The 70,579-nt window shown below is 42.2% G+C and overlaps 6 protein-coding genes across 24 annotated transcripts in view; 4 read left to right on the top strand and 2 right to left on the bottom strand.

Moving 5' to 3' along the window:
* Positions 1-13,866: 13,866 nt before the first annotated feature.
* On the bottom strand, positions 13,867-23,426 carry LOC129856926 (uncharacterized). 3 transcript variants are annotated; one of them, XM_055924704.1, is made up of 12 exons: positions 18,086-19,825; positions 17,457-17,518; positions 17,207-17,239; positions 16,989-17,039; positions 16,853-16,891; positions 16,721-16,759; positions 16,390-16,446; positions 16,268-16,306; positions 16,052-16,099; positions 15,063-15,578; positions 14,892-14,930; positions 13,867-14,380 (listed from the first exon to the last, which is right to left on the bottom strand). In XM_055924704.1, the coding sequence occupies exons 1-12, from the start codon at positions 18,091-18,093 to the stop codon at positions 14,370-14,372; spliced, it is 942 nt and encodes a 313-aa protein (XP_055780679.1). In that variant the 5' UTR covers positions 18,094-19,825; the 3' UTR covers positions 13,867-14,369. The 3 variants fall into 3 exon arrangements, with proteins under 3 accessions (XP_055780679.1, XP_055780680.1, XP_055780678.1); XM_055924705.1 differs by lacking the exon at positions 18,086-19,825 and adding an exon at positions 23,230-23,426 and having other exon boundaries at positions 13,868-14,380; XM_055924703.1 differs by having other exon boundaries at positions 13,868-14,380; positions 17,457-19,825.
* On the top strand, positions 22,289-36,037 carry LOC129856924 (casein kinase II subunit alpha-like). Its single transcript, XM_055924701.1, has 16 exons — positions 22,289-22,307; positions 22,910-22,995; positions 23,732-23,828; positions 24,071-24,145; positions 25,640-25,768; positions 25,910-26,021; positions 26,149-26,250; positions 28,522-28,572; positions 28,684-28,743; positions 29,051-29,134; positions 29,409-29,519; positions 29,711-29,812; positions 30,668-30,768; positions 31,171-31,319; positions 32,624-32,713; positions 34,677-36,037. The coding sequence occupies exons 5-16, from the start codon at positions 25,668-25,670 to the stop codon at positions 34,778-34,780; spliced, it is 1,167 nt and encodes a 388-aa protein (XP_055780676.1). The 5' UTR covers positions 22,289-22,307; positions 22,910-22,995; positions 23,732-23,828; positions 24,071-24,145; positions 25,640-25,667; the 3' UTR covers positions 34,781-36,037.
* Positions 36,038-36,142: 105 nt separating this feature from the next.
* On the top strand, positions 36,143-43,312 carry LOC129856925 (serum paraoxonase/arylesterase 2-like). Of its 2 annotated transcripts, none has more exons than XR_008759835.1 (10): positions 36,143-37,679; positions 38,223-38,293; positions 38,469-38,524; positions 38,648-38,816; positions 39,069-39,195; positions 39,501-39,701; positions 40,124-40,205; positions 40,716-40,844; positions 40,974-41,154; positions 41,233-41,322. XR_008759835.1 is itself a non-coding variant. In XM_055924702.1 (10 exons), the coding sequence occupies exons 1-10, from the start codon at positions 37,603-37,605 to the stop codon at positions 42,516-42,518; spliced, it is 1,101 nt and encodes a 366-aa protein (XP_055780677.1). In that variant the 5' UTR covers positions 36,143-37,602; the 3' UTR covers positions 42,519-43,312. The 2 variants fall into 2 exon arrangements, 1 of the variants encoding a protein (XP_055780677.1); XM_055924702.1 differs by lacking the exon at positions 40,974-41,154 and adding an exon at positions 42,492-43,312 and having other exon boundaries at positions 41,233-41,394.
* A 6,191-nt stretch (positions 43,313-49,503) lies between these two features.
* LOC129856923 (serum paraoxonase/arylesterase 2-like) lies at positions 49,504-55,384 on the top strand. The gene is made up of 9 exons (XM_055924700.1): positions 49,504-49,613; positions 49,914-49,984; positions 50,395-50,450; positions 50,781-50,946; positions 52,071-52,200; positions 52,334-52,534; positions 52,668-52,749; positions 52,891-53,019; positions 54,788-55,384. Exons 1-9 carry the CDS (start codon positions 49,540-49,542, stop codon positions 54,947-54,949), a joined length of 1,071 nt encoding a protein of 356 aa, XP_055780675.1. The 5' UTR covers positions 49,504-49,539; the 3' UTR covers positions 54,950-55,384.
* Positions 55,385-55,545: 161 nt separating this feature from the next.
* Positions 55,546-61,137, bottom strand: LOC129856922 (potassium channel subfamily K member 5-like). The gene is made up of 5 exons (XM_055924699.1): positions 60,564-61,137; positions 58,129-58,240; positions 57,812-57,978; positions 57,187-57,355; positions 55,546-56,969 (listed from the first exon to the last, which is right to left on the bottom strand). The coding sequence occupies exons 1-5, from the start codon at positions 60,747-60,749 to the stop codon at positions 56,254-56,256; spliced, it is 1,350 nt and encodes a 449-aa protein (XP_055780674.1). The 5' UTR covers positions 60,750-61,137; the 3' UTR covers positions 55,546-56,253.
* A 4,688-nt stretch (positions 61,138-65,825) lies between these two features.
* The window catches only part of LOC129856918 (uncharacterized), an 83,478-nt gene continuing 78,724 nt past the window's right edge, over positions 65,826-70,579 (top strand). For 8 of the 16 annotated variants that reach the window (XM_055924690.1, XM_055924682.1, XM_055924689.1 and 5 more), the window contains exons 1-2: positions 65,827-66,128; positions 68,616-68,673. In XM_055924690.1, the coding sequence (XP_055780665.1) occupies positions 68,661-68,673 (13 nt within the window). In that variant the 5' untranslated portion in view covers positions 65,827-66,128; positions 68,616-68,660. Of the gene's footprint in view, positions 66,129-68,615; positions 68,674-70,579 lie in introns of all 16 variants that reach the window. The other 8 variants (XM_055924686.1, XM_055924678.1, XM_055924694.1 and 5 more) reach the window with 4 other exon arrangements.

The following is a 70,579-nucleotide window of genomic DNA, read 5'->3' as shown; positions in this document are numbered from 1 at the left end:
CCAACCTTACCTGGTTGTATGCTCCCCGTCGCCTGACCAGTGCGGGGAGGTGGAATAACCCGCACCGGCCTATGTAGGCGAACCGGGGACACCATGCGTAAGGCTGGTGCCATGTACGCCGGCCCGAGGAGACGCACTGGTGACCAGATGCGTTGGGCCGGCTTCATGACATACGGCTCAACGTAACACGGTGTCTGCCCGTACTCTCGCTCTCCACGGTAAGTACAGGGAGTAGGCGCAGGTTTCCTACCTGACTTCGCCACACTCCCTTTAAGGCCCCCCCCCAAGAAATTTTTGGGTTGAACTCACGGGCTTCCAGCCTTGTCTCCGTGCTGCCTCCTCATATCGCCTCCTCTCGGCTTTAGCTGCCTCCAGCTCTTCACGAGGAAGGCGATATTCTCCCGGTTGTGCCCACGGCCCCTTACCATCCAGTATCTCCTCCCATGTCCACGAATCCTGTGTAGGTGGGTCCTGTTGCCGCTTTCCATGCCGCTTGGTCCTGTAATGGTGAGTAGTTCTGCCACGATCGTGTGGTGGATTGACGGACCAAAACACAGCTTTAGGAAAATAAGCCATCTCCTTTTTATTGAAGAAGAAGGCAAACGAAACAAACACACTTACGAACTAAACAAAACAAGAAAACGATCGTGAAGCTAAACAACGATGTGCACACACTGGCTACAAACGTATCACATAGACATCTACTCACAACAAATGAAAGCCTATGGCTACCCTAAATAAGGCTCCCAATCAGAGACAACCGAAATCAGCTGTCTCTAATTGGGAACTCATTCAGGTAACCATAGACTCTCCTAGACAACTAAACATACATAGACAACGCTAGACACATGTACTCAACACAAACCCATATACTACACCAACAACCCCTTTACCATAGAAACACCCAAAACCAACAAAACACAAACATTCCCCATGTCACACCCTGACCTAACTAAAATAATAAAGAAAACAAAGAATACTAAGGCCAGGGCGTGACACATATATATAACATTCTATTAGTTGCAAGAATTTTATACAATAATTTAAATTGAAAAATGTGAAGTTTTGAATCCGGCGTTGTTTTGCGTATCAATTCATTAACCATGTGCCATGGAATGGGTACATCGAAAATCTCTTCCCAACTATTTTGCAATTTATATGGCACAGCTGTAAGTTTTTTGGTCCTCAAATGAAATTGGTATATGTTTTTATTTATCACACTTTTCTTTAACCATTTATGTTCTTTAATATAAGGCCGACATACAAGTTCCTTACTTTTATCCCCTTCCACCTGCCTCTTCCATTTTTGTGGTAATGCTGCAATTAATTGGTTGTAATTTTGGGTAGAGCAGACATTTCCATATGTCTGTGTTAGCTGCATGTGTGACATTACTCCACCAGTCCTATTTATGATATCATTCACAAAAATTATACCTTTTTTAAACATTTCTTCGATAAATACAGTTTTTTTTATCAATTACTATATTTGAATTTAACCACAAGATTTGTTGTACTATTTGTTCCGTCCTTTCAGGTGGATTGAACTGAAATTGCAACCAACTTTCTAAGGCTTGTTTAAAAAATAAAGATATTTTGGAGATTATTTCCTTTTCAAGCAACCGAAAGTGAGCAGGTGTAATCTGAATAAAGGGAAAAAGGCCCTTCTTGAACATAGGATGAGACATTCGTACCAATCTACTAGAGAACCAGTTTGGATTTAAGTATAACTTTTGTATGACTGATGCCTTTAGTGAGAGGTCTAATGCTTTAATATTTAATAATTTTTGCCCTCCGAATTCATATTCGTTATATAAATAGGCCCTTTTAATTTTATCTGGCTTGCCGTTCCAAATAAAATTGAATATTTTTTGTTCATATAATTTAAAAAGCAGGTCACTAGGTGTAGGCAAAACCATAAGCAAATAGGTAAACTGTGATATGATTAAAGAGTTAATCAGGGTAATTTTCCCACAAATAGACAGGTATTTTCCTTTCCATGGTAGCAAGATCTTATCTATTTTTGCTAACTTTCTATAAAAATTTATTGGAGTGAGATCATTTCTTTCTTTTGGGATTTGTATACCGAGTATGTCCACATCACCGTCAGACCATTTAATTGGTAAACTACATGGCAATGTAAAATTGCCATGTAGTTTAAAATATTTTTTAGTGATCCAAAAAAATATTTTTTAGTGATCCAATACGTAATATGGTACATTTATCATAATTTGGTTTTAATCCAGAGAGGATAGCAAATGTATCTAGATCCTCTAAGAGGCCGTGGAGAGATTCTAGTTGTGGTTTTAAAAGAAAACATGAATCATCAGCGTACAATGACACCTTAGTTTTTAGGCCCTGGATTTCTAATCCATTAATATTAATGTTTGATCTAATTTTAACAGCTAACATTTCGATGGCAATAATAAATAGATATGCCGTTAGTGGACAACCTTGTTTTACTCCTCTAGATAGTTTAAAACTTCCTGAGATGTAGCCATTATTTACTATTTTACACCTAGGGTTACTATACATAATTTTTACCCATTTTATAAGAGATTCCCCAAAAATCTATTTATTTTTTACCTTGGTCAATGTGTCTATGTTTATAGTAGCTTGGCCTATAACGCTGTATTCTAGTCATCTGTGGACTACAATTATGAGTACAAAATAATTGGGAGCATATTCATATAGATTTGTTATTTGGGTGAAATAGCCCTTTAAGATTTCTCACAAAAGTCAGTGTGAAGCCATATTATTATCACATTGAAAATAGTTTAGTACCGGTATGGTGAAGACTGCAGACTTTTTTCCTTTGCGAAGAACAATATAGGCCTGCAAATTAGTTTTTGCAAAGATCAGAAAGTTGAGGAGTTCTCACAGGCAAGCTGGGTCTCTCAGTGCATAATGCTCCACAGGCAGGGACTGCATGCACCATAAAAATCTGAGGGGGCTCAAAGTATGTGGCATGGCTGGGGGGGGGGTTGGGAAATGTAGCATTTTTCAAACACCTGTAACAGCTTTTTCTTGCAATCTAGAGCCATGATCATTATGCTTAATTCTATGTAAACAATATATGTTGTTTAACAATATATATATGCTGCATTTCTATAGAGTACTATAGAGGCCCTGGAGTTTTCTTCAATGACCAGACGTATTGTAAAAACCCTTAAACTGTCCCTCTAAAGAAAAGGCAAGGCATTCCACCTCACATTATTGGTCTCTCTCCCCATTGACCACAGTAATATCATGTTAATTTTCATCAGAGGCTCTTGAAGACGGCCATATCTTTTAGAGAGAGCTGCAGCACCAGTGGTTATAAACTACACGCTGACCTCTGTTAAATATGAGCTATTTGAATGTGTTTCAACATCTGTCCTGGAGGCAAAGTGATACTAATGATCCAGGGTTATGGCGACGTCCGCAAATTGCACCCTACTCCCGTTACAGTGCACTACGTCCGAACAGGGCCTATACGGCTCTGGTCAACAGTAGTGCATTTAATAGGGAATAGGATGCCATTTGGGACAGACACTCTGTGCATGCCTTGTGTTGAGAGGGAAGTGGAGCCTGCCAACTCCTGCCGTTGCCTATCACTGAGAGCACTGGGCCTGAGCCGCCTTCCCCCCAACACGTTTTCTCCTCTCCTCTCCTCTCCTCTCCTCTCCTCTCCTCTCCTCTCCTCTCCTCTCCTCTCCTCTCCTCTCCTCTCCTCTCCTCTCCTCTCCTCATCTCTTCTTTCCTCTCCTCTTCTTTCCTTTCCTCTCCTCTCCTCTCCTTTCCTCTTCTCCTCCTCTCCTCTCCTCTGCTCTGCTCTTTTCTTCTCCTCTCCTCTCCTCTCCTCTCCTCTCCTCATCTCTTCTTTCCTCTCCTCTTCTTTCCTTTCCTCTCCTCTCCTCTCCTTTCCTCTTCTCCTCCTCTCCTCTCCTCTGCTCTGCTCTTTTCTTCTCCTCTTCTTTCCTCTCCTCTTCTTTCCTTTCCTCTCCTCTCCTCTCCTTTCCTCTTCTCCTCCTCTCCTCTCCTCTGCTCTGCTCTTTTCTTCTCCTCTTCTTTCCTCTCCTCTCCTCTCCTTTCCTCTTCTCCTCCTCTCCTCTCCTCTGCTCTGCTCTTTTCTTTTCTTCTCCTCTCCTCTCCTCTCCTCTCCTCTCCTCTCCTCTCCTCTTCTTTCCTCTCCTCTCCTCTCCTCTCCTCTCCTCTCCTCATCTCTTTTCTCTTCTTTCCTCTTCTCCTCCTCTCCTCTTCTCTTCCTCTTCCTCTCCTCTCCTTTCCTCGCCTCTCCTCTTTTCCTCTTTTCCTCCTCTTCTCCTTCTCTCTTCTCTTCTCCTGTCCTCTTCTCTTCCTCTCTTCTCCTGTCCTCTTCTCTTCCTCTCTTCTCCTCTCCTCCTTTTTTTCTCTCCTCTCACACTACAGCGCTTCCAGATGTCCAGAGCGTGTGGGCTTGACTGTGTCTAGCTAAATCAAACAATTACTGCATGGGAGTTCAGTCCAGCTCTCCAGTTCACTACATATTTCTGTCAGTTGTGTGAATATAATGTAGTCTACAGGTATATCAACTTAATGATATTCTGTGGAGTTACGTTTTTGTCTCTTTTTGTGAATACCTGGTCACTTCTCACTTACCAAGCCAACAATGATGTCCTTCATTTTTCTGTTTCCCCCTGACATAACCATAACATATGATCGTCACCGTCAGAAAACGTAGAGTTCCGGGGAGTTTTCTCGTCACTAAGGATGAAAACAGTGATGAGCACAGACAGACAAGTGAGACATTCTGCATGTTATTGGGGCTCCACGGCGGCATCAGCAGGAAATCTCTTTCAAATCACCAACTGAAGCACATTGCACTTGTTTTCTAAGTGGAGAAATGTTGACACAAAGGACCATCAAAGGAGATGCTGGCAGCCCTCGTAGACAGGAGAGAGAGGGAGGCTGGGATGTATTCCAGTGCTACTTTCCTGAAGTTGATAGGGGTCAAGTCGGTTCTGTGGCGGGTGTGCGCACAGGAGACGCTCGCAGGTGTGCACACCACAGGGGTTAGGACGGAGACAAACGATTAGGGGGGAAAAGGGGAGAGGGAGGGGGAGGGAGGTGCTGCTGCCAAGCTAGCCACCTGTCGCTCCGTTGTTGGGAATTTGTAAGGACTTCCTTTCATCCGGCTGTAGTATTCCCCCCCCCCCCCCGTGGGCCCGCTGAGGGTCCTGCCAGAACAGAGGGCTTTATCATGGCTCCACGTGGGCCCGCTGAGGGTCCTGCCAGAACAGAGAGCTGTAGCATGGCTCCCCGTGGGCCCGCTGAGGGTCCTGCCAGAACAGAGAGCTGTAGCATGGCTCCCCGTGGGCCCGCCGAGGGTCCTGCCAGAACAGAGGGCTGTAGCATGGCTCCCCGTGGGCCCGCTTAGGGTCCTGCCAGAACAGAGAGCTGTAGCATGGCTCCCCGTGGGCCCGCCGAGGGTCCTGCCAGAACAGAGGGCTGTAGCATGGCTCCCCGTGGGCCCGCTTAGGGTCCTGCCAGAACAGAGAGCTGTAGCATGGCTCCCCGTGGGCCCGCCGAGGGTCCTGCCAGAACAGAGAGCTGTAGCATGGCTCCCCGTGGGCCCGCTTAGGGTCCTGCCAGAACAGAGAGCTGTAGCATGGCTCCCCGTGGGCCCGCTGAGGGTCCTGCCAGAACAGGGAGCTGTAGCATGGCTCCCCGTGGGCCCGCTGAGGGTCCTGCCAGAACAGAGAGCTGTAGCATGGCTCCCCGTGGGCCCGCTGAGGGTCCTGCCAGAACAGAGGGCTGTAGCATGGCTCCACGTGGGCCCGCTGAGGGTCCTGCCAGAACAGAGAGCTGTAGCATGGCTCCACGTGGGCCCGCTGAGGGTCCTGCCAGAACAGAGAGCTGTAGCATGGCTTCCCGTGTCCCCGCTGAGGGTCCTGCCAGAACAGAGAGCTGTAGCATACTCCCCGTGGGCCCGCTGAGGGTCCTGCCAGAACAGAGGGCTGTAGCATGGCTCCCCGTGGGCCCGCTGAGGGTCCTGCCAGAACAGAGAGCTGTAGCATGGCTCCCCGTGGGCCCGCTGAGGGTCCTGCCAGAACAGAGGGCTGTAGCATACTCCCCGTGGGCCCGCTGAGGGTCCTGCCAGAACAGAGAGCTGTAGCATGGCTCCCCGTGGGCCCGCTGAGGGTCATGCCAGAACAGAGAGCTGTAGCATGGCTCCCCGTGGGCCCGCTGAGGGTCGTACCAGAACAGAGGCTTGATTGAAAGCCACTGCAGATGGACGGAGGCTGAAGCTGTGCAACAGAGTTGGATTCGTAACCTTAATTTCTTAAAATTCGAATAGTTTTTCTAATCCCTGGTGTGATTTGGAGCCCTGTAAGGGGAAGGATGGAAGCCATACTGCTAAGGAAGCACAGTGACTCCTGTTACAGCTGCAGTAGCAGGAGTTTTTGGAGGAATTCTCACACAGTACTCCCATCCTTAGGATCCAGAGATCCAGGCCAGGATCTCAAACTTCAGCCGGACTCTCACGCATCAGCTGCCTCGACTGGCTCCTACGCCTCGGCCGGCTCGTCAGGCTCTCTTCAGGCTCGTCAGGCTCTCTTCAGGCTCGTCAGGCTCTCTTCAGGCTCGTCAGGCTCGTCAGGCTCTCTTCAGGCTCTCTTCAGGCTCGTCAGGCTCTCTTCAGGCTCTCTTCAGACTCGTCAGGCTCTCTTCAGGCTCGTCAGGCTCTCTTCAGGCTTTCGTCAGGCTCTCACGTCTCAGCCGGTTCGTCTGGTTTCCGTGCCCCAGCGGAGGCGACCAGTCCGCTCCTGATCCCCGGGATCGTCCCCTTGGTCGGTGTCCTTATATCCCTCTCCGGTACTCTAGGTCACCAGGCTACTCGTTATGGCGCACACCTGTCACCATCGTTACGCGCACTAGTGCGTCATCAGACTCACCTGGACTCCATCACCTCCCTGATTACCTTCCCTATATCTGTCAGTCCCTTTGGTTCCTTCCCCAGGCGTTATTGTTTCTGTTCCTGTGTCATGTCTGTGCGTTGTTCGTGTTTCTTGTTTTCTATTATGTTTTGTTCATTTATTAAATTATTCACTCCCTGAACTTCCTTCCTGACTCCCAGTGCACACTTTACATGTATGAATCATCTATTGATGAATTGTTCCTATTCCCAGGACAAACACATGGACCTCTTCTGGGAGAGGTCAATACTATACAGCCAATCTGCAGAGGTGTACTGTAGTCGGTTAGTTAGACACATTGACCCCTCCCAGGAGAGGTCAATACTCCACAGCCAATCTGCAGAGGTGTACTGTAGTCAGTTAGTTAGACACACTGACCCCTTCCAGGAGTGGTCAATACTCCACAGCCAATCTGCAGAGGTGTACTGTAGTTAGTTAGATAGATTGGAGACTGTTTACCGTAATAAGAGGTACTGACGCCTGTACACAGCTGTGAGCGTTTTATCCTGGAAACAGGAGGCCCTTCCCATTTTACAAGGCTCCAATCTAATATACATGTTTAACATATTCCGACATATGTGCACAAGACTTCCAATCCACCGCACCTTTGGGCCCACGGCCCCTTGGCCCTGTAACCAGCTCTGCTTTGCACGTACCATTTTGGAACTGAAAAAAACTGAGCTGACATGTTTTGATTGTAAAGGAAGCATAATGCTCCTCCGGGCTAACCTGTCAGCTCCCAGTGGTTTACCACAAAGCATGGGAGGAGAGGGGAAAGGAGACAGCCGAGAGGAGAGGAGAGGAGAGGAGAGGAGAGGAGAGGAGAGGAGAGGAGAGGAGAGGAGAGGAGAGGAGACCACATTCCCTAAAGCCTGCCTGTGTACTACAGCCAGTAGCAGACTGCCAGGGCCCAGTGCTCTCTGTCCTCTTCAATTGGGCCTGGATTTACAGACTGGAAAAATCTCTCTGTGCTGTCAATCACTGGATTTAATAAAAACAAAGTATAACATTGCGGTCTCGCTCGCTTTCCGTCCCCTCTGAGAGTTTGAACACGAGGGAGGGTGTCTGCATGCCGAACTGTGAAAATCTATGGCTTTTATTACCCCTCCTCCACTAACGCTTTGGAAAATTGGGATCGTTGCAACAAACCCCCATCTGGGCCACATTAGCTAAACCACCTTGAGTTTTCCTGATCATGAAATGAAACGTTGGTATATAAGAATTAGAAAATAACTCAATAGCTCAAAGCTCCTTCTTCAATCCAGACATGGTGCCACTACCTTTTTCAATGATGTTTAAACAGATTTCCTAAAGAAAAATAGTCTTAACCCCCCACATGATATCACCTCCACTTCACTGAGCCTACAGACTGTGTTTGCTTGGCTTTGTGATGGAAAGTCAAACATGCGGTGGGTCAGTTGTATATTTAGCCAGCGTCTTCCTGAGCCAGCCAGGGATATTGTCTACATCCCAAATAGCACCCTATTCCCCATGTAGTGCACTATTCTTTTGTCAGGGCCCCATCCTATTCCCTGTGTGGTGCAGTACCTATAGGGCTCTGGTCAAAAGTAGTACAGGGGAATAATGTGCCATTTTGGACACAGACATTGAGAGGTGTGAGTAGGAAGGGAACATTATAGACAGAGTGGTCTGCTTATATTATCCCCTACGTCTAACGGAGGTTTGAGCTTGACGTATTTCTTCATGATCCTTTGAATGATGCTCTATTTGTAATGTTTCTGAATGAATAGGTGAAGGGAAGACAGCATGTAAATGACTTGTGATACGGGACCAATAGGGGCATAATAACTGTAATTATAAACTGGGTGGTTCGAGCCCTGAATGCTGATTGGCTGACAGCCGTGGTATATCAGACCGAATATAACACCCCCTTCTGGCCTTATTGCTTAAGTATATTGTAAACAGTTTCTTGAACTCATTTGTAGGTATGCCTACTATCCACCAAATGACTATTTATTGCTATCAGGGTCAGTATGATCATTTCAAAACCTCATATTCCTAACCTCAGGGTTCATAATACTGATATTTGATATTTTTCAATGACATGTCAAAGAAAAATACTATTTCTGAAATACACTGTGTACTAGGTTTAAATCAATGAAAATATATTCTAACCTCACTCTTGTTATTTGGCATTCCCACAAAACCAGATATGCACCACAACAGACCAACATGTCATAGGAAACATTGGCATTGGTATAAGACGAAAGCCACACATTCAGAGAACAGGAATGATCCCCATATCGCCGGAGGCGCCTATTACCCAAAACCCAGGTCCAGGTTTCACGTCTCTCTCTACCCAGACATATTAGCTCTGTCTGTGAACTGTCAAACACAGGGGCCAATGACTAATCTAAGAGCACTGCCGTCCTGGGCCTCGTTTCAAGCCAAAGCGCCTTCGAAAAGCAGAGAGAGAGAGACAGAGAGACAGAGAGACAGAGAGACAGAGAGACAGAGAGAGAGAGAGACGAGAGAGAGAGAGAGAGAGAGAGAGAGAGAGAGAGAGAGAGAGAGAGAGAGAGAGAGAGAGAGAGAGAGAGAGAGAGAGAGACCATTTCTGCTCTGACAAATCTACTCAGGACTTGGCCAGCTGGGGTGTGTACTCTTGTGATTTCCTCTTGAACCCCCACCTTCCCTTTTTCTCTCCTACAGCTACTGAATAAACCTCTCAGACTAAGAGGTCTGAGGAGGTGAGGAGGAGGAGTGGTGAGGAGGAGGGTGAGGAGTGGTGAGGAGGAGGAGGGTGAGGAGTTGTGAGGAGGAGGAGTGGTGAGGAGGAGGGGGAGGAGGAGGAGAAGGGATGAAGAGGAGGAGGAGGGAGGAGGAACGAGGAGGAGGGGTGAGGAGGAGGAGTGGTGAGGAGGAGGGGGAGGAGGAGGAGGGGGAGGAGGAGGAGAAGGGATGAAGAGGAGGAGGAGGGAGGAGGAGGGGTGAGGAGGAGAAGGGATAAGTAGAAGGAGGGGTGAGGAGGAGGGAGGAGGAGGGAGGAGGAGGAAGAGGAGGAGAGATGAGGAAGATGGGCAAGGAAGAGGAGGAGGAAGCAGGCTTCCTACAGAAGCCCAGGCAGCCTTTTCATATCCCTCAATGTGTCTTCATTCATTTAACCCTCCACCTGGAAAAGTCATTGGCGAGAGAAACGTCTTCCTCCCCAAGAGACCTGACTACAGACACATGTTCTCTTTCAGTCTACAGTAGAGGAAACGTCTGTTTATTCCAGAGACACACAGGCTGATTCCATGCTTGGTGCTGTAGTTGTAGACAGGTTGTGTTAAGAAGCAGAGGAGATTCAGACGTAACTCTATCCAGTGCCCACAGGTAGGAGGGGGAAGTGGGGGAGGACCAAAGCACTAGACACCAGCCCCCATACTAATGACATTACAGTGACCACAGACAGCTATGAGCTGAAACCTAACCACACACAGTATAAGAATAGGGATTGGATAGGATAAATCTTCATCAAGTTCAGAAGGAGATTTATAAATACATTAAATGAACACGTTAAGATCAGCTGACAAATCACCACAATTGACTGCAAGATAAAACAAAGATTTTTTTGGTCATTCTGTATTTGTACCTGGATAGCTACACAGCACACACTACACACATACAGTCCAATAGGTGACGAGATCTACACAACATTAGACTAGCACATGTTTATTTATTGAACCTTTACTTAACTAGACAAGTCAGTTAAAGAACTAATTCTTATTTACAATGACAGCCTTTCCCGACAAAACCCGGGCGACACTTGGCCAATTGTACGCCTCCCTATGTGACTCAAAATCACGGCCGGATGTGATACAGCCTGGATACAAACCAGGGACTGTAGTGACGCCTCTTGCACTGAGATGCAGTACCTTAGACCGCTGCGTCACTCGGGAGCCCACATCAGTCAAGTCAGCGTCATAATATGTTCCCTTCAATGTATTCAAAATGATTTCAACATGTTTCCAATCTAAAGAAAACAGCCAGAAACCAATTAGGATGGCTGCCATTCAAGGTAGCATGGCCTGGCAAATGATCCCAACCACCGTTAAGCCTGGTTCAAGGGTTTTCAATAAACCTTGTAAATTAAACCAGACCAGAGGGAATGAGTTTAACATTCAACATCGCAAAATGGGATGCTTTGGCGACTGCATTTTGATTAGCTGTTACTTAGCTCTGCACCAGAATTGTCCAGTTGTTCACTAAATCAATTTACTCCTTATTACGGTCATTACAGCAGAGGCTGAAAGACTAAATCTGTCACCTCTCAGGAATAGGAGAGCAAAATCTCCCAAAGTCCATGGTTTTCAAGAACTCCCGGTTGGAAGGTTCCCGGAATCAGTAGAGGGAATAAGCAGGAAATCTAATATTTTGGGGAAAGTTACTGTAATTTTGGAACCCTATAGCAGAGGCTGAAAAACAAAATCAGTAACCTCTCAGGAAAGTCACCTCTCATCCAGGAAGAGGGACAATTTTGTCCTCCATCAAAGGGGAAATTGGTACATTCATTTTGGGACTTTTAATGAATGAAATCTACCCATTATATTTTTGTATAAACTGATTTCCCCTTTAAGGAGTGACTTTGAAATTGATTTTAAACTGCAGCCACAAATGGTTTCAAAGGAATTATAGTACATTAATAGCTCAAATCCTAATGTAATCTTAATCCAGACAGTGCGTAATAATGGTAAAAACAGATGGATTGACCAGATTGTGTGAGAACAGCCAAAGCCTGATCTTGCATAGTTCCACTGGACATTGAGAACAAGAGTGCTACCTATTACCTGACCACAACCACCAAGAAAATGAAGTGTGACCGTACGTGGTCAAGTAGGGTGGAGCTTTTCCCCTGTGGAAAAATCTTACCCCTGTTCAGTGCAATCAGTCCATTGATGTTTCCTCGTCTTCTTGGGTCTATTGAATACTAAGACCATGAGGTCTGGATAAATCCAGACACACAAATGTGTGTGTGTTACAAACGAAGCCTGGAGGGCGGACACAGTGCAGTCCTGTCTTCCACCCAGCAGAGCAGTCGGCCCAGGGACACCAGTTCCCCCTGTCTGTTAACCCTCCTCTGACCACATTCACCTCTGATCACAACACTACCTGACAGAATCGACGGTCCAAGTCCAGCCATTTACTGTTAAAGCCATATTGTGTTATAACCAATGGCAATAACCCATAAACCAAATATCTATGTTAACCTCTGTTTAACTTGTTAAGAGAAGGAGCAGCCTGATCTTTCTTCTTAGCAGTTTAAGTAGTATGACATGATGCATGGAGGAGAGCCTCCTGTCTGGCACACTAATGACTGCCTCAGCAGAGGAGAAATCAGACCCGGCAGCGGCTCACAGAGGAACTCAACTGTCAGACACCATCACTTCTCCCATTTAGCACTGGGTTGTAATTCATCCATCCCAACAATCCGACGACTCAGTTTGGATTTGTTTAGTCTGCCTGTTCAGGTCCTGTCTGAACAATACAAGTGGGATACGTTACGTTTTGTTAAGTTTATGTTTGTTGAGGTCTTTCTCTCTCTCTCTACTCGTGTGTGCGTGCGTGCGTGCGTGTGTGTGTGCATGTTATTTTCCAGTGATTGTCATGTAAAATCAGTTTCATAAGAGAGATAAAGAGATGTCGTACTGTTTAGGACTTCAGAGAAATCCATTCCACTCACCCATGCCCCAAGATGCCGTCCTCTAGATGAGGGGGTGGGATATTTCTGTCCAAACATTTGTCTAAGGATTCTTCTTCCTCTCCATAAACCCCAGAGCAGCTGACCATTTGAGACTTCTCTGTCCAGGCACCACACTGTTTCTTGCCAGGTCCAGTTGGGACTTCTCTGTCCAGGCACCACACTGTTTCTGGCAGGTGCCAGGTTCTAAGACAGCATAGATAGAAGAGCTAGCTTCCTGTGCAGACTGCTTTTTACAGAAACAGAGTTTTATAAGCATCAGAGCCAGTACATGGAGGTCTGGAAAGGAACACTGAGAATGTGATAGTGGAGGATCTCCGTGGTTGGTATCCACCACAAAATGAAGCCATATTGGAGTGTCACTTCGGATTCCAACTTGTGGTGTGTTTACTATATAAGTAAACATTGACTACTCTTACAGCTGGAATCCTTATTGGTGAAACAACCAGGTCCGTTTGGGATATTACAACAACAGAGAAGTTACTGGAAACAACCAACACAGTTTTTTCCCCTCAGACATTGCAGGTGCGATAGAAAAGCACAATATGTGCTGCTATTGTTTTTATCATGATGATCCTCAGCTGGGCAACAAAAACAATAACAACGGTGATGGGGCGGCCAGTGGCGCTGTTTCCCCTACTGGGGATTCCATCTTTAAGGTCCAGTGAATTTACTTTCTACCAATCGTGACACAAGACTATGGTAGCCTGCTAAGCTAAAGCCTAGACATCAGCTCAGGGAGCTACCACAAGTCTTCAGGTCTCAGACAAGGTAATTCATCACGCGAGGGTCACAAGCTCACCATGTATGTATATTTTGTAATCAGCTGCTCCTCATTCTGTGCCACTGGTTTTGCTCAGCACAGCAGTTGATGTTGAAGCTGTGCCTCAGGCCACAGTACATGTGTTAGCAACAACTGCCTGTTTGCAAACAGCAAGGCTGATGTGTCAGGGCAGTCACCCCATGTCAACTCCAACACATGGGAGAGATCAGTATAAAACACTGTTGGATGAGAGAAGCGTTTGTCTGGAGAATTGCTGCAGCAGCAAAAAGGTAACAGTGACATGTTCTGTCAACATATTTTTCTTCCGTTGTTGAATCACTGCCATATTATATTTTATACAAAGTTCCCAAATGTTGTTTGTATGGGCCAAGTTGACAGTTGAATGGTTGGGTGAAGTTGAAATGTAGAATATGTTTTGTGTAGAATGGTCATGTAGTCTAAGCAGTTGTGTAACACTGTAAGACATTCTGCCTTCAAACAATCTATTGTCTTTCCTTATAATTGTGAATTTGCATGTATACACAGCCTTTTATTGAATGACCTCTAATTAGTACAACAAACAATGCTTTTTGAGAAACCTTTATTTCATCAGATTGATCAGATCAGAGCCAAACATCTTATTTCCATTCACCCACAACTCAAATGTACTACCGGCAGGAAGACCAGGGGGCACAGCTGCTGTCAGAATAACATTTATTTTAAGATCACTTGAAGTGAAAAATTGGTGGTAAATATCCACAGATGTACTGACGTCTCTGTCATGAATATAAGTGTGAGAGGGACTCTCTGTGGTCTGGTAGAGTCAGTGGAGCTTGAGGGAGACGACACACGAGTGAGAGGCAGGGAGATTTACAGGCCCTGCAGGGTAGAGCTGAGCCAACTCTACCTGGAGGAAGCCTCTGCCACTGACAAGCTCCTGGCTGGAGCTCCTGGCTGGGGCTCCTGGAGGCTAACCAATCACTAGAACACAGAGCAGACAACATGGAGAACACTCAGTATGATTAAAACAATTTGCCTGTGAGTGGTAAGATAAGAAGTCTGAAAACAGTGGTGTGTTGTTGAATGTGTAATATGGATGTAAGTTGACCTCCGGTAGGTAACACCTCTGGCCTGTTTCTACTTAGGTCTTAGAAGCAGTGGTCTTATTTGTGACAGAAATTGTTATACAAAGTATTCACTGGGGTAATGTTTCTGATTCACCACATCAATTTAAATATTTTTGCAAAACAGGAAATATTTTCAGACCTGCTAGAGAACATTTGTGGGTTTCGCAATACGAGAAAGTGATATTTTCCTCACCAAAGTGTTTCCAGCACATATTTAGGTGGATATAAATAATCTGCTGTTTCTCTGTATCTTTCCCTTACCAGAACACATAACCTTACTTACCATCTTAACACAAGTGCTCAGTGACCTCAGTGTTTCTACTGGGATTGTTTTATTGTTCATGGTGTGTTTTCTCTAAACCTACCTACTGGATTCCTCTTAGTGCTGATGTCATCTCTGCTTTCTGTTAGGATAGAAAGCAATCATTAAGATATTTCTCATTAATATAGGTTCAGTAGTTAAAGAATTCTGCTGTGGATCTTCTTTTTTGTAAAACAATAGATTGAAATCATGGGAGAATAGAAGCCAGACGAACCTCTACTGTTGGCTTCATCAGTACCATTGGGTCTACCATTGACATGCTCCATACTGTCCAAGTCCTGCTGTTCTCTGGCTGTGTCCAACACTCCATTCACTACACCCCTACAACTATCCCTACGTAGGGCCTGCTCCGTGGCTGTGCCTGTGACCTCTTGGCTTTGGATATCTCCATCTCTACTGTTTAGACTGGTATTCTCATCATTTTCACCTCCATTGACTGTAGTCCCCTGCTCTCCGAGCACACAGACAGTACCCTGGCAGCCCACCATCACATCCTCTTCACTGTTGAGATCAATGAGCACTCTGCTGGTTCTCTCTCTCCCCCCTGTGGGGTCCCTCTGAGTCTCTCTATCCAGCTCCTCGCTCCCATTGGTTGGATCCTGCCTGGTGGTTGTCTGCATGCTGTCCACATGGTCTGGGTTTATGGTTTTCCTTCCTGGAGGTTGTTTGTATTTTCTCACATCACTTGGAGGAGAAGTGTCAGTCTCGTCGCTGCTACTGTCGTCTGTCACTGTATTGGGGATTACGAGTCGGTTAGAACTGTCAACTGATTCCATTTTGAATTTACTCTTTGTACGAAAATCTATGGTTATGAATAAGAGCTATTGGTTTAATAGGATTTTATTCTAAGTATGTTAATTATATGTTTATTTAAATACACTGTTGGCCAAGGACTTCATCGAGTAGATTATGACATATCTTGAATCTCAGTAGAGGGTTTGGCGGCTGCTACAACCACATCATTTTGTCCGTCTCTGTTGCTGTCCTACAACAAGACAAGCCCAGGTGATGTCATGTTCAGTCTCTTACATAGTGTTAGTTACATGTCTATGGGATGTAATTATAAGAGCCTGGAATTCTGACCAGCAGAATTATAATCCTGTGGTACCTTCAGCATTTCTGTTTGGAGTGAAAAACAGTGACGCTACATCAATTATCTAGCTACCATTTCTTTACATTACATTGATGTAAAACATGACATACCAGTTTTTGTAATCTTTGTATTTGATCCCAGAGAGTCATCATCATCCTCTGAAAAAAAGAGAGAAAGAGAGGGAGAAAGAGATAGAGAAAGAAAGAGAGAGAGAGAGAGACAGAATCAGAATCGGTGTGGCTGTAACAGTCTATGACATCAATATTACCAGATTAATTTTCCCCTACAGATATTTCAGTGATAGATTATTTTGATATTTAATATACCTCTGCTTTCTGCTGAATTACTTTCAGATCGTTCTGCATCTGTGGGACATTGAATAAAACAACTCTGTAAATGATATTGAAACTTCCTATACAACATTATTTTCAAACCATATTCCACACACCTGTAAGATCATCGGAGTTGCAATTCTCTTTGGATCTGGCATCTGAGTCTACAACATCTGATACATGATCAGATAATGATCAATAACACAAAAAACACATGATCAACCACATATCAATAACACTAACTACTGACTATTGATAACTTCCCAGCTCAACCTTCCCCACACTACCCTGTTAAATAAGCAGAGTTTGCAGCCTGCGTAATATTTGAGATTTCTGGAAGACAAATGATTGTGGAGTAATGATAGATGTAATGTAACATTGATTTCATTATATTTCACAACAAAGTTTGACCGTTTGATTACAAACTAAACGTAATAAAAAAACTACCTGCAGAGTTCTCTGTTGGTCTTAAAGGACTTGGGCGTGCTGTTGAACACGGTAAGAAATTAGGTCAACATGGCAATAACAGATGCTAGTTAGAAACATTTCCCTCAAACATCAAAATCTACTTTCACTAACCTGGGGTTGGATCTGGTTTACCAGAGGTATTCTCAGGACCTGGGGAAAGTAGAAAGGAAAGACGGCAGATTGAGTTAATGATTTTAACAGTAACAAAATGAGGATAGATCAAATATATAAAGTGTGAAGAACAGACCTTTGATTTTTCCTGAGGTGCTTTGAGTAGGGGGAGCAACATCAAGGGCACCTGTAACAACATCTGAAAATGAGCTACCTTACCAACAGCTTATTAGAATCTCACCACCTGTGATCATTTTTTGAAAATGTGATTTCTCCATCAAGACTAACAACTGTTTGGGTCTCATCAACACAAGAAAATAAACAGGTTCATTAGCATGTAGCCAACCATCTCACCATTCAAAAAGCTTAACACATCCTCACTTCTGTCTGAAAAGGAAACAGTACTATTATTCATTTATTGAATCTCCATAACCTCAATAATATAATGTTATATACTGTATCAGACCTTTTCACCACAGCAATAAAATCAAGCTCATTGTTTTTGGCCAGTGTATGACATGCTGAACAATTCACTGGAAAAGCTTACTCGAGCAAATCAATATAGGCTGATATATGATCCTTGTTTAGGGTAAATGAGGCTTACCTTTCATTGGTACCATGAACACAACAGCCACTAGCGTCAGAACTGACAGAGAACACAGGGAGCTACGAGAAAAATAAAGAGCATTGGCCTTTTCAGTTGAATGCATTCAGTTGTACAGTTGACTAGGTATCCCCCTTTCCCTTTCCCTTCCCTTTTATAAAGAAGATAGTTGTACAGTTGACTAGGTATCCCCCTTTCCCTTCCCTTTTATAAAGAAGATAGTTGTACAGTTGACTAGGTATCCCCCTTTCCCTTTCCCTTCCCTTTTATAAAGAATATAGTTCTACAGTTGACTAGGTATCCCCCTTTCCCTTTCCCTTCCCTTTTATAAAGAAGATAGTTGTACAGTTGACTAGGTATCCCCCTTTCCCTTCCCTTTTATAAAGAAGATAGTTTTACAGTTGACTAGGTATCCCCCTTTCCCTTCCCTTTTATAAAGAAGATAGTTTTACAGTTGACTAGGTATCCCCCTTTCCCTTTCCCTTTATAAAGAAGATAGTTGTACAGTGTTAAATCTAATGCTTTGTAAGACTAAGTCAAGACAACGCACAACATTTCAATGAAATGTTACATTGTTATAAAGAAAATATCAATCAAAGAGGCCTTGATGCAATAAAAAAGTGACTTACAGCTTCATTGTGGATGGAAGTCATCACACGAATCCTCTATCTCTTTGTTAAAAGACCCATCAGAGTTTTTATACCTGTCCTTCTAGCTGATTGGCTGGAACCACAGAGACAATAGACACAGAGCCACTTTTATGAGATAGAATGGGGGCTGTGTCAGGTGTCTCTGCAGGAAACAGTGCATGACCGTGGGAATGTTTTGAGATTGAGGAATCAGATGAGCATTTAAACAAAAAGGTTTACAGTTTACAAATGACTAATTATAATATCAGTCGACAAACAACTGACTGACTTAGAAGACAAAGACTCCCAAGATGTGACTGTTCATTCAAGAGGTGTACAAAACAAAGACCTTCTCTTTCTACACTATGTTGATTATAGGTGACTGGTTCCTGTGGTCAGTGATGCAAACAAAACATGCCTCTGGCATTTCCTTGTCATTGTTACAGCAATTTAGAAGAGGGTAGGCCTACACAATGAGTGGATTAATTGATACCGCACTCTGAAAGTGTAGCATAAGCATATACAGTGAGTGTACGAAACATTAGAAACACCTGGTCTTTCTATGACAGACTGACCAGGGGAATCCAGGTGAAAGCTATGATCTCTTATTGATGTCACGTGTTAAATCCACATCAATCAGCGTAGATGAAGGGGAGGAGACAGGTTAAAGAAGGATTTTTAAGCCTTGAGACAATTGAGACATTGATTGTGTATGTGTGCCATTCAGAGGGTGAATGGTCAACACAAAATATCGAAGTGCCTTTGAACGGGGTATGCTGGGTTTTTCAGTTTCCCTTGTGTATCAAGAATGGTCCACCACCCAAAGGACATCCAGCCAACTTGACAACTGTGGGACGCATTGGAGTCAACATGGGCCAGCATCCCTGTGGAACGCTTTCGACACCTTGTGGATTCCATACCCCAACAAATTGAGGCTGTTCAGAGGGTAAGATGGGGTGCAACTCAATATTAGGAAGGTGTTCCTAATGTTTTGTCCACTCAGTGTACATTGTCCATTAGCCATAATTACCAAAAAGAAAGTATTTTCATTCTGTATTCAATATTTCTCTTATCAAAGGCATTCTTCTTTGGTCGTTCAATATTTCTGTTTTCAAATTCTTCTTTGGTCGTTCAGAACAGCACTGTTTAATTGAACGTTGCAAACCCCTCTGATATTGTTGACTACTTTAATGACGTTTTCATTGGCAAGATTAGCAAACATAGGCATGACATGCCAATAACAAACTCTAAACCTTAATTTTCATGCATAACTGAATCTGAATTCTGTAAAGTGAGTTCGGAAGAGGTGAAAAAAGTATTGCTGTCAATCAATAATGACAAACCGCCTGGTTCTGACAACTTGGATGTTAGCGGACTATTGCCACTCCTATCTATCAAAGCCTACAGGACAGTGTGTGTCTCAGGGCTGGAGGGAAGTAAAAGTACTTCCGCTACCCAAGAATAGCAAAGCACCCTTTACGGGTTCAAACAGCCGACCAATCAGCCTGCTACCAACCCTTAGTAAACTTTTGGGAAAAAATGCATTTGACCAGGTACAATGCTATTTCACAGTAAACAAATTAACAACAGACTTTCAACTCACTAATAGGGAAGGGCCCTCAACATGTATGGCCTTGACACAAATGACTGATGATTGGCTGAAAGAAACTGATAATAATAAGATTGTAGGAGCTATTTTGCTAGACTTCAGTGTAGCTTTTGACATTATTGATCATAATATGCTGTCATAATACACTAATGTTCAAAAGTTTGGGGTCACTGAGAAATGTCCTTGTTTTTTTAAAGAAAATATATTTTTTTGTCCATTAAAATAACATAAAATGTATCAGAAATACAGTGTCGACATTGTTAACGTTGTATATGACTATTGTAGCTGGAAATGGCAGATTTCTTATGGAATATCTACATAGGCGTACAGAGGCCCATTATCAGCAACCATCACTCCTGTGTTCCAATGGCACGTTGTGTTAGCTAATCCAAGTTTATAATTTTAAAATCGAATTGATCATTAGAAAACCCTTTTGAAATTATGTTAGCACAGCTGAAAACGTTTGTGCTGATTAAAGAAGCAATAAAACGGGCCTTCTTTAGACTAGTTGAGTATCTGGAGCATCAGCGTTTGTGGGTTCAATTACAGGCTCAAAATGGCCAGACACAAAGAACATTCTTCTGAAACATGTCAGTCTATTCTTGTTTTGAGAAATGAAGGCTATTCCATGCGAGAAATTGCCAAGAAACTGAATATCTCGTACAACGCTGTGTACTACTCCCTTCACAGAACAGAGCAAACTGGCTCTAACCAGAATAGAAAGAGGAGTTGGCGGCCTCGGTGCACAACTGAACAAGAGGACAAGTACATTAGTGTCTAGTTTGAGAAACAGACGCCTCACAAGTCCTCAACTTGCAGCTTCAATAAATATTAACTGTAAAACACCAATCTCAACATTAACAGTCAAGAGGCGACTCCAGGATGTTGGCCTTCTAGGCAGAGTTGCAAAGAAAAAGCCATATCTCAGACTGGCCAATAAAAAGAAAAGATTAAGATGGGCAAAAGAAGACAGACACTTGTCAGAAGAACTCTGCCTAGAAGGCCAGCATCCCAGAGTCGCCTCTTCACTGTTGACTTGAGACTGGTGTTTTGCGGGTACTATTTAATGAAGCTGCCAGTTGAGGACTTGTGAGGCGCCGTTGTTTTGGGTCGCCTACTGGGATCCGATCCATTGTCCTGGGTGGTGGTCCAAACAGAGGATCCGCTTCGGAAAAGTCATATTCCTGGTCGTAATGTCGGTAAGTTGATGTTGCTCTTATATTCAATAGTTCCTCCCGGCTGTATGTAATAAGACTTAAGATTTCCTGGGGTAAAAAAAAAACGAAATACTGCATAGTTTCTGAAGAACGCGAAGCGTCCATCTCTGTTGGCGCCAAACACATAGCCGGGGAAACATTTTCTGTTGCTGCAGGATTAATTTCCTGCTGTAGCAAACGGGCTCACATTAAGATCATACATCTGTGTTTTTATCACACCTGGACTACTGCCGAGTTATATGATCAAATGCTGCAAAGACGGACATAGGCAATTGGCCAAAAACAGAGCAGCACGGTTGGCCCTTAAATGTACACTGAGGGGTAATATCAAGAAAATCACGTGAATCTCTCCTGGCACAAAGGGGAGGAGAGATTGTATTCATCACTACTTGATTTTGTGAGAGGTATTGACGTGCTGAAAGTACCTAACTGTCTGTTCAAACAGCTAACACACCTCAGACAGCCATACATACCCCACAAGAAATGCCACCAGTGGTCTCTTCACAGTCCCTAAGTCCAGAACAGAGGCTGGGAAACACACAGTACTACATAGAGCCATGACTACATGGAACTCTATTCCACATCAGGTAATTCAAGCTAGCAGTAAAATCAGATTAAAAACCCCCCAGATAAAACAACACCTCACGGCACAACGCGGACTGTGAAGAGACACACACTCACACACACTCTACACACACCCACACATTGTAATATTGTATTGTTGTAATATTGTACATTTTGTACTGTACATTTGTAAAGGTGGAGCAGATATGCAAATGTGTATAGTGCACAGGGTATTGTGTGATGTGTTGTTTTATTTATGATGTAGACTATTGTTTTGTTGTGATGCATTGTTTTGTTCATGTTTGGACCCCTGGAAGAGTAATGGCTGCCTTGGCAGAAGCTAATGGAGATTCTAATAAAATACTCATGTTTTGGAGTTGTGCATTATCAAATCAACAATAGTTATGCATTAGAGTTAGATGTCCATGGGTCCGGAATGTCATACATACATGGGGTGCATTCATTTCGATTAAACAATAGCTAGGTAGTGTGACGGTTTATACCGAACAACACGTTTCTTCAAAACGTGTTTCAACATTCTTGAACAGACGTTGAGGTACGTTTTCTCCGCTTAGTGGGTGTAGTAGGGTGTGGCTTGAAGCAATGAGTGACGAAAGAGCAGTGGAGCTTTCCCCAACCCACAACCCAACCCCTCCCCGTTTTTCAATTGGTCAATCAGAACAGCACCGTTGTGCGGTGTCTCTGTCTGGAACATCATTGGTCTTGTCCCAGTAAGAACATAGATAACTATGGAGGAAGTACAACAACAACAAAAAAAATATGGAGGAAGTACGACCATAGTAAATCAATCAACAATATAATAATAACTTTAGTAAGAATATTTATCTTTAACTTACAATCTATGCGATTAGATAGGTTCAGAATGTATGTGAAACAGCACATATATATGGCACATGGAAATCATCAGAGGGTGGTTTACGGAGAGGTGGGATGGACTGAGAGTAGCTGAGTGGTGGGGTTAAAAGCTTATGTTCTATAATAGTTGTGACTATAAACATGTTTAATGAATAAGTACTATCTATCTAGATGTCATTTATATAAAAATATCGAATTACTTTATTTTTGCTATGTAACTACTGTAAAAAATGTGTGTGTATGATTTACATGTAACCAAAAAAGAAAACGCTGTAAAAACAAAGTTTGTTTTTGTCCTTCGAAGAGGGGGGTGGAGGGCCCCCCCAAAATACATTAAAGTGCGATGTGGATGTGGAGTCGCATACACCACACCTATCTAATGTCGAAACTTCTGGCAATATGGCGCACAGTGAAAAATATATATATTTATAATACGTATAATATGTAATTAGGATTGAATTGTGACACAGGGGTTCTCCCATTTAACCACTAGGTGTCAGTAAAGGTTTTCAGAGAAGTACAGCCTCGTGTTTTCTCTCTCCCATTTTCCACACAAAGAAAGCACAGCGCCCCTCACAGGAATGGAGGTGCACATTGCCGCTAAACCAAGCATCGCCATATTGATGTCCCAACAACGTCGAGAGGTAATACACATTAGCTTATTTACCTACGTGAGATGGCCATTGTTTTGAGTCAACTTTGCATGTTATTGCATATAAGACAAATACACATAAAGCATACATAAGTATGTTTAGCTTTACTACCAGTAGCTATCAAGGTAGCCCACAGAATGTTAGCTAAGGCGTTGTCAGCCAGTTGCCTCGCTAATGCACTCCGTTGTCACTTTTTTGCTTCTGAAAACAAATAATATTTTGTACCTTGTGGTAGCTAGCAATCTTCAACGTATGTATGTCAGCTAATACTACCCAGCAATTCATGTTTCGTGAATATAACTATAGCATACATTTGCTTGTTAGTTAGCTAGCTAACCTAGTATTCCCATCCGGCTTTTGGTGCGGTGCAGTTCATCATGGAAACAGCTAGCGCGAGCTAGTTAGCTACATGTGCAGGCCATGGCTCGTGCGTGTGTGACTGTCTCGAGGGAGTTTCACTACAGATGATTAAACCGTGTGGGTCCCTGCCGGACACTGATTATCATAATGAAACTGCTTTGTGCACCACAGATGTTTCTGGTCGGTTTCATCATACAGTGAATGATTTTCAGCATTGTTGACACTTGACAGACCGTTACACAATACCATAGAAATAAAGCTCGTAAGCAGTGACAGGTTTTTGAGTCAAGTCAGAGTGGTTGAGTTGAGACTCTTTGGCCAAGTATTGTACTAAATCAATCACATGTAACGTTATGTCTTTCAACAGGGCATATGACAGTGGGAATCCTAGTGATGACTCTACTGAGCCCTGTGCCCCCTGATTAGACTGGTTGGATGTCCTCCTTAACAACTACAACAATCAGGTTTGTTGATTTTAGCAAACTATTATCTTAGAAAATTTTGACCAGTATAACTTTGACCAGTATGTCAGCGATTTCCAAAACACAGAATAAGCTTAGTCCTGTACTTAATTAATTTCCATATAGCATACTTTTTAGTCCAAGACTGGTCTTAAATTGTGTCTGGGAAACATGCCCATATCATGATGGCTACCTGACTAAAATATGTAGCTAGCCAACATCCTGTTGTGTGTTTTATCCTGCAGCCTCGACCAAACCAAAGTAGCATCAGCTCTGCAGCGACCCCACCTGTCACCTGCAGCTTGGAGGAAACCTCCAAGGTACCATTCACATGGTGATCAATCATTCACACGGTGATCAATCACACTGTCTTATAGGCCTACTGTGCCAAGTCAAGCGAGACAGCAGTCAAATACCTGATGCCAACAGTATGCCAAACAGAATGATTCATTAGTCTACATTACTTTCAATCAGTCACGTAATTTTCCATCTATGGTTATATATATTTCTTATATATGGATCCTCGTTGATATCGATTAGATAGGTTCAGAATTTATTAGAAACAGCACAGTTGACAAATATATGGCACATGGAAATCATCAGAGGGTGGTTTACGGGGATAGGTGGGATGGACTGAAAGTAGCTGAGGGGTGCGGTTAGGGAGATAGGTGGGATGGACTGAAAGTAGCCGAGGGGTGCGGTTAGGGAGATAGGTGGGATGGACTGAAAGTAGCTGAGGGGTGCGGTTAGGGAGATAGGCGGGATGGACTGAAAGTTGCTGAGGGGTGCGGTTAGGGAGATAGGCGGGATGGACTGAGAGTAGCTGAGGGGTGGGATTAGGGAGATAGGCGGGATGAACTGAGAGTAGCTGAGGGGTGGGGTTAGGGAGATAGGCGGGATGAACTGAGAGTAGCTGAGGGATTGGATTAGGGAGATAGGCGGGATGAACTGAGAGTAGCTGAGGGGTGGGATTAGGGAGATAGGCGGGATGAACTGAGAGTAGCTGAGGGGTGGGATTAGGGAGATAGGCGGGATGAACTGAGAGTAGCTGAGGGGTGGGGTTAGGGAGATAGGCGGGATGGACTGAGTAGTGGAGGGGTGGGGTTAGGGAGATAGGCGGGATGAACTGAGTAGTGGAGGGGTGGGGTTAGGGAGATAGGTGGGATGAACTGAGAGTAGCTGAGGGGTGCGGTTAGGGAGATAGGCGGGATGGACTGAGAGTAGCTGAGGGGTGGGATTAGGGAGATAGGCGGGATGAACTGAGAGTAGCTGAGGGGTGGGATTAGGGAGATAGGCGGGATGAACTGAGAGTAGCTGAGGGGTGGGGTTAGGGAGATAGGCGGGATGGACTGAGAGTAGCTGAGGGGTGGGATTAGGGAGATAGGCGGGATGAACAGAGTAGTGGAGGGGTGGGGTTAGGGAGATAGGTGGGATGAACTGAGAGTAGCTGAGGGGTGGGGTTAGGGAGATAGGTGGGATGAACTGAGAGTAGCTGAGGGGTGGGATTAAAAGCTCATGTTATTTAATAGTTATGACTAAAACACAATTTATAATGTATAAGTACTATCTATCTAGATGTAATGTATATCAAATTATTAAATTTTTTGCTATGTAACTACTGTAAAAAAAATTGAATAATATACCTGTAACAACAAAAGAAAAAGCTGTAAAAACAACGTTTGTTTTTGTCCTTCGGGGGGGTGGAGGGGCCCCAAAAAATGACATTAAAAGTGTGATGTGGATGTGGACTCGCATACACCACCCCTATCATGTTTGTTTTTATTATAATAGGTGTGTCTGTTTTCTATGTCCAGGTGATCCAGAGAACATCCTGTGTATAATATGTCCGGCTCTGTCACAAGCCGCTCTCGAGTTTACCCTGATGTGAACACACAGAGGCCTCGGGAGTACTGGGACTACGAGTCCCATGTGGTGGAATGGGGGTACGTAGTGCGTGTGTGGTTCAAAAGCTGAACACATTGTTTTCTGTTGCATGTTCTGGTATGTGTGTTAGATTCTAGTTGGTGTTACCTAGCTGAAATTGTCAAGCCATCACATTGCTTGCCACTTCTCTGACTATGTAGGAACCAAGATGACTACCAGCTGGTGCGCAAACTAGGACGAGGCAAATACAGTGAGGTGTTTGAAGCCATAAATATCACCAACAATGAGAAGGTTGTTGTCAAAATACTCAAGGTTGGTACCATTTTAATTGATTTTAGTATTGGCATTTTATCCCCTAACTCAAATATCGCTCCTCGATAGAGGAGAAAGAGACGTACTGTATGAAGTCCTGATGGTATTTTGTTATGTTTGTCAATAGCCAGTCAAAAAGAAGAAAATCAAGAGGGAAATCAAGATTCTGGAGAACTTGCGAGGCGGTCCCAACATCATTTCACTTTTAGACATCGTCAAGGATCCTGTGGTGAGTAGAGCTCATGGTCCTAATTTCTATAAGTCTGTCCTAGTAAAGTGTAAATCATAACACAACCATATGCTCGTTTTATTTGTGCCTTTTGTACAATGGCTGTTGCTCAATCACTAAGCAGAAACATTGTGGTTCATATTCAGCTACCTCCATCCAGAGTTTCCTCTAGGATTTCTTTCAGCAGCTGTGGCAAAGTTAGCGGGGCGTAGCCAATGCCGCCGTTTTAGAGGCCCTCTTAGCCGCAGAGATAAAATGTTGCTGTTTTAAATAGGGATGCACGATATATCAGTGAACATATCGGAATCGGCCAATATTAGCTAAAAATGCCGACATCAGTATCGGCCCGATGTCTAGTTTAAAGCCAATGTTAAAAACCGATGTCAAAGCTACCGTGCATACCTATATAACGTAGGTACATGACGTAATGACACCACGTAAAATGTTGTGCTACACGTGCAACACAGCATTCCTAACCTAGCCCACAAGGTCTGCTGTGTGGATCAAGCAGTCAACAAGTCGAGCGGTCATATGAAAGAGTAAGAACATTTCAGCGAGACAACTCAAACGCAAAATCCATTAAAGCCAAGATAATGGAATTCATTGCCCTTGACAATCAACCGTTCTCTGTCGTGGGTGATGTTGGCTTTCACCGACTGGTCGAGCACCGGTACACACTACCAATTGCTCTATTTTTCAGATGTTGCCCTACCGGAGTTACACAGTAATAGCGCCACTGCTATTAGCTTCACGACATACATACTATGGAATGCCGTTTGGGTCTTTGCGTGTCAAAAAAGATACAGTAGCACTGTCAAAGCTGTGCAAAAAAAGTCTGCAAACACCGGCCACGAACTATATGTTTACAATACTGTGTTGGTAATAAAGCATAATTTGTTCAACCGCAACTTCTGGGGTAGCTAGCTTTAGCTTGGTACGTAGCTAGCACCAATACAACCAGCCTGAAAACAATGACCAGTAGAAACTGCAGTCATTTTCATTATTCTTAGCAATGATTTAGGAATCCTTGTGAGTAAGTAATAGCTAGGTTGCCACTTGTTGTTCGCCTATTGAAATTGAACTTCAGTTCATGAAAATAAATAGCTAGCTAAAGTTATAAGCAGCCAGGTAGCTTCATCTGGCTAGTGAGGCTTGACCGGACCGGCTTATGTGTTGTGAAGCTAGCCACAATAAGGATTAGGCACAATAGTGGAATTTGCGCTTTGCCTTCAAAATAAAAGTATGTCATTGACTGTGATGCAAATGAATACAAATATAATTATGCCATACTTTTATTTTGAAGGCTAACCACAAAGTTCACTGTTGTGGCTAATCCTTATTGTGGCTAGCTTCACATAGATGGGTCTGATCAACATTAATCAAATAACCCTAATTTATCAGACAGTTCTTATTTTAGATGATGACACGTAGCTATATAGTTAGCTAGCTAACGGTAGCTACTGAAACAGATGATGACGTTTTGCTTTGTTTTTGGGGAAGAATTACATTGTTTGCATCCATAAGCTAGCTAGCTTTTTTTTTTCATGACCAGCACCACGAGACAACTTTACCATCTTCATAGCATACGTATTGATGAATCGTTGTGACATGAAATACGAGTGATAGTGTAATAACTACGTAAAAAATTAATGAACGCGTTAAATTATTATTTGACATGCAGTCATATTCAGGTCCTGATTGGTCAACAAGCTTGTTTGACACGCAAAGACAAAAACGGCAAAGAAAATATCGGGTATCGGCCAAAAATGTCATATTGGTGCATCACTAGTATTAAAGCTAATTTCCTCCAATTGTACATACTTTGTCATTGGGCGGAGAGAACAATTACCGTTTTAAAGCAAATTTCCTGCAATTCAACACATTTTGGAAACGGCTGTGAGAAGATGTGCAGTTTTAAAGCTAATTTCCTGTAATTCTACACATTTTGCCATGGCCTATGTCTTGTTCTTATGCTATCTGAGAGACTCAAATATTATAGAAAATCAATGCCATGACATTTTTTTTGAATTTTTTTATTCTCCCTGACTGTCTAGTTTTTATTTTGGTGGTTGTTAGTTGTCAAAGATGATCTTATTTTAAAATATAGCGCTTTTCTACTTTATACCTGGTTTTAATCATTTGAGTTTACATTGAAAACGTATTACCATCCCGATTCTTCTTCTTTTTTTCAAATGTATTTTTTGTGTGTTCTGGTTCAGTGAGTGATTGTGGTTGTTGTAGTTCCTCATGCCTTTTCTTATGTCTTCTCAGTCTCGAACTCCCGCGCTGGTTTTTGAGCATGTAAACAACACTGATTTCAAGGTGAGTAGAGAGACCATGTTCATCTGTCTGGACAGAATTCTAATTAACGTTACATTCTGAACCAATGTCCAGCCATCTCATTTTGATAGATTTTTTTTCTCTGTATTTCAGCAACTGTATCAAACTTTATCAGACTTCGACATACGGTTCTACATGTTTGAAATCTTGAAGGTAAGGGATGGTTTCAAAAAACAAATAAATACCTCACTGCACAACGCCTCTCCCCCATGTGACCTACTTGTTGTGTGTTTGTACTGACGTATGTGTAACTGATAGATGCACACACACCACGTGTTCATGTTTTTACATGTATGTATTTTGTCTGTGTTGTTATGTCGGACCCCAGAAAGACAAACTGTCTCCATTGACGTCCACTAATGGGGATCCTAATAAATCATATCAAATCTCAGATGCCAATGATACATCTGGCATTTAGACTACTGTTAGTTTAAACCGTGACCTAATTGTTTCTTCTCAGGCCCTTGACTACTGTCACAGTATGGGGATCATGCACAGAGATGTCAAGCCACACAATGTGATGATTGATCATGAACACAGAAAGGTATGGATTCAGTCTCCTACTTTCATTCATTCTGTTACTATAGCTTGGATCACTACCATAATTAACCAGCCCACTTTGTTAGACGTTTTTGTTTCCTTATTGTTGCTTATTGTAAAGCGTCTTTGGGTTTTAGAAAAGCTCTATATGACCTGTGTATTAATAATGTTATTATCATAGATCTAGAACTCAGAATTAGGAATTAGAACTCAGAATTAGGAATTAGAACTTATTATTAACTAAAAAAACACAAGCAATAATGACTATTCTCTTGTAGCTCCGCCTGATCGACTGGGGCTTGGCAGAGTTCTACCACCCTAACCAGGAGTACAATGTGAGAGTGGCCTCGCGCTACTTCAAAGGACCTGAGCTGCTGGTAGACTACCAGGTGAGACCACTCAATACAGTCTGACAAGACTAGTTATAAACATGAAACTAACTAGTCTAGTTGGCCACAAATCTATAATAGCATGTTGTTAATGTAGTTATAGTAATGTAGGTGTAAGTTGGTATAGTAATGTAGTCATGTTTGTTTTAAGCACAGCTCTCACTCTCTCCCCCTCTCTCTCTTTATTTCAGATGTATGACTACAGTTTAGACATGTGGAGTTTGGGCTGTATGTTGGCCAGCATGATCTTCAGGAAGGAGCCTTTCTTCCATGGACACGACAACTACGACCAGGTACAATTGTCTCTCATGGTGCTGATCACATTGTCTTGATATTGAATCCGGATGCACCAGTCTCTACTACAACAGCACGGATTTGAGCTATCAAGTGGATGTCTTGTTGCTCTCTTAGTTGACTGCCAGTTGAATTGCAACTTTATGTAGGATTGTATTTTGGTTGTGTTTTGGTTTGTCTGATGAACAACTCTCAAACAATGTGTTGATCATGATGAGACTACAGTCTGTACAACAAGGCTGATGAACAACTCTCAAACAATGTGTTGATCATGATGAGACTACAGTCTGTACAACAAGGCTGATGAACAACTCTCAAACAATGTGTTGATCATGATGAGACTACAGTCTGTACAACAAGGCTGATGAACAACTCTCAAACAATGTGTTGATCATGATGAGACTACAGTCTGTACAACAAGGCTGATGAACAACTCTCAAACAATGTGTTGATCATGATGAGACTACAGTCTGTACAACAAGGCTGATGAACAACTCTCAAACAATGTGTTGATCATGATGAGACTACAGTCTGTACAACAAGGCTGATGAACAACTCTCAAACAATGTGTTGATCATGATGAGACTACAGTCTGTACAACAAGGCTGATGAACAACTCTCAAACAATGTGTTGATCATGATGAGACTACAGTCTGTACAACAAGGCTGATGAACAACTCTCAAACAATGTGTTGATCATGATGAGACTACAGTCTGTACAACAAGGCTGATGGTTGATATTTAGTGCATACTTCTAGCCCTCTTACTTGACTGCCAGTTGAATTCCAGATTTAGGCCTTAGGCTTTTGTTTTAGTTTGTCTTCCCTGTAAAACGTTCTGTTTCTGTTTTCCAGCTCGTACGGATCGCTAAAGTCCTCGGCACAGAGGACTTGTATGACTACATCGACAAGTACAACATTGAACTAGACCCACGGTTTAATGACATTCTGGGCAGGTAAGAATATCCAACATTTCATCGTCAGATTACTTCAACGGAACTGGGCTTCAGAATGTATTACCAAATGGTCCAAATACACAATGTGAATGTCAATTTATACCTGACCCTTGCCTTGAATAATTCAGGTTAATAATGCCCAATATATTGACCCATAGAAACAGAAAGAGTTGAACGGCGAACGGCCCTCAGACATGACAATTTGAGTACTCATGGGTACAGTCAATTTGGCCACTAGTATCTTTCCATCTATTGATATGACTCGTTCCTATTTTTTTGTCTCCTTTTTCCCCAAACTTCTTTGTAAAGTGTATTGAGAGAATGTTTTTTGTGAATCTACACTCTGAATGAATGTTGACTTGATTTAATGTATTGACCTCTCTCTCCCGGTCCATTCTCCAGACACTCCCGTAAGAGGTGGGAGAGGTTTGTGCACAGTGAGAACCAGCACCTGGTGAGCACCGAGGCTCTGGACTTCCTGGACAAGCTGCTGCGTTACGACCACAACGCTCGCCTCACGGCCCGGGAGGCCATGGAACACCCATACTTCTGTGAGTTTCCCCTCGGCCTCCACTCAGACTTCTAGACATAGGCCTGCTGCATATGACGCCTAACTGAATGTTTCAGTGCTAGAACCCTCACTTGATTTTAAGATTATGGTGCTAAATTATGCCTCAATACAATACACTTTTTTTTTTAAAGTACTTCTTGTTAAAAAAGAAGGTTCATATTCAGTGGATTCTCATGCAGCCATTGAACACATTGAAGCAGAAGGCTTTTTAACAGATATTTACAGTTTCTTCAGAGGAGTTCATGTGACTACAGTATACATTTGACAGTATACATTTAGCCCTTTAGCAGATGCTCTTATCCACAGCGACTTACAATTAGCGCATTCATCTTAAGATAGTTTGGTGAGACAACAATACATCACAATCATATCAAGTACACTTTCCCTCAAAGTATGGGTGGGAGGGCCAATAGACCAGAGGTGGTGGAACGGAGGGCTCAGGTTGGGATGTAGGGTTTTCAAATAAGCCTGATGGTAGGGAGGGACAGTTCCTCTTGCTGCTTCGTAGGCAAGCATCAGGGTCGTGGAGATGATGCCAGCTTCGACTGGAAGCAAGTGGCGTGTGCGGAGGAACCGGGTGACATGGGAGAACTAGGTCAGATGACACTCAAGTGTTTGGGGGAAAAAAGAAAGAAGGCATACCGGTCTGTTCTTGACGTCAGAGAGTTTGAGTGTTGGAATCATAGCTGTCGGTGGATTGGGTTAATGAGTGTTGGTATCATAGCTGTCGGTGGATTGGGTTAATGAGTGTTGGTATCATAGCTGTCAGTGGATTGGGTTAATGAGTGTTGGTATCATAGCTGTTGGTGGATTGGGTTAATGAGTGTTGGTATCATAGCTGTCGGTGGATTGGGTTAATGAGTGTTGGAATCATAGCTGTTGGTGGATTGGGTTAATGAGTGTTGGTATCATAGCTGTCGGTGGATTGTGTTAATGAGTGTTGGAATCATAGCTGTTGGTGGATTGGGTTAATGAGTGTTGGTATCATAGCTGTCGGTGGATTGTGTTAATGAGTGTTGGTATCATAGCTGTTGGTATATTGGGTTAATGAGTGTTGGTATCATAGCTGTTGGTGGATTGTGTTAATGAGTGTTGGTATCATAGCTGTTGGTATATTGGGTTAATGAGTGTTGGTATCATAGCTGTTGGTATATTGGGTTAATGAGTGTTGGTATCATAGCTGTTGGTGGAGTGGGTTAATGAGTGTTGGTATCATAGCTGTCGGTGGATTGTGTTAATGAGTGTTGATTTAGAAGATATCTGATTGTCTCTCTCTGATGCCAGACCCCGTTGTTAAAGATCAGGGAAGGGGCAGCACTCCTGGAGGAATGGTTACCAGCTCCACTCCAGTCAGCTCTTCCAGTATGATGGCAGGTAAGTCATCCAATTCTGAGTTCCGTAGGGCTTTGGTCAAAAGTAGTGCACTATTTAGGGTATAGGGTGCCATTGGGCCCTATCAAAAGTAGTGCACTATTTAGGGTATAGGGTGCCACTACCTGGGAAGATGTGCTGTTATCGTTACACTTTGTATATTGACTGAATGGTTTCCCAACACCACTGTTTTATTTGTGATCTGTGGTGAGTACTCCTGACTAGGGCTGTTGCAGTGACCATATTACCGGCAGTCAAATTCCACATGACTGTTTAGTCACAGTAATTAGACTACTCCAAGCTCTAATGCTGCTGCTGGTCATTAGTAGCCTACCAAACTTGCTAACTGCCTGGTACTCAGCACTCTATTGTCCCTCTAATTACTCTGACATCAATGCAAATGTAATTGAAAATCTAATCAAACACTTCATGGGAGCCCATGAGCTCATGTTGCGCAACATTTCTATGGGCTATGCAATTGTGTGAGAGAACAGAGTGATGGCTTCTACTAAATAGAGGAGGATCCCGTCAGCTTTCTATAGGCTAGGCCTATTTTATTTATTTCTCAACTTTCCTAATATTAAGCACATTGTTTATATTTACAACAGGAATATAGCCTACCTGGCTGGCATGAAAATGAATCACGGAAAAGCGTCCTCCATCTTCTATTTAAGTGCATAGATGACACGTGTGTATTGCTGCACTTATAATGTGAAGAAATAGCCTAATAGTTTATCAACATTTTAAGCTAAACGTTCTGATCTGTTGTGTCAGCCACATTGCGTAAAAATACATTTTTTTGACACTAGTGGTTGTATTAATTTGGGATCTATTGCATCCCATAACTGTCCCAGACTATGTTTGGAACATTTGTATCTTGCACAGAATAGAATAGGTCAACTTTTGTACTATGGGGGATAGTAGATTGACATAGGTTGGTGTTTTTGCTGTCGTTAGGCCGACTCATCTCATTGGCTGATTTAAAAGTAGATGTGGACAGTTCTTCTAATGTCTTCACCTCTGAATTGGATACGGACGCGTGCAGTTACGTCCACGATGTGTTTGTCTTAACTTATAGCCTGTCAGAAAGACCCGAACCCGTTATTGAGAATAGATTTTCTTTAGGGTGCATTATGGCCTCAAAGGGGATGCCGCCGTGAAAATCGAAGCATTATCAAGTGTTTGTCAAATTGTGAATGAGAGACTGATGTAGTGTGTACAGCCTGCTCAAAAAACAAAGCAGAGCTCATGCCTTTTCAAGTTACTTTTTTTCAAATCATCATTAGTCGCATCATGCAGCCTTGCAATGTATTAAACATCTAAACATATAGCCCAACATTTGTAGAACTAAAGTTACATGAATATCTCTAAATTAAGCAAATAGCAGTATCTATTTCTTTGTTAACCACTCAACACAGAACAGCCACATGTGCTCACTCCCTCAAATCATTTGGAGAATATATTTATATTTTATTCAGCTTTGTTCAATTGTATTCTTCATACTATAAAATAATGCCACGGAATTCTAAGCAAATCTTGTCTGCTAAATGAACTAGTGTAGCCCACAGCCATTTGGACCTAACATAAGGACAACTCAGAGTATGCTATTCTCTTCTTAAGAAATAGACTACATTTTCTTCATATCATGTTTCTTTAGACCTGTCTAAAATAATAAACGATTTATTGTGATGGTGTAGGCTATATTTATTAGACTTCCTTAGGTCTGCATCAGTGGCCTGAAGGCTATGTGTGGAAGCCAGGAGATGCTAAATGTGTTTGTTAATTAGCGGTCAATTACCGTGAGACCAACAGTTATTTGCTTGACAATCGCCTGCTGATGACATTTTGTGACCGCCACAGCCCTACTCCTGACCATAGATCACACTGCTCTCTTCTTTTACTTCCTGTCAATAAGTGTACTGACAGTAGGAGTCATTGGTGAGAATGTGTCCACTATCTCTTCTAGGTATCACCTCCACAAAGGCACTGGTTAACAACACTGGATCACCTGTCATTTCTGCCCCCAACACTCTGGCCCCACAAGTCCCAGCGGCCGGGGCACAGCCCTGAAACCTCCACCCCCTCCTCCCAGCGGCCGCCGTGGCACAGCCCTGAAACCTCCACCAGCGGCTGCCGGGGCACAGCCCTGAAACCTCCACCTCCTCCTCCTATCAGCCACCGGGGCACAGCCCTGAAACCTCCACCTCCTCCTCCTATCAGCCACCGGGGCACAGCCCTGAAACCTCCACCTCCTCCTCCCAGCGGCTGCCGGGGCACAGCCCTGAAACCTCCACCCCCTCCTCCCAGCGGCTGCCGGGGCACAGCCCTGAAACCTCCACCCCCTCCTCCCAGCGGCTGCCGGGGCACAGCCCTGAAACCTCCACCCCCTCCTCCCAGCGGCTGCCGGGGCACAGCCCTGAAACCTCCACCCCCTCCTCCCAGCGGCTGCCGGGGCACAGCCCTGAAACCTCCACCCCCTCCTCACAGCGGCTGCCGGGGCACAGCCCTGAAACCTCCACCACCTCCTCCCATCAGCCACCACCTCCCATCAGCCACCGGAGCACAGCCCTGAAACCACCACCACCTCATGGGACCTCCTCACCTATGTTTGTGTGGGCCCGTGGTTCGGTTCAGCCCACCCCACTCTCTACTATGTGTTGGCCTGGCCCGTGGGTTTCCTTTTTATTACGTTGAGAAGAATGACGGAGAAAATATGTTGAAATTGCTTTTCCCTGTTCAGTTATATTTTGAGATCTGGACTTGACATTTTTTATTGTCGCACCTGTCTGGATGATTGTTCTAGGAATTCTAATACAATGTAGACATGATGATGAAGAAGAAGAGAATGGATAATAACATTTATTTTGTATGTCCCAAATATACAGTCTAGCTTGAAACAGTTTGTTTGGGGATTCCTGCTGTTGCAATACACTGAACCTGTAGACAACTTCACAAAACGAGACAGGATTCTCTGGTGTAGCCCCCACTTGGCAGTGCTGGATAGTTGCTCACACACTACTGTTAAGTGCAGGAGTTACCGGTGTTTTGAAGTTGTTAGAAGCTATCGTACTTGGATTGGACATCTGTAGATACTCTACAGTAACTGTTAGGTTGCATGCACCAAATGCTGACTATCACAGGGTCAATAGTTTGCCAATTTGGTGTTACTTTCACTTCTGTATACATGTTTGTTTGTTTTTTAATGCGGTCTCTTACACATGATTTTGAATACATAGGCAATTTTATAACTTTTGGTTTTTATTTTGGGAGGAGTCTTATCACTTGCAAAAATAATCGACTTCATAAATAAACAATTTTAAACAGGCAGGTATGAATATTCCTTTATCATTGTATGTTTTCTGTTCTTTCTGTGAAATGTACAGACATTGATGCTGTAGAAACCCTGGCAAATATATGCACGGTTAGATTGGTGTAAAAGCAACACAGACAGATGAATTCATTTAAACTAGCCCAGCCTAAAGTATTATGTAATGCAGTCTAAACAACAAATGTTTTCTATTTTATTTAACCTTTATTTAATAGGCAAGGCAGTTAAGAATAAATTATTATTTGCAATGACAGCCTACCCCAGCCAAACCCTCCCCTAACCCGGACGACGCTGTGCCAATTGTGCGCCACCCTATGGGACTCCCGATCACGGCCGGTTGTGATACAACCCGGGATCGAACCAGGGTCTGTAGTGACGCCTCTAGCACTGAGAGGAGCTTAAATTCACTGGCACTAATGCCAATGGAATTTGTAAAATATCAAATAGTTTGCACCTTGCACACAGATTGAACTGAGAATGAGTACTTTGGTGTTCAAGTTCAAGAAGGGGTAATTAATTGGGTTACTCAGCGTTTTATTTGTCTCAAGGAAAAAAGCCCAAAAATGTTTCTCACACAACAGTATTACACATTGAGCATTGTTGAATGGTGACCTATCGCCTCCTTCCTACTGCGTTGATACCAGGATATATTGTGATTGATGTCCACTACTGCATTGATAACAGGATATGTTGTATTCTGTTCTGAGTGATTTCAGCTTTCATGTGCAGATTGAGATTTTAAAATCAAATTCACTATTGTCCTAAAATATGATCTATTGGTTCTGGGGGGAGAGTCTGTAATTGATTGAATAGCCTATAATGTAAGGTAATTTCCTAAATATTCGGGTATCAAGGAAAAGTCTACTATATCACTGACATCAGTACAGTGTATGCACCAATAATGTATCTAAACCCTGGATTGCCGACCCTCTGTATTGGTCATTGAGGGCTTTGAAGCCACCAGTCGGCCATATTGGCTCTCCCCAGTGGGAGAAGTCCTCCATAGGAATGAATGGAATTCTACACTATTTCAATTCAGTGTTTCAAGGAAAAAAATGCATGTATTTAAGTATTTTTTTTCTTGTAGTGTGGACAGTAACGGTACTAAAAAAAAAACTTTATGGAAATGTTTTAATATATTTTTCATTTTGTATTTTTATGTTTAGCTCACATAATATGATTTAAAAGTATGCATGAAGGTGTCTGTAATAGAATAAACATGTCACAAACGAATGTAGACATTAATACATGCATTTCTATAGCTACCAAAATATTTATTTTACAACGGAGAAGGAATACCAAGATGGCTTCAATAAAGCGCTCCCTGTTAGGCACCCAGAGTTTATACACAACATTGGAATGCACATCGCACACATTCAGTGGCAACACTTGACATCAGCCACTGCTCATGTTAACATTTTCATTGTTGCCGCTCAGTGAGTGTCTGCGGGAGATAGGGGTCGCCTCCGGGCGGGGCGTCACTGGCTGAGACATGCAGATCTTCAACAGAACATGTGAAGTTATCTCGAAAGTTGCTCAATTTACTACTATCTAATTATTCAAAATGGGGAAGCTGGTTGTCATATCACTTTTTGTTGCTGCTTTATCAGCATTTGTTGGAGAGAGAGTTATTAACTTAAGGTAGGCTGTGTTTATGTAGTTGTAGCATTTTTAGCTGTAATGAAAATGCATGCTAGCTGTTATAGTAGCTAGCTAGCCAACTTTGTATTTTTGCTAGCAACCTCAAAAAGTTGTTTTGTTGACAACAAGCAATATAAGCCAACTAACCTGTTTTTCTATTTAACTTACCTTTATTAGCCAGTGCTTTATTACTGAGTAATAATGGTTTGAGTTATTTTCACTTTTCTAAACTTATAAATTGAGAGATTGAGGGTCACTACATGTTGTTGACAAACAGCGATGCTGTGTGCCAAGCATGGCCTTTTCTGTCAGCCTATGAAGACATAAATATGATCTCAATGCTCAAGTTACAGTAGTCTGAGGATATAATTGGATTTGGAGGCTATACAAGATGTGATAGCTGACTAGGCTATATTTATGATTGTTTGTACATAGGCACATAAAAATGCCCTAAGTCATAACTACAGTGTTGAAATTGCAGTGTTATTCTGGAGTTTGAACCATTTGAAGGGATGTAACTATGAACCTTATTTTACATTGCAGGAAAAGGACTCTTGCTTCCAGAAAGCTTGTCCAAACCCACCTCCCAAACTGCCATCCAATCAAAAGCCTTGGTGCGTACAGTACACATATGTACAGGACATTGGGAACTTTAACACTGCTGGCATGGATATAAAAGGCATGCCTTTCCATAAGCTCTATGCCACATGTTCAATGGTATTATATGAAGTAACTGTACAACGTTATTTGCCTGTAAAGCCATATCTGAACACATTTGATTTCTGACAGAGTACGGATCAGAGGACCTCACAATACTTCCCAATGGACTTGCTATTATTAGCACTGTGAGTTACAACATTGACTTGGCCCTATATGAAACACGCAACATAAAAAATGTAGTCGCAAATAAATGTATTAGGCTATCTAACATGTCCTAATATTAATCTTAATATTATTGGAATTACCAGGGCTTGAAGGATCCTTTATTGCCATCCTATTCAGATGCCCCTGGAAAGATGTATACCCTTGATATGAGTGAAGATTCTAGGATGAAACCAGTGGAGCTCCGCATGGGGAGAGGCTTTGACCTGGACTCCTTCAATCCACATGGAATCAGTGTATACACAGATGAGACGGGTAAATAAAACCCATTATCTGTGTCACAAATGGCATTTAGGGAATAGGGTATTCCCTAAATGGCACACTATTCCCTATAGGGCTCTGGTCAAAAGTAGTGGGCTATATAGGGAATAGGGTGCCATTTTGGGACTCAAACAGGTTTTGAAATGCATCTGCTGCTCTTCCCAATCTTCTCTTGTGTGAAAAGAGAACTGTCAAAAACACAAGACGGATCAATTGATTGAGCTGAATGTTTTCTCCACTTTCCAGATAACTCAGTATACCTGTTTGTGGTTAATCACCCTCAACAAAAAACCCAAGTGGAGATCTTTCTGTTTGTTGAGGAGGACCACGCCCTTGTCTATGTGAAAACCATAAAGCATGAATTCCTTTACAGGTATGCAAGAGCTAAAGTCATGTCATAGCTTCAAACCAATTTGGTTTGTTACCTAGATTGTCGGTAGAGTTTCATATTACAGCAGGGCTAAAAGTGTTAGTTACATGGTAACAATATGGAAATGTAGCCTATCCTCTTAAACTTGGCTACTCTCAAGACTGAGAGTTTGGAGAAATTAGGGACATTTGAACTGGGCACAAACTAGTGCTCATTTTTGTTTTGTAATGTTGTTATGCATCCAACAGTTCTTTAATATGCCATTTAGAGTAAATCGTGTTTTAAGTTGATCTGTGGTTTTCTCTTAGTGTGAATGACATTGTGGCTGTGGGAGTGGAGAGCTTCTATGCCACCAACGATCGCTATTTCAGTGGAGGCACTCTGAATACTCTGGAGGTACTTCTGGCTCAGCCCTGGTCTAACGTTGTGTATTACAGCCCTGAAGAGGTCAAAGTAGTGGCTGAGGGATTCTACATGGCCAATGGCATCAACATCTCACCTGACAAAAGGTACAATAATTAGATGAATAATGTATTCAACTTCTATAGTGCTATTCAAGTATTCAGTCCCGTGTAGCTCAGTTGGTAGAGCATGGCGCCAGGGTTGTGGGTTTGATTCCCACGGGTGACCAGTATGACATTTAAAAATAATAATAAAGTACTCAAATGTATGCACTCACTACTGTAAGTCGCTCTGTATAAGGGTGTCTGATAAAATTACAATTTAAAAAATAATACATTACATAAAGAATCTCAAAGCGAAATCTCAAAGAATCTTGTCATGTGTTCACACAGTTCAATACTCCTGTCCATATGGACAGTCAAACCTGTTAAGTGTTTGATTATAGAATGGATATCACATGTTGACATGATAAGATCTGTTGATGTAACTAATGTGATGTTATGTAACATATAACTATGTTTTCATGTAGGCACATATATGTGGCAGACTTATTTGACCACAACATACATGTTTTGGAGCGACTGGAAAGCAATGGTTTGGCCCCAGTGAAGGTAAAATACAAGAAATGGCAGATTTGTTTTACACCTGGTAAATAGTCAAATGGACTATTGAAACATGCTGCTCTGTTGAAAGCCTTCTAAATCTGATGTGTTTATTCTCTCCCATTGCTTGTGTATCTGAATCCAGAATAGGCTCTTTAGAACTCATTTCATGATATTATTTTAAAAAGCATGAGCTGGAGCACACCCAAAGAAAATTATTTAGTGTAGAGATGCTGACTAACGGCGAATAAACTATGTCTAAAAATAAAGAGTCGCACACCGAATATTTATAAACTCCCAGTAATGTATTGGGTAAAAAAAAAAAACGTTTTGGCATTCACTGTGTCCTGAAGAAAGCACCCTGAAGAAGGCATCCTCTGCTCTCAGGCGCCCTGATGAAGGCACAGTGATAACGAAACGTTGGGTGTTTTACCCAATAAATTACTGGGAGCCTGAGACTCTATATATAGTGTGCGACTCTATTTTTATAGCTTACGTGATATTGGTTTTTGTCACCAGGTCGTGGAAGTGGGCTCTCTTGTTGACAACATTTATGTTGACCCTGAGACTGGCGACTTGTGGATAGGTTGTCACCCTAATGGCTGGAAACTATTTCAAAATGATCCTGAGGATCTTCCTGGATCTGAGGTTCGTACACCTGCCGTGTGCTATTGAAACTTACTGAGGGAACTGCTTTCTGGATCATATACCAGCAGTGTCTCTCTGTACTATACACCAACATTGTTTTCACATGTTCACGCCTCTACTATGCTATAGGTAAAAGCTGCTGGACTACCGTCCATTCCAACTACTGTACGAGAGGAAACACACCAGCGCAATGGACTTAGAGTGGATATGGACTGGACTTAAAGTGGTCTTAGAGTGGGCTTAGGGTGGACTTGGAGTGGACATGGACTGAACTTAGTGGTCTTAGAGCGGACTTGGACTGGACCTGGATGTGGGTGTCTTTCTATTGCGTTACCTCTAATGCTCACTGTCTGGTATACATCTACATTTCATGATATTGTTTTCACAGGTGATTCAGATTAAAGACATCCACTCTGAGAAGCCAGTGGTGACCCAGGTCTATGCTGATGACGGCAGTGTGCTCATAGGATCCTCTGTAGCAGCTCCCTACGGAGGAAAGCTTCTCATTGGAACAATCTACCAGAAAGCCTTGGTCTGTGATCTAGCCAAGGTAGACCAGTAGCCAATGCTCTATGTAGAAAACAGGCATCCGACGTGGGTTGTGGTCGGAAGAGTGCAAGTGTGCAACATACTGAATGTTGCAGATGGAAATGCAATGAATAGAGTTAACAAGATTTCTTACTCTATATGACAGGGAGGGATGTCTGTTCTACATAATATATATCTAGCTGAAAGTTCCTCAATGTTGTGCCGTACTGAATTGTGGCCTGTGGGGTTCAACTTGCCAAGTAAAAATCATATTTTAAAGTTCATTCATTGCAAGCTCTGTCTAATCACTGGAAGTTAGATTTGCAATAAAGTTGACAAAATGATATGGCAAAGATAACACTGGTGCACTGAACAAGACCTGTAACGATACATAGTAATGTTGCAAGTGCCACATTGTATAAAAGTTGATAAATGACTGGGGAAATGACATTTGAAGTGCATGATGTTGGTTTCTTGATAAGAATAAGCTGACTGTTAAGGACACTTTTTTTTATTTTTTTTTATTTTAATGTTGCCTAAAATGACATACCCAAATCTAACTGCCTGTAGCTCAGGACCTGAAGCAAGTATATGCATATTCTTGATACCATTTGAAAGGAAACACTTTGAAGTGTGTGGAAATGTGAAATTAATGTAGGAGAATATAACACATTAGATCTGGTAAAAGATAACACAAAGAAGAAAAAACATTTTCAAATTATTATTTTCCATCTTTGAAATGCAATAGAAAGGCCAATATCTCACTTAGGAGTCTAGGTGCAATTTAGATTTTGGCCACTAGATGGCAGCAGTGTATGTACAACGTTTTAGACTGATCCAATGAACTGTTGCATTACTGTTCAAAATGTTGTTTCAAGTCTGCCCAAATGTGCCGAATTGGTCAATTGATACAAGTACATAAATATAGAGAACATACAAAAATGATATGGTAATAAAAAATGAAAGTTTACACACTTCTAGGAATGTCATAAATTATGTATAATTAGCTTCCCTACAGAAAAGACACCAACCTTCACACATCTAGATGGGATGTCTTTTAATATAAAAATTGATTTTATCAAACAAAACTAAGCTACATTTTATCTCTGGGACCCTCAGGATGACAAATCAGAGCAAGATTACTGAATGTAAGTACATTATTTACCTTCAGAGGTGAATATATCAAACCAGTTGCTGTGATAATTATTGTTTTGTTGTTGTGCACTCTCCTCAAACAATAGCATGGTATTTTTTCACTGTAATAGCTACTGTAAATTGGACGGTGCAGTTAGATTAACAAGAATTTAAGCTTTCTGCCCATATAAGACATGTCTATGTCCTGGGAAATGTTCTTGTTACTAATGAAGAGGGTTAAACCAAGGCCTTATACCTTTTAAAGGGATAATAAATTATGTTATGATAAACTGAAATGTCTCCTCTTCAGGAGACCTCTGTGTGTGTGTGTTAAAAACCTGTTTTTGAGTGTTGTGACCTTCAGACACTATCAGAAGGCTTCTACGTTCAGACTCCTCCTGTCTGGATCCCACCGTGGTTATCTGGTTTTCTGAGAACACAAGGCTGTCACAGACCTGATGAAACCAGCCACCTGTCAGAAGATGCTTACACTCATTCACCTTGTTATGACCCTATACTTGTGATGAAAGGTCACGTTTCGGTCAAACCCACTTCTGAGCTTTTAATTGCTGATAAGATGGTTACTGCTGTCAGAGGGAGGTTAGATTTATTAAAATGTTGTTGCCAGGGGAACTTATGCAAGGAGGACTGGGAGAGGCTATATGAGTTGCAGGATGTCTTAGACATTTTGCAGAACTTGGGGAGAACTATCATGTACTGTTATAATGTACTCTGTAACAACTTCTGCCTACAATTGTATTACTAAAAGGAGTATTTTAATACTTAAACTAAGAGTCTGTGTTTCCTTTCCATTACTAATGTATGTTTGATAATTATATAGACCTGATCATTTGTTGAAGAAATTGCCCAACACTTACAGTGTCATGCTAATCACATTAGCGCTCTTTATTTCAACTGTCCCGTGGGGGGGGGGGGCGATCCCATAGAGGCAGTGGTGGAAAAAGTACCCAGTTGTCATACTTGAGTAAAAGTATAGATACCTTATTAGAAAGTTACTCAAGTAAAAGGAAAAGTCACCCAGTAAAATATTACTTGAGTAAAAGTCTAAAAGTATTTGGTTCTAAATATACTTAAGTATCCAAAGTAAATGTAATTGCAAAAATATCTGTGTAAATCATTTCAAATTCCTTCTTTTAAGCAAAGCAGACGGCACCATTGTCTTGTTTTTTAAATGTACAGATAGTCAGGGGTACACTCCAACACTCAGACATCATTACAGATAGCCAGGGGCACACTCCAACACTCAGACATCATTACAGATAGTCAGGGGCACACTCCAACACTCAGACATCATTACAGATAGCCAGGGGCACACTCCAACAGTCAGACATCATTACAGATAGTCAGGGGTACACTCCAACACTCAGACATCATTACAGATAGCCAGGGGCACACTCCAACACTCAGACATCATTACAGATAGCCAGGGGCACACTCCAACACTCAGACATCATTTACAGATAGCCAGGGGCACACTCCAACACTCAGACATTATTTACAGATAGCCAGGGGCACACTCCAACACTCAGACATCATTACAGACAGCCAGGGGCACACTCCAACACTCAGACATCATTACAGATAGCCAGGGGCACACTCCAACACTCAGACATCATTACAGATAGTCAGGGGTACACTCCAACACTCAGACATCATTACAGATAGCCAGGGGCCCACTCCAACACTCAGACATCATTACAGATAGCCAGGGGTACACTCCAACACTCAGACATCATTACAGATAGCCAGGGGCACACTCCAACACTCAGACATCATTTACAGATAGCCAGGGGCACACTCCAACACTCAGACATTATTTACAGATAGCCAGGGGCACACTCCAACACTCAGACATCATTTACAGATAGCCAGGGGCACACTCCAACACTCAGACATCATTTACAGATAGCCAGGGTCACACTCCAACACTCAGACATTATTACAGATAGCCAGTGGCACACTCCAACACTCAGACATCTTTTACAGATAGCCAGGGGCACACTCCAACACTCAGACATCATTTACAGATAGCCAGGGGCACACTCTAACACTCAGACATTATTACAGATAGCCAGTGGCACACTCCAACACTCAGATATTATTACAGATAGTCAGGGGCACACTCCAACACTCAGACATCATTACAGATAGTCAGGGGCACACTCCAACACTCAGACATCATTTACAGATAGCCAGGGGCACACTCTAACACTCAGACATTATTACAGATAGCCAGTGGCACACTCCAACACTCAGACATTATTACAGATAGCCAGGGGCACACTCCAACACTCAGACATCATTTACAGATAGCCAGGGGCACACTCCAACACTCAGACATCATTTACAGATAGCCAGGGGCACACTCCAACATTCAGACATCATTACAGATAGCCAGGGGCACACTCCAACACTCAGACATCATTTACAGATCGCCAGGGTCACACTCCAACACTCAGACATCATTACAGATAGTCAGGGGCACACTCCAACACTCAGACATCATTACAGATAGTCAGGGGCACTCTCCAACACTCAGACATTATTACAGATAGCCAGGGTCACACTCCAACACTCAGACATCATTACAGATAGTCAGGGGCACACTCCAACACTCAGACATAATTACAGATAGTCAGGGGCACACTCCAACACTCAGACATCATTCCAGATAGCCAGGGGCACACTCCAACACTCAGACATCATTTACAGATAGCCAGGGTCACACTCCAACACTCAGACATCATTACAGATAGCCAGGGGCACACTCCAACACTCAGACATCATTACAGATAGTCATGGGCACACTCCAACACAGACATCATTTACAGATAGCCAGGGACACACTCCAACACTCAGACATCATTACAGATAGCCAGGGGCACACTCCAACACTCAGACATCATTTACAGATAGCCAGGGTCACACTCCAGCATTCAGACATCATTACAGATAGCCAGGGGCACACTCCAACACTCAGACATCATTTACAGATAGTCAGGGGCCCACTCCAACACTCAGACATCATTTATAGATAGTCAGGGGCACACTCCAACACTCAGACATCATGTACAGATAGCCAGGGGCACACTCCAACACTCAGACATCATTTACAGATAGCCAGGGGCACACTCCAACACTCAGACATCATTTACAGATAGCCAGGGGCACACTCCAACACTCAGACATCATTTACAGATAGCCAGGGGCACACTCCAACACGCAGACATCATTTACAGATAACCAGGGTCACACTCCAACATTCAGACATCATTACAGATAGCCAGGGGTACACTCCAACACTCAGACATCTTTACAGATAGCCAGGGGCACACTCCAACACTCAGACATCATTTACAGATAGCCAGGGGCACACTCCAACATCATTTACAGATAGTCAGGGTCACACTCCAACACTCAGACATTATTTACAGATAGCCAGGGGCACACTCCAACACTCAGACATCATTTACAGATAGCCAGGGGCACACTCGAACACTCAGACATCATTTACAGATAGCCAGGGGCACACTCCAACATCATTTACAGATAGTCAGTGGTACACTCCAACACTCAGACATCATTACAGATAGCCAGGGGCACACTCCAACACTCAGACATTATTTACAGATAGCCAGGGGCACACTCCAACACTCAGACATCATTTACAGATAGCCAGGGGCACACTCCAACACTCAGACATCATTTAAAGATAGCCAGGGGCACACTCCAACACTCAGACATCATTTACAGATAGCCAGGGGCACACTCCAACATCATTTAGAGATAGTCAGGGTCACACTCCAACACTCAGACATTATTTACAGATAGCCAGGGGCACACTCCAACACTCAGACATCATTTACAGATAGCCAGGGTCACACTCCAACACTCAGACATTATTACAGATAGCCAGTGGCACACTCCAACACTCAGACATCTTTTACAGATAGCCAGGGGCACACTCCAACACTCAGACATCATTTACAGATAGCCAGGAGCACACTCTAACACTCAGACATTATTACAGATAGCCAGTGGCACACTCCAACACTCAGATATTATTACAGATAGTCAGGGGCACACTCCAACACTCAGACATCATTTACAGATAGCCAGGGGCACACTCTAACACTCAGACATTATTACAGATAGCCAGGGGCACACTCCAACACTCAGACATTATTACAGATAGCCAGGGGCACACTCCAACACTCAGACATCATTACAGATAGTCAGGGGCACACTCCAACACTCAGACATTATTTACAGATAGCCAGGGTCACACTCCAACATTCAGACATCATTACAGATAGCCAGGGGTACACTCCAACACTCAGATATCATTACATATAGCCAGGGGCACACTCCAACACTCAGACATCATTTACAGATAGTCAGTCAGGGGCCCACTCCAACACTCAGACATCATTTACAGATAGTCAGGGGCACACTCCAACATCATTTACAGATAGTCAGGGTCACACTCCAACACTCAGACATTATTTACAGATAGCCAGGGGCACACTCCAACACTCAGACATCATTTACAGATAGCCAGGGGCACACTCCAACACTCAGACATCATTTACAGATAGCCAGGGGAACACTCCAACATCCAGACATCATTACAGATAGCCAGGGGCACACTCCAACACTCAGACATCATTTACAGATCGCCAGGGTCACACTCCAACACTCAGACATCATTACAGATAGTCAGGGGCACACTCCAACACTCAGACATCATTACAGATAGTCAGGGGCACACTCCAACACTCAGACATTATTACAGATAGCCAGGGTCACACTCCAACACTCAGACATCATTACAGATAGCCAGGGGCACACTCCAACACTCAGACATCATTTACAGATAGCCAGGGACACACTCCAACACTCAGACATCATTACAGATAGCCAGGGGCACACTCCAACACTCAGACATCATTTACAGATAGCCAGGGGCACACTCCAACATCATTTACAGATAGTCAGGGGTACACTCCAACACTCAGACATCATTACAGATAGCCAGGGGCACACTCCAACACTCAGACATTATTTACAGATAGCCAGGGGCACACTCCAACATTCAGACATCATTACAGATAGCCAGGGGTACACTCCAACATTCAGACATCATTACAGATAGCCAGGGGCACACTCCAACACTCAGACATTATTACAGATAGCCAGGGGCACACTCCAACACTCAGACATAATTTACAGATAGCCAGGGGCACACTCCAACATCATTTACAGATAGTCAGGGTCACACTCCAACACTCAGACATTATTTACAGATAGCCAGGGGCACACTCCAACACTCAGACATCATTTACAGATAGCCAGGGGCACACTCCAACACTCAGACATCATTACAGATAGCCAGGGGCACACTCTAACACTCAGACATCATTACAGATAGCCAGGGGCCCACTCCAACACTCAGACATCATTACAGATAGCCAGTGGCACACTCCAACACTCAGACATCATTTACAGATAGCCAGGGGCACACTCCAACACTCAGACATCATTTACAGATAGCCAGGGCCCACTCCAACACTCAGACATTATTACAGATAGCCAGTGGCACACTCCAACACTCAGACATCATTACAGATAGTCAGGGACACACTCTAACACTCAGACATTATTACAGATAGCCAGGGGTCACACTCCAACACTCAGACATCATTACAGATAGTCAGGGGCACACTCCAACACTCAGACATCATTACAGATAGCCAGGGGCACACTCCAACACTCAGACATCATTTACAGATAGCCAGGGGCACACTCCAACACTCAGACATCATTTATAAAATATGCAGAAGGGATGACCATGTGTTTAGTGAGTCCGTCAGATCAGAGGCAGAAGGGATGACCATGTGTTTAGTGAGTCCGTCAGATCAGAGGCAGAAGGGATGGCCATGTGTTTAGTGAGTCCGTCAGATCAGAGGCAGAAGGGATGACCATGTGTTTAGTGAGTCCGTCAGATCAGAGGCAGAAGGGATGACCATGTGTTTAGTGAGTCCGTCAGATCAGAGGCAGAAGGGATGACCATGTGTTTAGTGAGTCCGTCAGATCAGAGGCAGAAGGGATGACCATGTGTTTAGTGAGTCCGCCAGATCAGAGGCAGAAGGGATGGCCATGTGTTTAGTGAGTCCGCCAGATCAGAGGCAGAAGGGATGGCCATGTGTTTAGTGAGTCCGTCAGATCAGAGGCAGAAGGGATGGCCATGTGTTTAGTGAGTCCGTCAGATCAGAGGCAGAAGGGATGACCATGTGTTTAGTGAGTCCGCCAGATCAGAGGCAGAAGGGATGGCCATGTGTTGTCTTGATAAGCGAATTGGTCATTTTCCTGTCCTGCTAAACATTCAAAATGTAACTTTTGGGTGTTAGGTAAACTCTATGGAGTAAAAAGTACATTCTTTTCTTTAGGAATGTAGTGAAGTAAAAGTAAAAGTAGTCAAAAATATAAATAGTAAAGTACAGATACCCCAAAAAACTACTTAAGTAGTACTTTAAAGTATTTTTATTTAAGTACATTACACCACTGCGTAGAGGTTAAAGTTATGTTTAAATTACAGGTACGTCTCACTGATTTGACATGGAAAACAAGTATTTTAAACGTTTTTTTTTACCCTCTTTGTAAAGTGAACTAGATTCAGTTGTGATGTAACTGAATATTGTTTTCTTCACAAGTGTGTTAACTTCTTTACTTTAAATGTGGGACGCTAATTTGGCGTGCAAGTCTCAACTGTTGTTTAGTTGTCAACTCATTTGTCTGAAAAGCAGCAAACAAGTGATGTGGACAATATCCTCATCATGACCCCGGGGATCACAGTTTTGGTACTGCAGATTTGACCTCCCTCTAGGAATTGCTCAACTACAGCGCGCCCCATGGTTCAACTGTGCAATTACACTCTGCCTGTACACAACACCCACATTTTGCACACTGCTTTCATAACCTTTGACCAAGGAAGGGAAAGAGTTTGTCTGCCATGAAGTGGGTGCTTGTTACCATCTGCATTGCTGCCTTGGCAGCTCTTTTGGGGCAAAGACTTCTTAAATTGAGGTAGGCTGCATGGTGCTGAACATTTTAACATTATCGGGCGTGTGTATCTTCTTTGGAATGTCTTCTTCAGAATCATGCTACATTTCCCTGATCAGAGTTTACAATATTGACCTGATTGACATTGTCAACAGAGGCCTCAGACATTAAAAGTGATATTTGAAAAATAGGCTTTCAGCAACTTTGAAGTGAACTACATTAGGTGAATTGAGCAGTGGTGTGAGTGTCAACAGCTGAATTCAGAATGATCTGTGTTGCTTTTGCTTTCACTCCAAAGTTATATTAACCGGGTTCTATTTGCAGTGAAATAGCCCTTGCCAACAGAGAAGTGCCTGTAAAACACCTCCCCAACTGTCACCTATTAAAGAATATAGGTATGTCTGAACCAGTCTATTAAATTGTAATCATACATTGACATTATAACAGTTCATGCTTTAATTAATACATATAGTATAGTTCTTTTTTGTTTCACATCGGTGTTAGATAGATACCAATGTAATGTTGAAATAGCCTGTTCTACTTTGAGCCTATTCCTATTCCAGGAGGCTCAAAATAATGAGTCTTCTCAGTATATGTGATGAGATCAGGCTGTATCACTGCTACTTGGGCAAGTGTCAGGGCTGAAGTCCATTAGACGACTAATAGGCCAAGTATCAACGTGTCCCAGCATGCTTTGTTTGGTGTCATGATGATGAATGTTATGTTCAATGAAGGCCTATGGGATAAAAATAATATATTGATATAGGCTATTGCTAATGGTTTGTGGACAATCCTATATGTACAGAATATGGAGCAGAGGACTTCACCATACTTCGAGATGGACTGGCCATCATAAGCACCGTAAGTAATATCCATTGTCATGATGCGATCCTTCATGGCAAGCATATTCTGGTATGACACACTGAATAATTAAAATATTGTCCTCAATTCATAATATTGCATGTTGAACATACCTCACTCACACTGATGATAAAATAACTATTTTTACAGAATAAAATGGCTGTTTTTAACAATACAATACATACACCCTGTTTGTATCCCAAATGGCACCCTATTCCCTACATAGTGCACTAATTTGGTCAAAAGTACTGCACTATAAAGGGAATAGGGAGCCATTTAGGAACTTAACCCTGTCACTCATGTCAAATCATTACCCCCCCCCCCACCCAGGGCTTGAAATATCCTGGAATGCCCTCCTTCTCTGATGACCCAGGGAAGATCTATACCCTGGACCTGTTGGACCCCAGACTGATCCCTGTGGAGCTGACAATCAAAGGAGACCTGGACCGGGACTCCTTCAACCCCCATGGAATCAGTGTCTACATTGACGAGACAGGTAAAGTATGGGAGATTTAGCTCTCACATATGAAATTAGTTTGTTTCAAAAACATCGGACAGGGTGTAGTACAGTACAATATACAGCACCAGTCAAAAGTTTGGACACACCTGCTCATTCAAGGGTTTTACTATTTTCTACATTGTAGAGTAATAGCGAAGACATTACAACTATGAAATAACACATATGGAAGCATGAGGTAACCAAAAAAGTGTTAAACAAATCAAAATATATTTTAGATTCTTCAAATTAGCAACCCTTTGCCTTGATGACAGCTTTGCACACTCTTGGCATAAAGAAAAACCTTTGAATGAGTAGGTGTGTCCAAACATTTGACTGGTACTGTATAGAAAAACAGTACAGTATACAGTAAAACAATACAGTATACAGTAAAACTACAGTATACAGTACAACAGTACACAGTAAAACAGTACAGTATACAATAAAACAATACAGTATACAGTACAACAGTACAGTATACAGTACAACAGTACACAGTGAAAGAGTACAGTATACAGTAAAACAATACAGTATACAGTAAAACAGTACAGTGTACAGTATACAGTACAACAGTACACATTAAAAGAGTACAGTATACAGTAAAACAGTACAGTATACAGTACAACAGTACACAGTAAAAGAGTACAGTATACAGTAAAACAATACAGTATACAGTACAACAGTACAACAGTACAGTATACAGTACAACAGTACAGTATACAGTACAACAGTACACAGTAAAAGAGTACAGTATACAGTAAAACAATACAGTACAACAGTACAACAGTACAGTATACAGTACAACAGTACAGTATACAGTAAAACAGTACACAGTAAAAGAGTACAGTATACAATAAAACATGTGTCAGCAGTTATTCTAGTTACTCAAGTCAGAAATCGCAGCAAATCCCTCTATTCCAGACCAGATTATCCCAAATTGGGAACACCCTTCAGACCATTGCCTATGGAATTATGAACACTACTCTGTGTGTGTGTGTGTGTGTGTGTGTGTGTGTGTGTGTGTGTGTGTGTGTGTCTTCCCTGTCAATCAATAGAGAGCCTTAGACACCAGAGGGGACAGTAGAGACCATATTTCTCACTGCTGAACTCCCATCTCCTTCCAGATAAAACCATCCATCTGTTTGTTGTCAATCACCCTCAACATTACGCGAGCCAGGTAGAGATCTTTCTATTTGTCGAAGAGGACAACACCGTTGTGCACCTGAAAACTATAAAGCATGATCTCCTTCATAGGTAGGTGTGAGATTTTTACATGATGTGGATGAACCACATTGGCTATGTACTGTACAGTATAACCAGTGAGAGTTCCACAGTGGTGTGTTTCTGCTTGGCTAACTCTGTATGTTTTTGCCCTTTACTCTCTCAGTGTGAATGACATTGTGGCTGTGGGAGTGGAGAGCTTCTATGCCACCAACGATCACTCCTATCCCAGTGAAGTGCTACACATGCTGGCTGTCTTCCTGGGACTACCATGGGCTGGTGTGGTTTACTACAGCCCTGGAGGAGTGAAGGCAGTGGGCGATGGCTTCCTATCTGCAAACGGCATCAACATGTCACCCGACAAAAGGTGCCTTCTTTGTTTCCACAATTGTAGTAAAGTCTACACAATGGAAAATCAAACAGTTTAAAATGTACAAATCTGTTGTGCTCTTTGGAAGCGTGTTATGCAGTAAAACAATAAATGTGTTTTTTTCCCCCAGGTATCTATACGTGTCCGCTATTTTGGACCATGAGATTGCTGTTTTTGAGATAAAGAAAAACAAAGACTTGGTACATGTCAAGGTAAAACTTTTTCACTACATCTAACATGAACGCAAACTTCTTTACGTGTACAATATTATATTTTGTATTGTTTCTAGAGATGGTTCAACCGCTATATTACAATCAGCCATCATATTCCTAATGATGTCTGTCTCCAACCAGTCTGTAGCCGTTGGGTCTCTCTGTGACAACATCGAGGTGGACCATGTAACAGGTGACATATGGCTGGGTTGTCACCCTAATGGAGCAAAGTTAGCAGTATATGACCCTGAGGATCCACCTGGATCGGAGGTTAGTACGTCATTTACCATGTCCTCTCTAGTTCTATTATATTATAGGAATAAATTCACTCTGATCTCAGTTCCACATGGCCCCCTATTCCCTATAGCAGTGGTTCCCACTTTTTATAGTCCCGTACCCCTTCAAACCTTCAACCTCCAGCTGTGTACCCCCTCTAGCACCAGGGTCAGCGCACTCTCAAATGTTGTTATTTGCCATCATTGTAAGCCTGCCACACACACACTATACGATACATTCATTAAACTTAAGGATGAGTGTGAGTTTTTGTCACAACCCGGCTCGTGGGAAGTGACAAAGAGCTCTTATAGGACCAGGGCACAAATAATAATATAATAATAATAATCATCATCAATTATTTTGATCTTTATTTAACCATCTTACATATAAAACCTTATTTGTTCATCGAAAATAGTGAATAACTCACCACAGGTTAATGAGAAGGGTGTGCTTGAAAGGATGCACATAACTCTGCAATGTTGGGTTGTATTGGAGAGAGCCTCAGTCTTAAATCATTTCCCACCCACATTCTGTGCCATTATTTAGTTTTCATGCTGAGGGCCGAGAATCCACTCTCACATAGGTACGTGGTTGCAAAGGGCATCAATGTCTTAAAAGCACGATTTGCCAAGGCAGGATACTCTGAGCGCAGCGGCTTTTGATTAAATTAAACTTTCACAGAACCGCTTGCTGTAATTTTTATGAGGCTCTCTTGTTCAGATATCAGTAAGTGGAATGGAGGCAGCGCATGAAAGGGATAACGAATCCAGTTGTTTGTGTCATCCGTTTCGGGAAAGTATCTGCGTAATTTCACACCCAACTTACTCATGTGTTTCGCTATATCACATTTGACATTGTCCATAAGCTTGAGTTCATTTGCACACAAAAAAAATCACACAATGATGGACAGACCTGTGTGTTGTCCTCATTAATGCAGACAGAGAAGAGCTCCAACTTCTTAGTCATAGCCTCAATTTTGTCCCGCACACTGAATATAGTTGGGGAGAGTCCCTGTAATCCTAGATTCAGATCATTCAGTCGAGAAAAAACATCACCCAGATAGGCCAGTCGTGTGAGAAACTCATCATCATGCAAGCGGTTAGACAAGTGACAATTATGTCAGTAAAGAAAGCTTTAAGCTCGTCTCTCAATTTAAAAAAAAACTTGTCAATACTTTGCCCCTTGATAACCAGCGCACTTCTGTATGTTGTAAAAGCGTTACATGGTCGCTGTCCATTTCATTGCATAGTGCAGAGTTCAGAGGCCTTGCTTTAACAAAGTTAACCATTTTCACTGTAGTGTCCAAAACGTCTTTCAAGCTGTCAGGCATTCCCTTGGCAACAAGAGCTTCTCGGTGGATGCTGCAGTTTACCCAAGTGGCGTTGGGAGCCACTGCTTGCACGTGCGTTACCACTCCACTATGTCTCCCTGTCATGGCTTTTGCGCATTCAGTACAGATACCAACATGAGCAGTAGCTACGTTTGGCTACATACGGACCACTAGTGGAATCCCCGCGAGAGAATAACAGTTAATGTGATTGCATGTTAATTATTTGACAAGGCTACCTGTATTTGACATTGTGTTATTATTTCGCTGAACACTAGATGGTAAAATTGGAATACCTGCCCTATAAAGTATACTTCCTATGGGCCTTGGTCAAAAGTAGTGTAGTGCACTGTATAGGGAATAGACTGTCATTTGGGATACAGTACATGTACCAGAAGCTTTAATTGGTTTTCTTTATCATAATTTGTTTTATAGGTCATTAGGATTCGGGACGTCCACTATGAGAAGCCAGTTGTGACCCAGGTGTATGCTGATGATGGCAGTGTGCTCATAGGATCCTCTGTAGCAGCTCCCTATGAAGGAAAGCTTATCATAGGAACAATCTACCACAAAGCCCTGGTCTGTGATCTGAAGTAGTCAATGATTCCTTTCAGACATCTGATTTCCAAAGTCTGTGTGTGTGTATATAGAGATGCAGTAAGGACACTCAAACTGTATTGTACTCAAAGTCTGTGCTGTTTCTGTATAGTACATCTTGTCTGGTGTAATATGATTGAAAAGTATAAATATTCCACATGGTTGCCACAATATAACACTGCAATTGCTGTGATGCATAGCATGTGTAATTATGTTAAATGATAAGAGGCCGTCTGCGCTCTTTTAAGTTCCTTAGTACTCAATAGTGTCTGTTCCAGGTGCGTAGGAATCAAAATAAGAATAGTGGAAAAGATGAGACCCGCACACTGTCGACAAAATGAATGAATCCAAAACTGAGGCTTGATGTGTTATTATGTTATTATGTTTACATGTATCTTACTGGACTATTTGTATTGATTAAACAGTTATATTCCATTCTCTGACATTGACAAATTGTTGATAATCGATCTTTGGGGGAATTTTTTGGGGGGGGGTAATGACAAAGTAAAAAATACAAAATGTTTCAAAATCTTACATCTCCTTTTTCAAGTCCACAACCACTACATCTACTCATATAAAAACTGGGAAATCGCATAGAAACTCATGTAAACTTTATTTCTGAAGGCAGTTTGTAACAATAGATGAACTACGTTGCTTTCAGTTTTCTCATTTTAGAGTCAGGTAAATCACACTGGCAACTCTAAGTCCATTGTTTGCTATACTTTCCTTTCTTTACTTTCCCCACAGACCAAAATGTGTGTTTAACATCGAGATAAACATGACAGAGAAGACAGGAAGCTGTCTAGACTGTGTATTCATGATCTTAGGCCTTGATAATCCTGGGTCATACATTTCACTGATCACTATGTTAAGGAAAACCGTTGAACATTTGGACCCACTCCTCACCGCAGGGGAATATGACCAATCCTAACTCTGGCATTGTCTCTGGCTGTCCCAGGACCTTGTTATGATGCTTCCACATCATTCAGTTCAGATGGATAAAAAGGTGTGATCGGTGTGATACATGAAAAGGTGTGATAAATAAAAAGGTGTGATGGTACGATAAATAAAAAGGTGATGGGGTGATACATGAAAAGGTGTGATGGGGGTGATAAATTAAAAGTTTTGATGGGTACAATAAATAAAAAAGTTGTGATGATCCGCAGACCCATCACGGACCCATCATACATTTTTATTTATCTGAATTCACGGGTTTTACGCACCAACCAAACTTCTATGAAAGCGCGATGGTCCCCTTTTGATTACATCATTCAGTTCTCCATGAAGAGGATGGATCCAAGGCTTCAGCCTTTCTCATCATTCTCCTCTCCCGAATCCCCCTCCACTACCTTTGATACAGTAAACCTATTCTCTCCACCATCTTGATTCTGAACATTCTCCTCTTTGTTGATGTTAGGACCTAGATCGGCGGGGTTGAGGTTCTCTTTTGAGTTGGACACATTAACAGCCTTCACTCTAGTGTCCCTATCCAGACAGTTCTCCTCAAACACAGGGTCTTTCATAAAGACAGGGTCATCTTCGATAAGCCTCTGCCCCTCCTCTCCCATCCCAAAGCTGCTTAGTAACATATTGTGACTGATGCTGAGGTGGCGCCTCAGGCGGCGTGGGGAATGCTCCAGGGTTTGGATATTCGTCCCCAGGATGTCACTACAGCTCTTTGAACGACTCAACTCCTTGAATTCCGTCTTCGGCTTCGTGGCAGCGCCAATCTGCCTGATGGCCGTGCTGTAGTCCTCATGCTTCTCAGACAGGAAGTTGAAGATGTCGACGGCGGTGGGGAGGCGGCGAGGGCTGCGGATGTCGTCCTTCTCGGGCTGCCATCGATGGTCCGGGTGGTCCATCCTGTGTCTCTGCCTTCTCTTTTTCAGGACCTTGTGGGCCGACACAACCATGTGGACGTTCCAGCTGAAGAACAGAGACAGCCAGGCCAGACCCATGTAGATCCACACCTCTGCAAACACCCGGTACAGCCTTGGGTAGTCTATGTTCGGATTGATACCTGTGGAGTCAAAAAGGGAACATAGTTTAATTAAGTATATGTCACCCTTTGTTCAGCTTGGACCAAGCAGGATTCCACCAGGCAATGAATCCACCTCCAAATGACTTCATGATCCTCTAACGTGAATTAGGTGATATCATTCTTCACATATCTCTATAACATAAACTAATATTTTCTGAAGGATCCCATCTACTTCATGAAAAGCCTATGTAACTACCGGCGACGTAGTCCCCGAAGCCGACAGTGGTGAGGGTGATGAAGGAGAAGTAGAAGCCCTCCAGGTACGACCATCCCTCCAGGGACATGAACACAAACGGGGGGATCACCAGGTGCACCAGCAGACCCCACAGGAGGAAGATGGCCGTGCAGATCAACTGGACCTTTTTCTGCAGACGTCACACAGGGAGAATCAATCAATCATTCAAATGTATTTTATTAAGAACTTTGTGACAACTGCTGATGTAAAAAGGGCTTTACAGTGAGCCGGCCTAGACCCCAGAGAGCAACCAAAGCAGAAGCTAAAGCACAGTGAGAAGAACAAGCAACGGCATGTGACACAAGTGACAATGTTAGACCAATCCCTTTGATTTGACCATGTAAATTGTCATTTTTGAGTGTTCCACCAGATCTGGTGATAAGGCTTGTAGGCTAACACTTCTCCATTAGTTGGACCATACAGGATTCAGTAATTAGTACGCAGCCACAGTGGCTAAACGTGGCTTGTCATTGGCTAATCCGCTGTTAATAAATGCTTAAGTCATGTATTGCACCTCCCCCAAAGTCATTGATATAAATCCAAATCAGCACACTAAACGTGCTGAGAGACTCCCAGTGAGTCTTACCACACTAAGGCCTTTGAGTACCAGGACCTGTCCCAGGCGCTTGGCTCTGTCTCCGAAGAACGAGCCCAGCTCACTAATCCAGCTGAGGCAGAGAGGGATCCCACACAGGCCATACAGGATGCAGAATATACGGCCGCCAGCCGTCTTTGGGGCAACATTACCATAACCTGCAAATCACAAACGTATAGGCTTTCAGACGGGTGTGGCAGCTTCATTTCTGCTATGGTTAGACATTGGGTAACTGAGTTGGCAGCAGTTATCGGACAGAGATGTACATGATTCAATGTTTCCAGTGTTGTATTCAAGATATTGCCCACCTATGGTAGTGACAATAGTGGCAGCAAAGACAACCGAATTGGTCCAGTCCCAGTTGTTGTAGGTATTCTCTCCAGTGATGGTCACACCTTGTCCAGCAGCGTCTGACACCACCTGGGAACAGAGTGGGTTATCACACTGTACAAACAGAGCTGATTGGGGTTATCTTAAACGTTGACGGGTTTCAGTGGGAGGAATTTCAGGAGTCTTCACACTCTGGGTAAACACAGCTCTAGAGTTACTTTGGGAATCTAAATTCACTGAGATTGAGCAAATAAAAATATAAAATGTTCCCACTTTGATTTGTTTGAAAAGTATATTTGAGTCATTACTCACAAACAATAGACCCCTCTTATATATTTCCAGAACCTTCAAATAGAAGCACACAGCCGTAATTTATGGACTGAACGCCCTCTGTAGTCTCGTAAACACGACCCTAGACAGCAGTGGCAATAAAACACTGGAGGCAACCCGGATATCTAGAGAGACAACGCCCTCTGAAAATATGCTGCCCCTTGGCTATTCCACGCTAGCAGAGTGGCACTGAGACTGATTTTTCACTATAAAATGTATGTCAAATGAAAAGCAATGATTGCAAAGTTAAACAAAACATACAACTCTGCACAAGGACTACTTTAAACAATTTCCACTGAAAACATATTGGCTTGAAGAACAGTGCAGACGCAAAGTTTGGCAACATAATGACTGTGCAGTCGTCTGACGTCATTCTGTTACCAAACTTTGCATGTGCACTGTTATCGGAACAAAGAAAATGCCAAACCAGTTCTTCTGAACTGTCCCAACATGCTGGCTTGGCTCCTTTGGTTAAAGAGCACAGGGATGATGAAAATGCATGCAGGCTCATCAGTGATGTGTTCTGTTGCTATAGTTGAAACTTGATTCATAAGCGTAGTAGTACTCCAAACTTTTACTGCAACAGTGAAAATAATATATTCAATGCATAATAACATATAAAAATAAAAATATGCACATCTATTATCAATAACAGTCATATCAGTACTGCCAGGGACTGAAATGTCCTAACTTGACAAGCTTTGTTTAGATGAAATAATTTCAGATGATCTACAATGTTATTTTTTCATGTAAAATTACCCACAAAGCATTTGACATCAGGCAATGCCTTTTGGACGTCTTTTTCTGGTCCTCCATATTTTGGGGGCATTTTTTTGGAGCCCTGATTTCAACGTCCACGGATGTGGATTTTTGGTCCAATCTGGACCAAATCTGAACCAATCATAGTTGTCCCAAACATTTGGCCCAAACATAGACGTTCAGATTTGGTCTGGTCCGGCCTTGATTTAGCCCAAACACAGACATGGATCTGGTCCACACCGACCAAATGTGTACTTTATCATTAGAATAATACCCAGCAAGTGTTTGTTTTTACATGTATATTTAGGACATTCAGCAGATGCTCTTATCCAGAGTGACTTACAGTCAGTGTATTCAACTAAGGTAGACAAACAACAACATATTACAGTCATAGCAAGAAAACAATCATCTGTAAACGTTACTCAGAATGTTATTGTAGTTAAGGTGGTCTGTTGGTTCATTCTGTATGCCGGCCTACTTTGATCATCATTGCTGCCCGTTTTAAAGCATTTGAAAAAGCGAACATAACTGCATGTTTACAGATGGGAGCAATAATACATATGTTGTTTCTTACTTAATAGAACATGTATAGCATTTAACATTTTGCCATAGAATCAATGTCTGAAAAATACATCTTTTCAACGTCTGGAAAATACATATTTTTTCCATTCATTCAGCCTCTAAAATCCACTAGATTTCAACGTCCAGAAAATAAGTATTTTTGACATCCATATAACACTTATTTTCGAGGTCCCAGAGGTCTAAGCTTTCATTCAGCACCTGAAATGCACGTGATGTCAACTTCTGGAAAATAGGTATTTTCAATATAATTTTGCTTACTGGGTATGTTTATTATCCAGGGACAACGTCCATGGGCCTAAATAGTTGTAGAACAGTAGGCCTAAAACATAGTGGCAATTCTACGGTAACAGAGGGATTCTGAGACTCGGATTTTTTCACTTTAAAATAAACAAAAAACAATGATTGCAAAAAAGTTCAACCATACAACTCCATGCACAAGGACTACTTTGAACAATTTCCACTGAAATGTTCACAATACATTTGCTTGAAGAACAAAAGTGCATAGAGTTGTATGGTTTGTTTAACTTTGCAATTATTGTTTTTTGTTTGACATACATTTTAAAGTGAAATATCCGACTTTCAGCAATAGCTGTTACACCTTGGAATCGCCCATAGTGTAAAATACAATTTTAGAGATATAATAAAGTTCCAATGCAGACCAAGCTGACAACACAGTAATGGTAATCATTAAAACACCGATTGTGAATATAATACATGCTTTCTAAATTGAATCCCTACATACCCCCAAAATATAGTTCAGATCTTCTTTAGTCAAGCACGGATATGTTTTAAGAATGTTTTCCTTTTGACGGGAATATTCGGATTTGGCCAGTTTCCAATTGGGTTCTTCAAGTATTTGAAATATTGCTGCCCCGATCGATAGGTAAAAAATGATACCTGACGTTAATACAGGACCCTTATCAGACATTGCCGATCACTTAAAAACAATCCTCATTATAAAACTCGCATCAAAATTGTTGCCCAAAACAAAAAATAGGACGCGTGTTGCATTAAAACTTCCTGGTTCCTGGTTCCTGTGCTGGGTAATTACAAACGTGGGAGACTGGGATTGTGATAATATAATGGAGGAGGACAAATTCAATCCAGTCCACATACAAGACATCGTTTCAGGTGTGCGCCATTGTTTAGCCTATAGTATAATTTTCATAGAGACAGAAAAACGTTATAAGTGACTGTCTGATTTCTACAACCTAGCTATATGGGTTTAAAGCTGGAATCCGTAGCTGTGAAACTGCCACGTTAGCCTAGCTACTTCAAACAACGAACACAGTTTTTTCCCCGCTCGAACGTCATCGCATATCATTGCAGCGCGATAGAACAGCAGAGAATGTATTTCTCAAGCTTCATAAACAAAGCAAAATCTATAAAAAATGCGCCCAGTGGCACTGTTCACTGTATGCTGATCTCAGATGTAATGCTGTGCGGATTAAAGGTCTCAAATTAAATATTTTTATTGAGTTTTGACTGATTGAAAGTCTCTGGCTGGGGATGTGTTAATGGAAAACAGCCACATAGACGTCTACCCTTACGAAAAAAGATTGCAGTATAACTGGTGTATGCTGCAAATACTGCGTCCAAAATAACACCGTTTTTTTACTGCAGTCATTTTGCAGTGTATTTGCAGTTCAACTTCAGTACACTGGTTATTCTGCAATTACTGCGTCCAAAATACCACAGTTGACTGCAGTTACTGCACTTTTACGGCTGTTTCAAAACTGTACTCTTTTGTGTAAGGGTATAATTGGTTCAGATTTGGTCTGGTCCGTTTGGCTCAAGCATAGATGTCTACGTTTTGTTTGGACAGCACAGTACAGTAGAGAACTATACAGTAACCGACTACATTACATTCAAAAAGTAGAGTACAATACAGTATAGTACAGTACAGTAGAGTATAGTACAGTACAGTATAATGTACTGAATTGTATCCTACTTTACTCTACTTAATTATACCCTACTGTACTCTACTGAATTAAACTCTACTGTACTCTACTGAATTAAACTCTACTGAATCAAACTCTACTCTACTGTACTGTACTGTATTATCCTGTGCTGTACTGTACTGAACTGTGCCGTACTGTGCTGTTCAAACTTGTGAAGCATAGCCTAGACGTCTATGATTCGTTCAGAGTTGGTCCGGTCTGGAGCAACCACATTTGTACTTGTTTGGGGGCCGAAGCTCATTAGTATAATCTCCAGTTTGCAAGTGTTTGTTTTTTACATTTACATTTTGGTCATTCAGCAGATGCTCTTATCCAGAGTGACATACAGTCAGTGCATTCAACTAAAGTAGATAAACAACATATCACAGTCATAGCAAGACAAAAAATATGACTGAGAATGTTATTGTAGTTGACGTGGTCTGATGGTTTACTCTGTAGGTTGGACTACTTTGAACAGCAGTGCTGCCAGTTTGTAAACTTTTGAAAAGCTAACATAAGTGCATGTTTACAGATGGGAGCAATAATACATATTCTATGTAGCAATCTTCACTCAGCTCCTCTTTCCTATATTAAATGTATTTAAAATGTATTATTGTGATATTATGTTTACTTCATTGAGAATGTATGTACAGTTTAAATTTGCCCATAGAATTAATTACCAAAAAAACAACTATTTTCAACGCCTGTCAATTACGTCTTTTCCCCTTTCATTCAGAACTGAAAATTGACCTGATTTCAACATCCGGAAAATATGTATTTTCACCTTTCGTTTAGAACCTAAAATGAACCTAACTTCAACTTCAGGAAAATACGTATTTACAACGTCATTTTGCTTACTGGGCATGTATAATGTTATTAACCTATATGTAGGCTACATTATTGACATATAATAACATTATATGTAGGCTATAATAACATAATAGCCTACATTATTGCCTTTCATAAAATACAGGTACACACACACACACACATTTACTTGCAGGCATTGCCTACACACAAGTGCACAATAATGGCACTAATAGAGTTTGCCAGCTTGTAGTCCCAAAAACCAGAAATGAGTTACCTCTGGTTCGTTCAGCCATTCCTATGGAGGGAAATGAATCGGGAAAGAATGGGGTTTTGGGAAAAACGCCAAAAATAAGGTCTGAGGCTAACACAGGCTCATGAGATCTTATACATTTTGTTTTATGAGATATCAGTCAGTTAACGTGGCTATGAATTATGAAGCCTTTAGGTGCTTGTTTTGATTACATAAATGCTTCAAAATTCACAAAAGGTGATGTTAGCTGAGATTATCTCACAGAACAAAAGGTATAAGAGCTCCTAAATTTGTGTTTACCACAGACGTTATTTTCGGTGTTTATCCAAACCCACCCCCCCAAAAACATTGAATTTTCACATAGGTTTGTGCCAACGAGACATTGTGGAGTTAGTGCCTACAAAAAGACACCATTTACTATTGCTCTCTATAGAGTACCACAGTATGAGTCATAATAGCCCATAACAAACAGGGAAATGGTTCCAATCGTTTTTCCACCATTCATTTTCCCCATAAGGGATTTTACAAACACTTCAAATAACGCATGTGTTTTGTGTAGGCTTACCCTGGTGTGATGTTTTTGATAACAGTGTAAATCTCTCTATGACAAAGTTACTTTTATCAATATATTTGCCTGTATTTACCACCCCCCAAAATGAAATGCTAATTAGCTGCTAATGTGGCTATCATAAAGAACTACAAATCCCATGATGATCTGGACGAGCCTGCCGAATCGAGGCAAAGGTAAAAAAAAATCTCTGGATTAACTATCTAATGTTAGTTAAATGTAGTAATTCATAAATTGGTTAAATCTCTTTAAATTGACAACTCTGTGAACTGTCTTTTGCAAGTTCGAAATTGACACAATACCTGTTAGCAAAGATGTCAGCTACAGATGACGTGCAGGAGCTTGCAGGGATTTGTAGTCTTGCATGATGACTAATTTGATGCTAATTAGCACTTTAGAATCTGAGTGTAAATAAAGCCGAATATATTGATAAAAGTCACCTTGTCTGGAAAAGATTTACATGGTTATCAAAACATCACGCCAGGGTAAGCCTGACTTGCCTAGTTAAATAAAGGTGAAATAAGATGTTTAAAAGCCGACACGAAACACAGGCCTTATTTTAAGTGTTTCTAAAATCCCCTCTGGTAAAAATGAATGGTTGAAAAATGATTGGAACCATTTCCTGGGCGCCCGAGACGTGGATGTCGATTATGGCAGCTCCCCGCACCTCTCTGATTCAGAGGGGTTGGGTTAAATGCAGAAGACACTTTCCAGTTGAATGCATTCAGTTTACAACTGACTAGGTATCCCCCTTTCCCTTTCCCTGTTTGACCGCTAGGTTTTATGGGTATTATGACCCCTCCACTGTGGGGCTCAATAGACAGGCTGTAGAATCAGCATCCACAATTTTACATTCACAACATTACAATATTACTCACTCTGGAGTCAATGGGAGGGACCGCCCCATTCACCATTATCGTGTTGAGCAGGGGAGAATCGCCCTTGTGTTGGGTAGATTAGCTTCTAAATTGACCAGCCCTTTTGGAGCACACACACACACACACACACACACACACACACACACACACACACACACACACACACACACACACACACACACACACACACACACACACACACACAATCACACACAATCACACAAATAAACACACACAGAGATAAGAGCAACCGTCATGACACACACACATTTTGTCACTGTACTGAAAAACAAGTGAGAGAGGTGTATCTTCTCCAATGAGGGCTTTTGAAAAGGTCACTCACTGTATGACATCTTTCCTGTTAGTCTAAGAAAAAACAACTAATGTAGCCTATACCGGAAACCTCTGAAAACTCATATTAGAAAATGTATATCTTATTTTATGAAACTATAACAGTTATCAACAGTTGATAATATATGCGCATATATACTATGCATATTACTAGTAGTATATTTCTAAACGATAACATTCTCAAAGAGTTGTGGAAAATAAGAATTAGGCTTTAATCTTACTCAGATAATTCATAGAGAAAACAAGAAGGTTTAGGACAAAAGCAGATGAGGGGGGAAGAATGCATTAATGTGGTCAGGTGGGGAAAAGAGAGCATTAATGTGGTCAGGTGGGGAAAAGAGAGCATTAATGTGGTCAGGTGGGGAAAATAGAGCATTAATGTGGCCAGGTGGGGAAAAGAGAGCATTAATGTGGTCAGGTGGGGAAAAGAGAGCATTAATGTGGTCAGGTGGGGAAAAGAGAGCATTAATGTGGTCAGGTGGGGAAAATAGAGCATTAATGTGGTCAGGTGGGGAAAAGAGAGCATTTCTGTGGTCAGGTGGGGAAAAGAGAGCATTTCTGTGGTAACTCAGGTCAGATTAAATACCAGATACTATGGTGCTGGACCAGGCAGACAGGCTGTGTCATTGTGTTATTTCTGTACCAAGAGAATATGCCAGGAATGGCCACTGGGTCTTAGTAGTAATATTGGGACAGATGCTCAGACAGCACAGCTGTTTAAATGAAATGTCCCTAAAGCTGCTTCATGCTCAGTCAGGGGTGAATGAACTGTGCTCAGTGCTCACTGCTTTACCCAGAGACAGGGCTTTCAAATGCATACATATTTGAGGAGTGCGTCTGACTGTCATACATTTTTCATCATATTAATTGTGAATTTAAAAAGTTTAACATTTTATTTTAGATGAATAAACTAGCCTTATTACGAAGGTTACAATATACGATGGTAACGGCATCCAGGATAGTTTGAAGTCAAAAAGTATTGTCCTCCTTGACATGTAGATTCGTGCAAGTGTGTTATACACAGCGGGATTAAAACTGCAGATCCCACAACAGAGAGAGAGAAATCACGCTGGCACAAGGCCCAGTTGAACAAAGCGTTCTTTGACCACACATTCCAAACATGTTATGCACTCCACTGCTTAAACCTGATGGCACGGTGGTCAGGTAAATGTTATTCCAGCATTGACAAGAAAAGCTACCTGCTCCAATGCTCCCATCCAGCAACATTAGGCTACCATCTATTTTATTTACCCCGCAAGTAGAGCGCATACCATCTACTATCGCTCAAGGTTTGTTTTCTATTGGAGTGTGCACCTGACCTAGTCCGCAGGGGTATCCCCACCCACCCTCAGCTGCCTGCGAGCAGCAGAGAGGTGCTTCGTCATTGCAAGACGCGTCACTGGAATACTCGGATCGATATGCTGTAACTTCTGAAGGCGTCGGGAAACACTTGAATTATGATGGTGGAATAATACCAGGAAGAAACAGGAAGAAACGTCTCACCTCTCAGGTAAATAAAAACGAGCAGTGCCATATTAGAGAAACATCGAAAGTCTAATATAATCTAATATAGAAGGCAAAAATCGGTTTATTTTTTGCGCAGTCGTCAGTTCAATTCGCTTGAAGTTCAAATTGCGCCGTGTTTGTGGGAATGGGGGGGTTAGACTATGTCAAACACTATTGGGATATTGCAGTTTATTTTCTAAATGTAAGTAAGGAAATGAAAAATATATGGACATTAAACGTATAAATGTTTGAATGCTATTCCCATCCAAAGAATGGTGGACTGCTGTTCTGGGATTTTTATTCGTTGTTTGGACAGATCGTGTTTGACATCTGGCCCATAGACCCCTTACAGGGACAACAAGAATGTTAACAATTGGTGTAATAATCGGTGTCCAAACGTGTCATTGGTGGACTACAATTGGAATGGTGTCTGACTACTTAGCCGTTCAATCAAAATATTTCGCTTTGCTTCACAAACAGCGTTGCAATTGATCCAAATATAGCCCTAGACTTTGTGTTATTTCAATAATAGCTATTACATTTATAAGACTTGCCTCCATTCGAGATCCGAATTTTGCTTTACTAGCCTATTTCTACATTGATGTTGAACAGGTGTTTCTGAGCCTACCACAGAAAGCCAGCCTTTGCGCGTGGCCTTGTCAAGACAGTCCACTTGCTTATATTAGGAATACCTCCGTTTAATACAATAATACCTGTTATTATTGTTATTTCATATTTTGCTGATTTGTATTAGTCTATTTGATTAAAAAAAAGGATAATATAGGCCTCTTTGGTGTGTCTGTATTTTTGACCCTACCCAGAGTCCAGTACCCACCGAGCAGAGGAGCCGTAGACTTTATTTCTTGACAGTTTTACAATTTAATAAAAAAATTAAAGCTGGAATGTCTTGAGTCAATAACTATTCAACCCCTTTGTTATGGTAAGCCTAAATGCGTTAAGGAGTAAAAGGTTGCTTAGCGTGGACTTTAGCTTACACTAATAGTGTTTAACATGATTTTGAATGACTCATCTCTGTACCCCACACATACAATTATCTGTAAGGTCCCTCAGTTGAGCAGTGACTTTCAAACACAAATTCAACCACAAAGACCAGGGAGGTTTTCCAATGCTTTGCAAAGAAGGGCAACTATTGGTGGATGGGTAAAATATAAAACTGACATTGAATGTCTGTTTGAACATGGTGAATTTATTACTTTTACTTTGGATGTTGTATCAAAACACAGAGTCACTACAAAGATACAGGCATCCTTCCCAACTCAGTTGCCAGAGAGGAAGGAAACCACTCAGGGATTTCACCGTGAGGCCAATGGTGACGTTAAAACAGTTAGAGTTTAATGGCTGTGATAGGAGAAAACTGAGGATGGATCTACAACATTGTAGTTACTCCACCATTCTAACCTAATTGACAGAGTGTAAAGAAAGAAGCATGTACAGAATAAGAATATTCCAAAACATGCATCCTGTTTGCAACAAGGCATTAAAGTAATACTGCAAAAATGTGGCAAAGCAATTCACTTTTCTCTCCTGAATACAAAAGTGTTATGTTTGGGGCAAATCCAATACAACACATTACTGAGTGCCACTTCATATTTTCAAGCATAGTGGTGGCTTCATCATGTTATGGGTATGCTTGTCATCGTTAAAGACCGTGTAGTTTTTCAGGAGAAAAAATTAAACGGAGGAAATTCCTAGAGGAAAACCTGGTTGTCTGCTTTCCACTAGACACTGGGAGATTAATACACCTAATACACCTCAGTTTTGTAACATTATATGTATTTCATACATAAAATTGTGAACATTTGTGAAATAGAATTAATGGGGAAGGAATATGCCGAATATGTCCCAAATTGCACCTTATTCCCTATATAGTTACTACTTTTGACCAGGGCCCATAGCTCTGGTAGTGCACAGGGAATAGGGAGCTATAATCTATATATTTACTACTTTTGACCAGGGCCCATAGCTCTGGTAGTGCACAGGGAATATGGAGCTATAATCTATATATTTACTACTTTTGACCAGGGCCCATAGCTCTGGTAGTGCACAGGGAATAGGGAGCTATAATCTATATATTTACTACTTTTGACCAGGGCCCATAGCTCTGGTAGTGCACAGGGAATAGGGAGCTATAATCTATATATTTACTACTTTTGACCAGGGCCCATAGCTCTGGTAGTGCACAGGGATTAGGGAGCTATAATCTATATATTTACTACTTTTGACCAGGGCCCATAGCTCTGGTAGTGCACAGGGAATAGGGAGCTATAATCTCTATATTTACTACTTTTGACCAGGGCCCATAGCTCTGGTAGTGCACAGGGAATAGGGAGCTATAATCTCTATATTTACTACTTTTGACCAGGGCCCATAGCTCTGGTAGTGCACAGGGAATAGGGAGCTATAATCTATATATTTCAACCCTTCCTGATCTATTTTACTGATGCTATTCCTTTCTCTCACTCGTCTGGAGTGGATCCCTGTACCTCGTCCTGTCTGAGATGTCTCCTGTGTTTCCATGCTGATGTTTGGTGAGTATCCAATTCTATTTTCAGTGCTGCTAAAAGCTGCTCTTTAGAATCATTGGAGTAGGCTGTTTCATGTGTTTATTTAACATCATGTGCTAAATATTTTACTTGTAGGCAGACAGGAACATGACTGAAGGGCCTGTATTTTGATCTATGGGAGTCAGAAATACAATATCCCCTTGTTTGAATATTTGAGCTCTAATCCCACCAAGCATAGAGCTACATATGTAGGATCTTAATTTGAGCCAGTTTGCTACAACTGATCTGATGTGTGAGTATGTCTTCTGGCATGCCTGCGCTTTGGTGCTGCTCACCCAGGCTGAAGTAGGGAGTGGTGGCATCACGTCTGGCTGAGACCTTCTGGCGTCTTTATCTCTCCCAAACACTTGCCGTCCCAACATGCATTGCGGCATCGTGGCGTAATGGGGAAAAGTGTTCCCCTCTATGGGTTTCCCCTATGACTCAACTGGTGCTGTTAGCACACAACATGCCAGAATGTTGGTCTTTATCTAACGTGGGTTTCATCTGAATAACTGTGTTCTAGAGTAGTAATAACTATCACATAGAACTGACCAGACCATAACCTGCAATGGAGCATTTCTGTTGAAGAAGGCCAACACCACTTTCAAAGACAATCCTATCACGAATACTCTTGGGGGAAGCTTTCTGTATGTGGAGGTTGAGCCAAGAACTGTAGTTATCTCTTTAGCCACCAGGTGGAAGCACAACTCAGGGATGATTCTACTGGCACAGATACAGGAGGATGAACACTGAATAGTGTAAGAACATGAGCAGATATTAACACAAAGGCTGTGGTGCACATAGCTTCGTAATGCCTATAAAGTGGACCAAGCTGTTTCATAATAGATGGAGCAATGCCTTGACACAGGCCCGTGTCTTTGACTGCTGTTGAATCTGAGAGCGTGCATCATCACCAAGCTTTTAGAAACCCTCTGAGCTCAGTGATGCAGACAGGGCAGACGTTCTAATTGGCGTGGCTATTTTCACAGTCATCTCACTTGTCTGTATCAAATGTTTAGCTCTGTAAGAAAACACCGGGTGCGTTCAGTGGGTGTGAAACGGGAGAAAACTTACTGAAACAGAGCAGATACTACCTGAGCTTGTTCAATAACAATTTATTTTACTTTTCCCCCCCGTTCAAATGTTTTTCTCTCATTGGTTCCTACTGAACATGATGACCCTAATGTTGTGCAACTAGACTAGCACGTCTCCCTGAAGCATCCAAACTGGGCATGAGGGGGAGGGTCAACACAGCTACTGCTCCTATAGTATGCTATCTACTGGGAGAATAGTGCAGAAACATGGAAAATTCCTGCTTCATAAATACTTGATACTATAATGGTGCACTATCAATATTAATGTGCGGTTAGCCTACCATCCATCCATGCCCTTAGTGCTTTCTAGAGCTTAGATCTCCAACCACAAACTAAGTCTCCTTAACCATGCTACAGACTGTACTATATTTGCCGACTGGCATTATTTTATTAATACCAGATGTTCACAGCTGCAAATATTGTTTTACGTATTATAGATATATTGTGTGATGCAAAACAAGGTGTGAGATGTCTCTACCCATGATGCAGTAGCTAACAGAACAGAGGAAGGAAGGCAACGGGAGAGGAGTCGGAAGGGGGGAGGGAGGGAGGTGTATAGGGGCCGTTATGTAATCAGTGATGGAGCCAAAGAGAGGGATGAAGACGAGAGAGAAATAAACACACTCCATGTGCCCAACTAAAGTTTGTGTGTGTGTGTGTGTGTGTGTGTGTGTGTGTGTGTGTGTGTGTGTGTGTGTGTGTGTGTGTGTGTGTGTGTGTGTGTGTGTGTGTGTGTGTGTGTGTGTGTGTGTGTGTGTGTGTGTGTGTGTTGCTGACTTTCTTAGAGTGAGAGG

This window comes from Salvelinus fontinalis, chromosome 6 (assembly GCF_029448725.1).
Source record: "Salvelinus fontinalis isolate EN_2023a chromosome 6, ASM2944872v1, whole genome shotgun sequence".
NCBI lineage: Eukaryota > Metazoa > Chordata > Actinopteri > Salmoniformes > Salmonidae > Salvelinus > Salvelinus fontinalis.
This window is presented reverse-complemented; position numbering and strand designations above follow the sequence as displayed.

What these genes read in the sequence shown, in the direction of transcription:
- LOC129856922 (XM_055924699.1), bottom strand. Translation starts at nt 60,749, where the DNA reads ATGTCTGATAAGGGTCCTGTATTAACGTCAGGTATCATTTTTTACCTA. An exon ending in ATCTGAACTATATTTTGGGG is followed by an intron (nt 58,241 to 60,563) that starts GTATGTAGGGAT and finishes CTCTGTTCCCAG; the next exon opens with GTGGTGTCAGACGCTGCTGG. An exon ending in CTTCGGGGACTACGTCGCCG is followed by an intron (nt 56,970 to 57,186) that starts GTAGTTACATAG and finishes TTGACTCCACAG; the next exon opens with GTATCAATCCGAACATAGAC.
- LOC129856925 (XM_055924702.1), top strand. Translation starts at nt 37,603, where the DNA reads ATGGGGAAGCTGGTTGTCATATCACTTTTTGTTGCTGCTTTATCAGCA. An exon ending in TGTATACACAGATGAGACGG is followed by an intron (nt 38,817 to 39,068) that starts GTAAATAAAACC and finishes TCCACTTTCCAG; the next exon opens with ATAACTCAGTATACCTGTTT. An exon ending in AGGATCTTCCTGGATCTGAG is followed by an intron (nt 40,845 to 41,232) that starts GTTCGTACACCT and finishes TTGTTTTCACAG; the next exon opens with GTGATTCAGATTAAAGACAT.
- LOC129856923 (XM_055924700.1), top strand. Translation starts at nt 49,540, where the DNA reads ATGAAGTGGGTGCTTGTTACCATCTGCATTGCTGCCTTGGCAGCTCTT. An exon ending in AAGACTTGGTACATGTCAAG is followed by an intron (nt 52,750 to 52,890) that starts GTAAAACTTTTT and finishes GTCTCCAACCAG; the next exon opens with TCTGTAGCCGTTGGGTCTCT. An exon ending in AGGATCCACCTGGATCGGAG is followed by an intron (nt 53,020 to 54,787) that starts GTTAGTACGTCA and finishes TTTGTTTTATAG; the next exon opens with GTCATTAGGATTCGGGACGT.
- LOC129856926 (XM_055924703.1), bottom strand. Translation starts at nt 17,562, where the DNA reads ATGCATTCAACTGAAAAGGCCAATGCTCTTTATTTTTCTCGTAGCTCC. An exon ending in CAACTCCGATGATCTTACAG is followed by an intron (nt 16,307 to 16,389) that starts GTGTGTGGAATA and finishes AATGTCCCACAG; the next exon opens with ATGCAGAACGATCTGAAAGT. An exon ending in TACAAAGATTACAAAAACTG is followed by an intron (nt 15,579 to 16,051) that starts GTATGTCATGTT and finishes TCCCCAATACAG; the next exon opens with TGACAGACGACAGTAGCAGC.
- LOC129856924 (XM_055924701.1), top strand. Translation starts at nt 25,668, where the DNA reads ATGTCCGGCTCTGTCACAAGCCGCTCTCGAGTTTACCCTGATGTGAAC. An exon ending in TAAACAACACTGATTTCAAG is followed by an intron (nt 28,573 to 28,683) that starts GTGAGTAGAGAG and finishes TCTGTATTTCAG; the next exon opens with CAACTGTATCAAACTTTATC. An exon ending in AGCTGCTGGTAGACTACCAG is followed by an intron (nt 29,520 to 29,710) that starts GTGAGACCACTC and finishes TCTTTATTTCAG; the next exon opens with ATGTATGACTACAGTTTAGA.